Source organism: Eucalyptus grandis, chromosome 8 (genome assembly GCF_016545825.1).
Source record: "Eucalyptus grandis isolate ANBG69807.140 chromosome 8, ASM1654582v1, whole genome shotgun sequence".
Taxonomy (NCBI): Eukaryota; Viridiplantae; Streptophyta; class Magnoliopsida; order Myrtales; family Myrtaceae; genus Eucalyptus; species Eucalyptus grandis.
This window is the reverse complement of record NC_052619.1, coordinates 72,925,829-72,995,622: the sequence shown is the minus strand read 5'-3', so window position 1 is coordinate 72,995,622 and position 69,794 is coordinate 72,925,829. Positions and strand designations below refer to the sequence as shown.

General features: G+C 39.0%; 3 protein-coding genes and 1 long non-coding RNA gene across 5 annotated transcripts in view; 3 read left to right on the top strand and 1 right to left on the bottom strand.

Annotated features, from left to right (window-relative positions):
- The window catches only part of LOC120286625, a 2,936-nt gene extending 2,368 nt beyond the window's left edge, over nucleotides 1-568 (bottom strand). For both annotated transcript variants that reach the window (XR_005545274.1, XR_005545273.1), the window contains exon 1: nucleotides 1-568. This exon is cut by the window's left edge and continues 279 nt beyond it. This is a non-coding gene — a long non-coding RNA (uncharacterized LOC120286625).
- Nucleotides 569-7,398: 6,830 nt separating this feature from the next.
- Nucleotides 7,399-11,757, top strand: LOC104416006 (lipase-like PAD4). Its single transcript, XM_039300338.1, has 4 exons — nucleotides 7,399-7,719; nucleotides 8,384-8,509; nucleotides 9,725-10,441; nucleotides 10,557-11,757. Exons 1-4 carry the CDS (start codon nucleotides 7,399-7,401, stop codon nucleotides 11,460-11,462), a joined length of 2,070 nt encoding a protein of 689 aa, XP_039156272.1. The 3' UTR covers nucleotides 11,463-11,757.
- A 19,134-nt stretch (nucleotides 11,758-30,891) lies between these two features.
- Nucleotides 30,892-34,388, top strand: LOC104417934 (lipase-like PAD4). The gene is made up of 3 exons (XM_010029125.2): nucleotides 30,892-31,209; nucleotides 32,783-33,496; nucleotides 33,603-34,388. Exons 1-3 carry the CDS (start codon nucleotides 30,892-30,894, stop codon nucleotides 34,386-34,388), a joined length of 1,818 nt encoding a protein of 605 aa, XP_010027427.1.
- Nucleotides 34,389-63,191: 28,803 nt separating this feature from the next.
- On the top strand, nucleotides 63,192-66,300 carry LOC104416009 (lipase-like PAD4). Its single transcript, XM_018861218.2, has 3 exons — nucleotides 63,192-63,313; nucleotides 64,547-65,263; nucleotides 65,376-66,300. The coding sequence occupies exons 2-3, from the start codon at nucleotides 64,787-64,789 to the stop codon at nucleotides 65,865-65,867; spliced, it is 969 nt and encodes a 322-aa protein (XP_018716763.1). The 5' UTR covers nucleotides 63,192-63,313; nucleotides 64,547-64,786; the 3' UTR covers nucleotides 65,868-66,300.
- Nucleotides 66,301-69,794: the final 3,494 nt, after the last annotated feature.

The following is a 69,794-nucleotide window of genomic DNA, read 5'->3' as shown; positions in this document are numbered from 1 at the left end:
CGGCGACTGTGGGTAGTCGTCGGAATCATCATCGGCAGTCTCCGCCCAGAACCCTATTTCCGGTTCCAGTTTTTCAAGCTTCAAGAAGGCATCTTCATCGGCCATTACCTTCGCTCCGTCATCCCCGAAGCTTTGTAGATCCATTTCGTGCGCGGGCGACAACAAAACGAGCCCAAGCTCTTCTCTCTCTCTCTCCCCTGCCCCCTTCTCTATGGTCGACCTCCATTAATGGAGGTTGCCACCTGCGATTGAGGCGCCCGATCTCACGTTTGAGGTAATCTCTCCTCATACCCTGAACCAAACAGAACCAAGATTCAGTTTCGCAGATGCCCTTTGGGCTCTAACTCACAGATCCACTGTCAAAATCGAATCATTTCGGCCTCAAAACTCCTGATTCCGACCATTTTCAGTCCTCAGAACTCTCAGAACTTGAACTTACTTTTGGTAAGACTCACTAAAAAAGCAGGCGAGGAATTGCAACAACAGGTCATTACTTGGCAGTCACCCCATTTGCTTCCAAGTTATCCGTTGACTGACCCATGGCAGGCTATGGTCATAAACCCAGGTCCATGATGGACGAAGGGGAATTTTTTTCTCAAAAGACCGGGGGTTAGTTGAGTTAGGTCGTGGAAATTTCGTGGAGTTTACGTGAGACGATCAAATACTGTAATTAATGGGGCCCATGTGGGCAAATAACTCCCTCCCGTATCCAATAATTAACTGAGATGACCAAAATGCAACATTCCTACATCATGTCATTGGAGCTACGTGGTGTCAAGTTTTCGCCTCAATATCCCAACTTTGTGAAATCAATTTCGCTATGACTGGCATTCCTCGTTACAAAACTTATTTTCTATGATCCACGTATAGAAAGGAGCCGGAGAGACGCACTTAGAAAGGGTTAAGATAGCAAGCAAAAGCAATTTTAGGGCTTCAAAAGAAAAGGAATCAAAATCGTCAATCATTCCGGCTCCTCTTCCGTTGGGAAAACGTTCGTAAGGTCAAAATCAAATATATTGCGACTTTTTTATCGTATAAATTATTGCGGTCTCAATCATTTAACAAAAAAAAAAATGGAAAAAGACAGAGTACGGCAAATTACGTCTATCTATAACAAGAGAGCCACAGCTCTAACCCAACGACCACCTCTCTCTCTCTTTCGTATTAAAAAATTCACTTGTTCAAGAATCTCTCTCTCTCTCTCTCTCTCTCTCTCTCTCTCTCTGCATTAAAAAATTCACATTTTCAAGAATCTTCTCTCTCTCTCTCTCTCCACCTTTTCAAAGGGAAAATTCTAAATAAAGGACCAAAATATTATTATTTTTTAAATAAGAGTATGAAGTAATCATATCAATCTCAAAAATAGACATAGAGTGATTATAATTGTATCAAATAAGGGCTTAACTTTACTGATTCACTGGCTCGCAAAATATTTCGATTGATCAAGGATATTTTTATCAAAATACAAAAATTAAGTTAGATTAAAAATAAAAATTAAAAGAGGAAAACACAAGCGGGAGGGGGTCAATGGTGCTTAGGTGAAGGTCGGTGACCCTCTCTTATCAAAGGCGAACTGCGAAAGGGAGGTGACCCTCTCCCAAATCTGGGCAAGGGTCGCCGACCCTCATGCAAGCTTGGCGGTCCTCATCCAATGCCTTCGAACCTTACCCAAATTTGGGAGAGGGTCATTGCCCTATCCTACAAGCCCTCGCCTCTAATTGACAAGGGTCGTTGGCCTTCCCCCAAGTGTCAGCGAGCCTCTCGGCCTTCATTGCCGCCCCATCAATGAAGGGACAACGGCCACAGGTGTAAGGGAGCACCCTTCCCCTATGTTTTCATTTTTTAAATTTTTTTGTTTTTTTTATGAAAATAAAAAAATAAAAAATAAAGAAAAAGGAAAAAAATTAAACATTTCAAAAGATGAAATTGGCCTTCACAATCACTCTTCTTTGATACTAATATAGGCATTTCATGCTCTTATTTGAAAAAATAGGGTACTTTAAACCTTTATTTGAAATTTTCCTTTTTTTCAAGAACCTCTCTCTCTCTCTCTCTCTCTCTCGTTAAAAAAACTAACCTTTTCAAGAACCCCTCCTCTCAACCACTGGGGGTTTTTGCTCTCTCTCTCTCTCGTTAAAAAACTAACCTTTTCAAGAACCCCTCCTCTCAACCACTAGGGGTTTGCTCTAGTGGCCACCCTTCCAATTTGGAAGGGGAAGGTGGGTGGTTAAAAGGGGGGATTGGGGTGGGAACGATTTTATTTCAAGAGTGGATTTCAACTATCACGCCCTTTAAGGAGGCAAGGCAAAAGTCTGAGGGTAAGTGTTCGAGTAGGATTAGAGTAGGACCGGCAAAAAAAAAAAAAAAACCCTCCTCTCTCTCATGCATTAAAATATTCCCCTTTTCAAGAACTCTCCTCTCTCTCTCTCTCTCTCTCTCTCTCTCTCTCTTCGCATTTTCAAGGGAAAATTCTAAATAAAGGTCCGAAACGTTCTTATTTTTTTAAATAAGAGTTGAAGTGACCATATCAGTCCTAGAAAATGGCATGAAATGATTATTGTTGTTTCAAATAAGGGCTAGCCTTGCTGGCTTGTTGGCTGGCAAAATATTATGGCCAATTAGGAATATTTTTATTGAAACACAATTAAATTTAAATTAAATTAGATTAAAAATAAAAATAAAAAGGAAAACACATACAAGAAGGGGTCACTAGTGCCTAGGCGAAGGCTGGCGACCCTCTCCTATTAGAGGCGAGGGCTAGCAAGCCCTCACCGAAAGTGGGAAAGGGAGGCAACCCTCTCCCAAATCTAGGCAAGGGTTGTTCACCCTTGCCCCAGCCTTGGGCAAGGGTCACCAGCTCGTGCGGCCTAGTGGCCCTCATCCAGCCTTCCTTCAAACCTCACCCAGATTTGGGAGAGGGTCATTGCCCTCTCTCGACCCTCATCTCTAGTTGGCAAGGGTTGTTAGACCTCACCCGGGCGTCGGCGGGCTCGTTGGCCTTCATTGCCACCCCATTGACGAAGAGGTAGCAACCACAGGCATAAGGGAGCACCCTTCCGCCTGTGTATTCATTTTTTAAAGTTTTATTTTTATTTTTTTATGAAAAGAAAAAACAGAAAAAAAAATTTAAAAATTTAAAAATTAAACATTTCAAAAGATGAAATTGGACAGCCATTGAGTTCAGATCCTTCTTTGATACTAATATGCACACTTTATGCCACTTCATACTTTTATTTGAAAATGAATTTCCTTTTTTTCAAGGACCCCCTTTCTCTCTCCCATTAAAAAATTAACCTTTTCAAGAACCTCTCTCTCTCTCTCTCTATCTCTTTCACGCATTTAAAAAATTCACCTTTTCAAGAACCACCCTCTCTCCCCCTCTCTCTCTCTCTCTCTCTCTCATATGCTTTGACAAATTCACCAACACACCTCTTCAAGAATCTCTATCTTTCTATGCTGTTTTTTGTTTGCGAGTCCTTGTCCTATGTCAAGGAAATCCAAGCCTTGGCGGGCGTCCGACTTGGCCCCCCACTCACCCGGCTTGATATTCATTCGCTTACCATTTGACGGGCAAAAGGGGAAATCACGGACGCCGAAGCTTCGTCGTATCAGCCTCCTCTCTTCTCCTGCTCACCTCCGGAAATCTCCGACATTCCCATGTTTCAAACTCCGCTTTCATCGGGCCAGCGTAGCCTCACATCGTAGTCCAATGGCCATTTACAATGATTTTGCTTATTGAAATGGTATTCGCGTGGCAGGTGAATCCACCTAGACTATTGATCATGTGGACATGCATAATGAACGGCTTGAATTTTAGCGATTCGCATGATCTATGTAGTATGTAATAGAACTCGAATTAAACATCCAACCTGTGTTAAGTAAATGAATTTTTTCCCAAATCATCTAATGTCATAACTCTTTGACACAACGGTGGTATGGAATGAGTGGGACATCGTGGTTTATTGATATACAGTTGATAAGCAATAATTGTGCATCATATTCGCTTTATGGGTTTGGTACTGAAGAGTGCTCTACTTTTCTTTTTATTGGATGTGTAACAATTAATTTGCTTTCGACTCATATAATTTCGAATTATTATGTAATGAAGTGAAATTATCGATAAGAATACATAATGCGAAGAAACCGTATAACTATTCATGGAAAGAGAAAAAGATTTTCATACCCGAATGTGGCGCGTCATTGAAAGGGAGATCCAAATATTCGCAACATCTTACCTAGCTGTGGGAAATAGAGGGCAGAATTGCACGGGAGTACCATAGAAATTCCTCTAATTGCTTGGGCATACTTGTCTACGCATTTCTTTTTATTGATGACTAAACCAATCTATAAAATATCCTAATAACTTGATTGATTAGTTAAGGCAGGAATCATGAGATTAAACGAAAATAATATTGTTAAATATTCAAGTTCACCGGAATAAAAATACTCTTAGCTTTAGGAGGTTGAAATAGTGTTGCAAGATTCTACGGACATGCATGATAACCATTTCATTTCTTTGTTTTTTTGTTTTTTTTTTGTTTTGTTTTTTGATTTCTTGGAACAGGTTTAGAACAGAAATTTGTTTGGTAATGCAAAAAAATTTTACTCCAAAAATAGATTTGAAACATAAATTAATTTTTTTTTTTACTTTTCTTTTGATACAAAAGTAAAAGATAAAAAAATTCTTATTGCTCATCCTCACTACTAGTCAGCCGCTTGCCGCCATTTGCCTATTGTCCACTACTGCTCGCCACCCACCACTACTGTGCGCCGTCTGCCACCAACTGTTGCTTTCGACCATCACTTGCCGCCCATTGATCACCCGAGAGGGAAAATTTTTATGTTGTTATTAAATATAAATTTTGTATTCTAATTAAATGTGTATTTTTGCACTGAAATTTGTCTAGGAATATAAATAGAAAAAAATTAATTTCTAGTCATAAATTGATTTATAGAACAAAATGGTTATTATTCGCACCTTAAAAGATCTCAAAAGTTCTGGAGGGTACAAAATTAATATATGTCAAACAGATCTTTGAAAACACAAACGCAAAGCCACTTCCACAACGGGGATAATGACGAGATAAAAAAATTCAACAAAAAAAAAAAAAGAAGAAGAAGAAGCAAAACACTAGATGGAATCGAAAAATAAAGCCCTTGTCCCGTAATGCACTTTTTATTAACCTCCAGTCAATTGAGATAGCATGATAACTACTTTAGTTCTAACTAAAACTATTTTTTGTTCTCATGAATAAATTTATAATGGAAATCTGTTTAGTAATGTAATTTTATTTTTCTATTTCTAGAATGAGAAGCGAATTTTTTACTTCTCTATTTTTAGAATAGAATTTAAAAATGAAATTTTTCTCATCACTTGTCCTCACTATTAGTCGATTGCCCACCCACCACCACTAGCCGTCAATTGGTCGCCGTCCATCTGTTGAAGGTCACCGTTCATCATTTGCCACCGTCGGTTGCCATCCTCCATCCATCGTTATCGTCTGAGATGGAGTAATTTTGTGTCGTTATTAAACGAATTTTTATTCTAAACATAAAAATTGTGTCATTATCAAACGCATAATTTTGCCGAGAAACTCATCTAGAGAATAACAATAGGCCAGAAATTGATTTATGGAACAAAATAAGTTCTTGCGAAATCTCTGAAGATTTAATATTGATGCCGGTGCTGGTGCATGAAAATTCAAACCTACACACTGCCAATATCTAAAAAAAAGAGGTGGTGAGAAGGGGTTGGGATTTACTTTTTAAGTTTTTATGAACCGCGCATAAAAAAGAGACGGAGAGACGGCGCTTATACAGAGTTACAAGAGCGGCCACATAAAATGATTTTTAAAGCTGGAGTTACAGAAATGTAATTTGGCAACCGTGCCAGCTCGTCTCCCGTATCGAAAACGTCCCCCGAGTAACAGTCAAACATGTAGCAAAACGTCTCGGACAAACTATTGCGTCCTTAATCATGCTTAGAAAGAGAAAAAAAGAAAAAGGAGGGAAAGGACAGCGCCCAGGCGTCGACCCATACGAAGAGAGTCAAACATGCTAACCCAACGACCATCTCTCTCTCTCTCTCTCTCTCTCTATCTCAATTTACGAACACACTTTCTATTCACCAACGCACCTCCTTTCCAAGGAACCCTCTCTCTATTCACCAACAAATCTCCTTTTCAACCTCTCTCTCTTTCTCTATTCACGAACTCTCTCTTAGTCTCTCTCTCTCTCTCTCTCTCTCTCTCTCTCTCTATATTCACGAACACTTTCTGCTCACTAACACACCTTTTCAAGAACCCCCCTCTCTCTATCCATGAACTCTCTCTCTCTCTCTCTCTCTCTCTATTTACGAACACACTTTCTATTCACCAACGCACCTCCTTTCCAAGGAACCCTCTCTATTCACCAACAAATCTCCTTATCAACCTCTATCTCTCTCTCTCTCTCTCTGCCTCTCTCTCTCTCTATTCACGAACTCTCTCTCAGTCTCTCTCTCTCTCTTTATTCATTAACACTTTCTGTTCACTAACACACCTTTTCAAGAACCCCCCTCTCTCTATCCATGAACTCTCTCTCCATTTACGAACACTCTTTCTATTCACCAACACACCTCCTTTTCAAGAACCCCTCTCTCTCTCTCTCTCTCTCTCTCTCTCTACTAACTCTCTCTCTATTTACGAACACTCTTTCTATTCACCAACGCACCTCATTTTCAAGAACCCCCCTCTCTCTCTCTCTCTCTCTCTCTCTCTCTCTCTATTTACGAACGCTCTTTCTATTCATCAACACACCTTTTCAAGAACGCCTCTCTCTCTCTCTCTCTCTCTCTCTCTCTCTCTACGAACACCCTTTCTATTCAGCGGCACACCTTTTCAAGAAAACCCCCTCCCCCTCTCTGTCTATTCACGAACTCTCTCTCTCTCTCTCTCTCTCTCTCTCTCTCGCAAAGACAGTGCCCAGCAGATAACATCGATCTATACGAAAACGCGAGATCCGTTGTGTTCTCCGTCTCTCTCTCTCTTTCTCTCTCCCTGCTGCCCTTTGACGTGGCTTCATTAGAATTGTTATTGACCGCATGGAAACAGTATAAAAAAAGAATGATTTCTGGTCACCTGGTTGCGGAACGTAGGATTAGTGGGCTTTATATTCTCAGTGTTGCTTAAGAAGCCATAGCATTGTCGGGAACCGAACAGAGTTGCATACGATCGAGCACGACGGCTGAACCATGGACGCCGAAGCTTCATCGTAAAAATCTCCTCCCTTCTCCTGCTCACCTCAATCTCCGGCGTCTCCATGTTTCAATCTGCGCTTCCTTCTTTAACTTTTTTTGCTCTGTTTTTGCTTCTCTTTTCCTTTTCCTTTGTTGTCTTGGAAAGGTTTGAGACAAGCGAGATGCTGGGGACTTTTCTGTCTTCGACTCCTCTGCTGAAGGAGGCGTGGAGGGTGTGCAGCACCGCGAACGCCATGGGGTGCGGTGCCTTCGTGGCGGAGCAAGTCGGGGGCGTGGGGTACGTGGCATTCTCGGGCGTTCAAGAGATGCCGGTGCTCGGTTGGGATCCGAACTGCACCATTCTGGCACCGCTGGATGCAGCAGGCCACGGGCTGTTCCCGCCGCTGACACGCTGTTACGAAGGCGAAGAGCCGTTCATGGTCCACTCCGGAGTGCTTCACCGCTTCCTCCATTATCATTCGCGCAATGATCTTCAGAGCCAGGCTAGTTCATCGGCAACAACTTTACTTTATTTATCTATTTTTTTACTCTATCTGACCAAAAATAAAGTGAAAAGAAAAAGAGGAGATATCCCTCAACTGATCAGATCACTCAGTCTTGATTTTCGTCAAACTAGATTCTAAGATTAGTAATTCCTATAATTTTTCCTCTCCTTAACAGGTTCTACCATATTTATTAGATATACAAAATAATCTTTTCATATAGTCATGGACTCTATTCGAAAAGTTAATATTTTAAAATTTTCACAAGACTGATGATGCTAATGGTTAATTTATTTTTATATTTGAGCTTCTTTCTTGAAGCTATCTCGAACTTTTGCGAGTGCGACATCTCTAGTGGTATGTGCCGTATTCCCTTAGCATTTCTGAGCTCTATTTCTTCCTCTTTCTTCCCCACCATTAAAATATTAGAAAGTTATTTAGCCATGGGCTTGCTCGAAGTGGGCTGGCCAAGCTCAGGCCTGCGATTTTGGGTGCGATTAATTCAGCCTTTCCAATGGGTCCAAAAGAAATATAGGCGGTTTGGCAACCATTGGTAATGGGGTTCCAAGTTGAAAGGTATAAAATTAATCAATTACCTTTTTTGCCCTCGAAACCTTACTTAAAATCCAATTTTACCCCTCTTAATAGTAAAGCCGTAGCCTAGATCTCGTTCTCCTACGTTTCCATTGCTTTCTTTCGTTTGCACTCCACCCTTCCATCGCTCTCTCCCTCGCGACAGCTGCTCCTCACTAGACTGCGCTCTTCGCTCGCTCGTGCTCATTCTCTGCAGGTTCAATCTCTCTCTCACAGGTGGATCCGCTTTCGATAGATCTGTACATTGTGATGTTTGGGCTGAAAAGTAACCCGAGCAAGTGATGAATGGTGCTCGTGGTTTTTGGTTGCACTGTGATGTTTGATTTGATTCAATCTCTCCTCTCCTCCCTCTGTCTCTGGGTGCTTAGTTCTGAGTTCTTGGTTCGATTCTGCCGCATCTCCAGGTACTTGGTCAATAGGCTGATCGATTTTTGAGTTGAATCCGCTCTTGTCACGCGTCGTGTGCTGCTAGATCAGAATTCAAGATCCTCTAGTGTTTTATTCTGTCATGCGAAGAAGTTTTAGTGCTGATTTTCTATAATTCTTGATAAAGGCTCAAGAAAACAAGAGCCAATCGACGTGAGGGGTCCGTTTCTTGAACGTTTTGACTTTTGGGCTCTTCTGATAGTTTCTTGCTGAATATTGTGCCCCATGTGGTGATTGGCTTTAGTTGTAAATCATGCCTCCCACCCAAATACTAGCAACATGTTGGTTATCTTCCCTGCTACTGTCGTTTCTGATTTGCATTTGTACCCATTTTCTTTTCCAAATTGGTACTTAGATTTTTCTCCTTCCTTTGTGTGCAGTGTCTTTATGGTAATTAGTTGTTACTTCTTTTTTCTTTGTCTTGAAGACTTTATTGTGATTATATACGAGGCTTTTTAATATTTACCTCCTTCTGACTTTCCTTACTTGCACTCTCATTTGATTACAATTCCAAGGTATTTTGATTAAGCTTGGGCTGCAGATATATCCGCCCATTTGGTCCATGATAACCTCTGGGTCCGAATGTTGAATTACCGTGGATCCGATAGTTCCGGTTTGGAGTTATATCAAACCGAACCATTCTTCAGACAGATCTCCTGGTCATGAAGGGTACTCTTCTCATAAGAGTATCTAAATACAAGAGCCATACATATAAATACATTCTATACATGTGTTAAAACATGTTTGCACACTTGTCATCATCTGCTGAAATGATAGTGTGGTTTTAGCTTGTCAAAAGAACAGTTGCGTATGTTTAGCATTTGCTGTAGGGCCAATGATTTCCCACCCAATCTATTTGTGTAACTCTTCTAATCTGACATGATCTAGTGAAATTGATTTTTCAGGAAGTTTTTGAAGTATTGTAATGGATATTTTTTCAGGAAGCTTTTAACCAGATTTTAGGAATTCTTGAATATGCTTGCAGATTCATAGCTTGCTGGCTGAAACCAAGTCAATAGTGATCACAGGCTATTCCATAGGAGGATCAGTCGCATTCCTCACGGCTCTTTGGCTCCTCTCCTACCTCAAATCCATCTTCCCACCCCAGTCGGTCCAATGCATTGGTTTCGGCTCTCCTTTCATCGGCAGCGAGTCACTTTCCCGAGCCATCCTCCGCGAAAGATGGGGTGGCAGCTTCTGCAATGTTGTGTTGACGCACGATATAATGCCAAGGTTGTCTCTCGAGCAATCACTTGTTCTGACTCCCCTGTGGCAAACCCTCATAAGATTCTGGTACACGTCTATGATATCATCAACCTCTATGAATTTTGCTAACCTCCAATTAACTGAAGAAGGCAAGGCCTGGTTATTATCCTTCGCTGTGGCCAACATGGAGCACCTGGTACAGGCAGGGGAAGGCTCAGGAGGGAGGTTGTTTTGGCCATTTGGGAGTTACTTGTTTTGTTCATATGAGGGCACAATTTGTTTGGACAATGCTGTATCGGTCAACAAGATGATGCATTTGTTGCTGAGGACAGGCTCTCGAAATTGTATTGTTGAGGAGCACCTTAATTATGGGCAATATGTTGAAAGACTGACTCGTCAGTCTTTGAAGAGAATCTTCATGGAAGGAGATCCCCCTGAGTCAAGCTATGAAGCAAGTCTTTCGATGGCTTTGAACTCCATAGGGACCTATCAACAGGTAGGAGCACATCTTAGATCATCGATTGTGATCTGTAAGTCTATCAGTTTGGGCATTTTTTTCCTGGGTGCAATTCCTCTTGAGTTTAAAAGTTTTTTGATCCCCTCCTTTGCAGGTATCGATTGCACTGATGGCAAAAGATTGCTTGAAGATGGCGAGGCGAATAGGGCCCTCACCGGACCAGAATGCTGCTAAGTTAGCCATTAGGCTATCCAAAATCGCCCCTTATAGGTTGGAGATAGAGTGGTATAAAGCCTGTTGCGATAAGTCCGCCGAGCAAAGAGGATACTATGATCCTTTCAAGCAAAGGGGCGTCTCAAAGAGAGAGTCCCATATAAACATGAACCGGATCATGCTCGCTGCCTTTTGGGATGATGTCATATGCATGATGGACAGGAACGAGCTCCCACTCAACTTTCACAGAAGTTTAGAATGGGTAATTGAGGAGTCGCAGCTCTATAAGCTTCTTGTGGAGCCATTGGACATCGCAGAGTATTATCGGTCGGGGATGCATCGGAAGAAAGGCCACTACATAAGCAATGGAAGAGAGAGGAGGTATGAAATTTTGGATCAGTGGTGGACTGAGAGAGTTGTTACCGAGAAACTGGGCAATAGGAGGACCAGGTATGCAAGCTCGACCCAAGACACTTGCTTTTGGGCAAGGGTGGAGGATGCAAAGGAGTGGCTGGACAAAATCAGGAGGAAGAGTGACCCAAACAACCTGGCTTTTCTTCGGGAGAGACTCAATGAGTTTGAAGCATATGCAATGAAGCTGGTTGAAGGAAAAGAGGTGTCTGCTGATGTTCTGGCTAAGAATTCAAGCTTTAGTTCATGGTTAGAAGAATGGACAGCATTAAATCGAACTGGCCTTACCCAACTGATTCCAAGCTGGTTCACACAGAGATCGATTCGCTTCCTGGTACCATGCTGGTTCACATGGGGTCCGATTCGCTTCCTAGTAAAATATTTAGGAATTGGTCTTCAAAGGTTTGATTTCCGGTTCCATGTAGAACCAGTTTAAAAAAAAAAAAAACTAAGTTCTCATAACTTTCATGTCGTAGTCAATAAAAATAGGAAAGTCAGCATGGAAATCAAAATCAAAACAAAGGGATAGATGTAATAAAGACTTTCAGAAGAGAGGGGAGAAAAATGCATATGAGCATTCTTCAGCCTGCTCTTTGTGCAATTTTAGACATACTATGTTACTTGCTTCAATATTGGTAAAAGGTAGTGGAATTGAGGTTCATGGTGAGAGATATGGCTTAACAACAGAAAATGTACCTCCTGATTTTATATTGGGAGGTAATTGAGTGTTTTGTCTTCTGCAGCTGCAATATTTTTCCTTATTCAACTTGCCGCTTATTACTTCCAACACTGAAATATTTCTACTTAATAAGAAAACGTGAAGAGTCCACTTTAGCGCAAGGTTGTTGCCATCTTTATTTGTGCCAGAGCACAATAATATGATGCTTTGAATGGTGATACTGCATATGCCATCTGAAGCCACTCGTTGGATCAATTCACTGCACCAAGCTTTGCTAGATATTTGGAAGTAGAAATGCAACAGGAAAGAGAACAAGAAGCAAACAAAATAAGGAATCTACCTGAGTGCTAATGCCAGCGTTGAGGCCTATGGTTTCAAGCCTTAAAACAAAGGGGACCAATCATCTGTTAAAAAGTTCACAAAGATAAGATCATTAAATATCTTGAAAAAGCATCAACTTCTTTTCTAAAGGTAACCACCTAATAGCATAAATAGAACTTATATCAAGGAAAATTGCATTTAGTAGTGCAGAGGAATTTGTTCCTAACTTTATATAAATTCTGTTGGAAAACAGGACAGGATCTCAGTTTTGAGAAGATTTTTTCACATGCAGTACTTTCCCCTCGCTAAAGTGTACTTGTTAATCTTCTCCAGTCATTCCTGCAAGCTTCTCATGAAATAGAAGTGCAGAGAATCTCATTAACGTTCAAATTAGGCAACATATGCTTTGAAAAGATGTTTGCAGTTCGGAGGTAAATCAGCATAACTTCCTGTGTCCTTTATGTTTGCTTTTTGAGGTCGTGTTCCTATAAGACGTTATGACTACAGGTGTTTGTTTGAGACACAAAAAACATCCCTCCTTTCACATTTACATGCTCAGATGAACAATATTTTTTGCTAAGAGTAATGACACCACCTGCATATTTTTTTGGCCTTTCAAACAAGTTCTCAAGTGTGAAAAGGTACTGAAATCTGCAAACAAATATTATTAGGAGCCCCTGAGAACGAGCTGACTTGGGAAGACGAAACTAACACCAGGCTGATAAATGACAACGAGCGCAGCAAAAACACCGTATTAGGCGTGGTAAAAAGCTTAGCCTAATCAGTAACTACTAATCACCGATAGGAGAACACCTCGACATAAGAAATTCTTTTAGGTGTTTAGAAACTCGACGGGAATTATTCAAGGTCTCTTAGTCATCATTCACGGAGACTGTTTACAAAAAGCAGCTCACCCTTGTCTTTGCCTTATAACGTAAAGAGTGACGCTGTTTGCTTTTCCTGGATCACGTAGCCACAAGAGTCATTTAAGAGGTGAGGTTTGCCACTGAAACACAAGTAAACTTGTAAGATAAGGTGCTCAAAGATTTCTTGTTTACTCCGCTCCATAAGACGAAAATGCCTGAAACAGAATCTTGGAGTGCCCTCACTGATAGATGACGTCTAGATGTTAAAGTTTCACGGTCAAGTAGCATTGCAAGTTGCGCGGAAAAAAAGGCCGGATGGACGGAGTAAGCACTATTTGTTGCACATGCATGCACGAGGAATGACACAGAAGTATGTGATTGTATGCATATTTTAAGCTAACATATTCCACATTCTGCAATAGTTTCTTTGGATTAAAGAGGTCAAAGTTCAGTCCCTCTGCCACAGTCCAAGCACAAACCATCTTGAGTTTTCTCTTTTCGTTAGATCAACACCGATGTGACAAATTCAATTCAGTAGTGCATTACCCAGGAGTCGGCAACTGTGTGCAGAGCGACATAGAGCAAATGGTCACGTCATGATGGACTCTGATGTTCGTGTGGCAAGAACAGCATCAATAGAATGGAGAACTTCCTCCAACATCGTCCGTGTTTGGGTATCAAGAGGGCTCTCCGGCTTGTCTGAGTGAGCGATGTTTAAGAGATAGAGCTTCTTTGGGTTTTACACCCGCTCATATATTGAATTTAATGGATCCATGTCAGGCGAATATTTTGGTGTAACATGCAGGCCAAATTGACCTGCGGTTGTGAGCAATCATGCCGCATAAGGCAGTCAATGTAAAAGAGAATCGATCATCACTGGCCATCACCTCTACAGCTCAAAAATCTCTCTCTCGCTCTTGCTTGCTTATCATGTTGATCATCTCTTATTTCTTAGTATAGACTATTGAGTTCAATTTACTTACTGACAAATTTAGATAGGAACCTAATATTCCTAGCCTAAGAAACCATACTGTCACCATGTGTATGACAAATATTCATTGAAAAAACCAAAAAAATTTACTGCAAAAAGATACTTCACTTCGATGTTCCCTTTAAATACGACAGCTTCAAGCATGATGTCTACACTAATCTTCTCAACAGTTTCGACCAAAATCCAAATTTGTTGTTATTATTATTTTTTTTAATTTCTAGGGGACAAATCATCATCATCATCATTCACCCAAAAAAAAAAAAAAAAATCATCATCATCATTAGCTTTTAATGTGAAAAAATAAACCATATTTTTCATCTAAAATTACAACTGGCGTCACATTTTAAAGGTCTCACATTAGATTGCAAATTAACTTGGATTACACAATGTGATTTCGGCTATACTAATCACGTCCTCCGATGCAACTTGATCTTCTTAAATGGAAAATGGATCCTAGCATAATAATGTCAAGTCTTTAACGCCGAATGATTAATCTATCCTTTCTACTATAATAAGTTGTTAAAAAAAAAAAAAATCCCCCCACCCGATAGATCAGATCTTCCCTTTGCAATATAATTTCCTTGAACGATACTCTAGATTTCAAAGAATAATTTATTTGCGTTATTATTAACCCACTATCACCGCTATAAACCAACGGCGAATGAGGCACGGAAGTTCTTGAACAGGTTTGCATTTTCCATTTCTGAATATAATTTAAATAACCATTTAAAAAAAAAAATTTCTCGTTGCGGTGTTAAGAGCTTCCCGGTCTCTGCTCTGTATCCTTCTTGTCCGAAAAGTGTAAACCCATAAACCCAAAACCCCTCCACTCTCCTTCGTTTCATCTCCGTCCGAGGACGAGGCCCGAGTCCTTGCGAAATCTTCTCCTCCTAATTGCATTTTTCTGTAATATATCTGTGAAAGTCTCCACCGTGGTTTGGCTTCATGAAGTTGGTAAGTCTCTTTTTAACTGGTGTTCTAGTGCACCTCCTTCTGTCAATCGACGTTTCCGGTCTTCAAATTCAGTTTGATTTGAATTTGGAACATACCCTCTTATGCAGACGTGCTTGAGCAGAGGTAAAGGCTTTTACTTTCCCCAATGTCACATGCTGAGTGTCTGTGGGTTTAGGATCCTGATTGATTGTCCCCTGGACCTGTCTGCTGTCGCTGCTTTCGCCCCTATACCTCCCGGATTTTCTGCTGTGCAAGATGAAGAAGATTTTGGACATTCGGTCGATGAATCCGATGGCTGTGAATCTGGGAATGAAGAGAGGGAGGATACTGAGAACACCATGAATGCAAAGGCTTTGATTCGTTCCGAACCGTGGTACAAAACCGTGGCAAGCCTGCACTTGTGGAATCTCTCGTTCATCAATGTCATGTTGATCTCGAGCCCCACCAGGATGCTCAGGTTGCCATTTCTTACTCAAGCAAAGGGCTTCTCGGCAAAGGTAATCTTCATCTAGTTGATTGACATTTGAAGTAATTTTTACGTATATAGTTGAGTGTTAGTTTAACTATCGCTTGGTCTTGGATTTGTGTGTTAAAAGATTGTAACTTGCTTAAGATCCATGCTTTTACCATAGGTATATGTAACCGAGGTGTTAAAAATTTTGGATGTGTGCATTACAAAAGTATGGTTTTGATATTAGTTATAGTTTTTGGTTAGTGATGTTGTGTGCAAGTGTATGGTGTAGTTTATAGATGATGGACAAGGGATCAATTAGGATAATTGAAGGACAAAGAACATGGGATATGAGAAATAATTTCATTAGTTGGATAAAATAATTTTACAATAGTTGAAGGAAGTGTTGGTGGAGGAGCTTCATAATATGGAGTATTATCTCATGCTCCTCTCACTATGTTACATTTGTTGTTCTACTATGCTCTCCCATCTTTCCTATTTATAGAGTGCTCTACCAACATTCTAGATTTGTGTAGAATGTTGTCCACTTTGGCTTAATCTAGAGGGTTCTAGATTGTAGTTTATCCTCCCTTCTTCTAGAGAGATCTACACATGTGCTTCTACATTTTTCTCTTTCTTCCAAAAACTTCATCTAGGGAATTTTAGAAGTTTAGCAACTCTAGGAAATTTTAGAAAATGGATTACCATTTCCAACACTCCCCCTTGATCCATTTTCAGGATACTTCGAATATTGTAGTTTGTCCCATGTCTTTTATTCCGTCTTCGTTCCACGATCCCTTGTATCCTTTTGTTGGCACACTCGCACCTGCTTTCGAATGTCCATGTCTTTTCTTCAACGATGGCCCATATGTCTCGGGACATCAAAATGCTCTTAGTTATAGTTGTTAGCTTGAGCTTTGGCTCTGGCTCTCGTAGGCTCTGGCTCTGGCTCCGACTTTGATTATGGCTCTGGCTCCGGCTCTAGCTCTCTTGGCTCTTGCTCGGGCTCTAGCATTTGATTCTGGCTTTGGCTCTGACTCTGGCTCTGTTGGCTCTGGCTTAGGCTCTGGCCTTTGATTCTGGCTCTGGCTCCAGCTCTGGCTTTGTTGGCTCTCGCTCGGGCTCTGGCCTTTTTAGTTGAGAATGGTGAGGACAAACGCCCATAACCATCCGATATGCCTAGCTTTGGCTTCACGTTCCCTTACACCTAGCTCAGTTACGAACCTAGGTGCATCTAGCTTTGATACCATGTTAAAATTTTTTGGATGTGCACGTGCAGAAATATGGTTTTGGTAGTAGTTATAATTTTTGGTTAGTGATGTGTGTGCAAGTGTATGGTGTAGTTTATAGATGATGGACAAGGCACAAGATATGATAATTAAAGGATAAAGAACATGGGATATGGAAATTAGTTTCATTAGTTGAACAAAATAGTTTGATGGAGGTACAGTAGAGATCTATGACTTCTCATTGTGGAGGGTTCACCTCACACACAAGGTGGAGGGTTTTCCCTCACACTCTTAAATGATCAATTACAAGCTTACTTATAGGCATGAATTCACTACCATACACAACTGACTTTGTACAAAAAATTAATATAAAATTACAAACTTGCTTCTTTATCTCCTGCTCGTGCGGCTTCTTCGGATCTTCTAGTGGCTTTCCATTTTTCTTCATTTTTCTAATCTCAGCACCTTTTGTTGACTTTTCTTTCAAGATTTCCCATGCACAAATTTCCTATGCACGAGACTTCTCTAGTTTGTTTTCCTTCAGCCGCTATTCTTGACTTTTATCTAAGGTTTCCCACTTGAGTCTTCTCCAATTCCCACGTGAATGTTAGTAGTTTCTAGATTTTGTTGAAAATGGATCACCAATTCCAACACGAGGCAGCAATGAAACTTGGGAAACTTATGATGGAATGAGGACTTCAGGCAGTTGTATGGATCTGAAGAATTCACTAGTCCTTACTAGATGAAGTGGGAGGAGCTGGAATCACTTCCTCCTGCAATGAAGGAGATAGTATTGGGCACTGATGGGATTGAGATTGGTGGATGGATGCCATTGTATATGTAAGGAACAGCCTTCGTTCGGTGGTTCTGTTTTGTAGCTAAATCGCATATAAGATGTGGCTTGATAGTTTATCATGGCTTAGATCCTCATTGTAACTATCTGCAAATCATAAATACTAGTTTTTTCTCTCGGCCCCTCCCTTAGTCATGATAGAGCCCAAGCTTTTTAATGGGCGTTAGATTCAGATTAAATTTTAATGTTGGGAGTTTGTCCTGTAGCCAAGGATTAAAATGCCTTTTCTTGTTAGATGACTTTCTTGATAGGTCATGCATCTCTAAATTAAATGCGCAAAGGCTCACATATTGTAGTTAGAAGCTTTGGCCGTTGAAGATTATGAAGCATTGGTATCCTTGCATTTTCCTAGTTGTGATCGTGCTTGTTTCATACTACTTCTTACCTTCCTTCCTAGAAACTGCATTTTCGTTTGTTTGATAACATTTTAAGAGATAGCGATGAAGAGTGCCTCTTGGTGCAGCTAACGTAGAGGATTATGTTAAGAAGGTTCAAAGACTCAAATAAGTGGAAGTGGCATCTTATAGTGGCACAATAAGAATGCGTTTGGTAACCATTCTATTCTCATAAACAATTTCCACTTAGAAATGATTTTTTTTTTTTTACTCATGAGAACAATTTTTAAGTATTTGAAGGCGTTTGATAATTGCCAAAAATTTCTATTCTTAGAGTAAAAATGCATTTAGTAAAACCCTTAAAATTTCTAGTTCAAATCATTTTCTTTTAATCTTTTAATAATTTTTTAAAATTTTTAAAATTTTTCTCTTTTTCTTTTCTTTTTCCTTTTCATCTTCTCCTTCCTTTGGTCACTAGCCATGGCCAGGGATCGGCCAAACGAGGGCTAGCGACCTCGTGGGAGCGTTGTCGACCCCTAGTGACTTGATCCACAATGAGGCTTGTTGGCTCCAACCTCGCTATGAGCTGAGTGAGATCAAGTAATGTCGACTGGGCAGGTGGCCTAGCCGAGCTTGGCCTCACTAGATCTGGGTGAGGTCGATCTCGCCTAGCTAAGGCCAAGTCAAGCCTCGCCTAGCCATGGCAAGGCTCGAGCTGACAAGCCTTACCCTAGCTACGCTTTGACGAGGTTGCTGGCCATGGCTAAGGTTGACAATCGGCCAAAAAGGAAGAGGAAAGAGAAGAAAAGAGAAGAGAAAAGAAGAAAAATTAGATTTGATTTTGGAATTATTTTTAGAAATAAAGAAGCATTTTTTTTTAAATTTTTTGATTGTGTTCTAGAAGGAGGAAAGAGAAGAAAAGAGAAGAGAAAAGAAGAAAAATTAGATTTGATTCTGGAATTATTTTTCAGAAATAAAGAAGCATTTTTTTTAATTTTTTGATTGTCTTCCAAATTTATTTCCGGGAAAAAAAATTTATCAATAAATGTCTATTTCAAATCTATTCCCAAGAACCAAATAATAGAATCAATTACTATCTAGACCATTACAAACAAGCCTTAAGTGTAGACCATTACAAACAAGCCTTAAGTGTCAAACCAATCGGCACCACATTGGAAATAGAAGCCTGTAATTGAACAATAAGGTATCTGGATGGAACGATAAGATTTATCTCGAGCTTTGAATTTGTTCCTAGTCATACTTTGGAGTTTAATTCTAGCGCTCTTTGATCATACAATGTACTAATATATTCAGATTTTTCCTTTTTGGATATCTTGGAAACAACCAACAAGGGTATAATTACACTACTCCTGAGGGTTCTTCAACTTTGAGGCAACCCATTGTATTGAGTATATCTCCTCTTGGGTTAGGAATACTATGGCCAAATGCATGGTTGTATAGTGTAGTACCATTTGATTCTTCAAGCTCTTCATTTTTTCTAATAAGGTAGATTTTGACACTTGGCATCTATGAGATTAAGATGTGAGTTTACTGTGATGAAACCAGTGATTTGGAGGAGCTCTTACTTCATGTTGATGAGAACTCAGAGGAAATGGACAACTTGAACTTTGTATGCTCCTGTGCAATTGATGTTGTTAAAGCCGGTGAATTTGTACTCATTCCTAAAGGACAACTTGGAATAATCCTACAACTCTTGGAGTAGATATCTATTTGCCCGGAAAATCACATTATAATGTATTATCGGTTTGCATTTAAAATTTATATTGTGACATCAATCTTTTCTTATTTTAGTATATATCAGATAAAGCCAATGCTTCAAGCATGAAGTCTAAATTTCACTTGAAATGAACTTAATGATGTTGATAAAAGAGTCCGAACTATTTGTGTTCCTACGCAAGAAATCACCTAGACCAAGTTTTTTTTTTTTTGGATGATGAAAATAACCTAGACCAACTATATGCTTAGGTTGTTTCCTATAGTTGCACCTTCAAAAAAGTCAGGTAAACAATTAGTATGCTATGTTCAAACTATCTGCTAAAACCCTGAACGAGCTGTGAGCACTTTATATTTGGCAGTTTGTCCGCATTGGATGCCCTGAACATGTCTTCATCTGGTTAGGATTTGACGATGTATTAGTTAGTTCGATTGGCTGTCGCCACATTTCAACTTTTAACCAATATAACTCGATGAGAGTTGCTGATTCTGCATATTGTACATTCAGATTACTTGTCTTGCTTGTGTGATGGGTTTTACATGTAAAGATGTGGGAACTTCTTTTGCACATTCGAATAGCAATGCGATCTTGTGCTTGAGAACCACAGAGAGCAACAAACGTGATTCTCCTATTGTTTTGCTGGATAAAAATCATCGACTGTGGTCAACGTAGTAGTGTTATCTTCTAGGTGGTCCTGCAGTTTTAGTCTTGGGATTTTATTTTTTGCAATTGCTTTTGCAAATTGGAGTTCAGGTCGCTCTCCCTGCTGCAAGCAGAGTCCATGTCCAATGTACTTCCTGAATGAGATGTTCCAGAATGAAAAGGCAATTGGTATTTTCGGAAAAGTGGTTCTTCAGAGTTCTTTGTCTTATAACTTAAAAAAGTCCTTGTAATACCACTTGTTCTCTCAATAGGTTTTCTATATTTGTTATCTCGTCGGTAGCAGAAGAGTTATTGGCATATACCAACATAATACCCTAAGGGGGTGTGCAAACAAAGGCAAGAAAAGGTATAAAATTGAGGGGTGTATGATTAATATACGTAGGTAGTTTCCAACTGATCATTTACATTCCCAAGTAAAAGCTGATATTTTGTCGATGAATTGTCCTTCACAGTTGTTTTCTGGCGAGCCTAGATGCTCCCTTAGTGAGTTCTTATGTTTGAACACTTCTTATTTAGGGTTAATATCCTAAAAAACCTCAAATTGGTACATCTGTAATAAATTTACTCAAAATTCTTTTTTTTTACCATGAAAAACCATAAACTAGTACACATATGACAAATTTACTCTGACTAACCATAAAAAAACAAAAAATTGGTACATTTATGACAAATTTACCAAAAACTAATTTATTTGACCGCAAAAAACTCAAAACCGGTAAATTTGTAATAAATATACCCTCCACTAAATTGGATTAATACAAAAAAAAATCACAAAAAGTGTAAATTGTGACAAATAGAGCGTAAAATCCCAAATTTGTATATTAATTAATTGTCATGTGTCATTTAACTTAATAATTTAACAATAAAATTTAATAAAAGTTAATAGAGGGTAAATTTATCACAGGTGTACCGGTTTGAGGTTTTTCAAGATATTAACCATTTTATTTAATAAATTCGTATTTCGACCAAAAAAATAAAAAAAACAGAGAAAGGCTGCAAACTATGAAGCTTGGACACGCTATCCGAGCTTCCGTCTCTTGTCTGACATGCTCGGACACGCTCAGAATGTGGTTAAATCGTGTCAGATTTTTCGATGTATGGTCAACTTTTTTCGACACGTTCTAACTTGCATGCCCAAGAGAGGATCGTTGATGACAAGTGGAGGGAGGGGGAGAAACGAGGGAAAGAAATCAGAGGGGTGACATGGGGTGGAAGAGAAAATTAAGGGAAATGACATGCCATTCGAGGGAGAAATGAGGAAAAGAAACTGCAGGGGGAGGGGTGGGTTTGAGGTGGCATGGGGAGAGAGAAATGAGGAAGGGAAATAAATTTTGGACAATGAGGGTTTGGGAAAAAAAAAAGAGGAAAATAATTTTTGGATGGTGATATTATATTTGTTAAAAAAATAAATAAATTAGCTAAAAATAGTTTTCAAAAATAAAAATACTAAAAGTTAAATAATGATAAATTTTAATTATTATAGAAGATCATAGATTTTTTTTTTTAAAAATAAATTGATTATAATTTTTTGTTAGTTATTAATTTCTTTTATAATTTTTTGTTAAAGTTAGAAATATGTTCTCAAATATGGATGCACATTAACTATTAATATGTCTTTCAAATTTCTTATGAATATTTATTAATATTAGTAGTGCAAATTCATTGTAAGTTCTTTTTTATTATTTATTTATTTGTGAATTTGAATCAAATTAATTAAAAATAAAAATATTCATTTAATATATAACGTGTCTCAATGTGTTGAAATTCTCTATTTTTTAAAAATGACGTGTTGGCGTATCATGTCGTGTTGCGTATTCGTGTCGCGTGTCCGTACTACTTAGACTACAAGTGTATCCTGCAATTTACTCCCCTGAGCTATTGTCTGATAACCTTGTCTTTCGACCATGCATCTCGTCACCAAATCGTATCCTTGGATAGCTGTTAGAATGTGTGCGGACTTCAATGGTAGGAACCAAGCATCGTATTTTGTCGTCCTCACTGGAGTTCGCGACTTGGACCTAAGTTGGTCCTTAAATTGCTCAATGGAGGTAAAGGTGGGAGAACCGCCCAAGGGTGGGAGACCTCGTACTTGCCTCCCCATCCTCTCGGTTGGGTGGTTAGACATAGAGGGGGAACATGGGGGTCCATAGGCAGTGAAGGTGGGTAACCAATCTCAAAAACATTGCGTCTATGGAAACATAGGCTACGATTGGGCTTGCATGGGGTAACCAATCCCTATCCCTCGCCCGGTGTGATATAGAGTGGGTGAAACGCCCATTGCTTGTTTGCCTCACCTAACGGCATAGTAGCATAACTTACTGGGCAAACAAGTCCCCCAGGTTATGATATTGTGCTGTTGCACAGACATTTGCGACTTGGCTGACCTGAGCAGGTCTTTAAACTGCTCCCCCGATAATGACGAGGTACCCTTGGGGAGTCTTCCCCTAATGGGGTACTAGCTGAACTAGGTAGGGTCGCCCTACAAAGGGGACCCCCCAACCGTAAAAAAAACTAATGGGGGTAGAGGTAGTTCCCGTGCCTCAATAAATATAGCAGCTGGGTTTAAAACCCGTAAGACTAGACCTGAGCAGGTCATTAAATTGCTCCCCTAGTAATGGTGGGGTACCCTTGGGGAGTCTTCCCCTGGTGGGGTACCAATTGAATTGGGCAGGGTTGCCCTACATAGGGGCCCCTTGACCGTAAAAAACTAAGGAGGGTAGAGGTAGCTCCGTGCCTCGATAAATATAGCGGCTGGGTTTACAACTTGTAAGACTAGACTTGAGCATGTCCTTAAACTGCTCAATGGAGGTAAAGGCGGGAGAACCGCTTAGGGGTGGGAGACCCTGTACTTACCTCCCCATCCTCTCGGTCAAGTGATTAGACGTAGACTGGGAACATGGGGGTCCATAGGCAGTGAAGGTGGGTAACCAATCCCAAAAACACTGCATCTGTGGAAACACAGGCTATGACAAGGCTGGCATGGGGTGACCAATCCTTGTCCCTCGCCCGGCGTGGTATGGAGTGGGTGAAACGCCCACGGCTTGTTTGTCGAACCTGACGGCACAATATCACTGGAGTTTGCGACTTGGCCCACTTGTCCATTTGCATAGACGTTGGCATGGGGATGAAAAGTCATTACTCATCTGGGGGTGCTAATATGTTCCATCACTCATTCCTATTTTTCAGCGAATAGAACCATTCAACAAGACCTTTTTGTTCCATTTGCAGGAGGGCATGGATAGTGATATAGCTCTCTTGCCTTTTGATCATCCGATGGAGATGAAGATGAAGGTCCTTCGGTGTTCATTTCTCTCGGGAATAGTGTGAGGACTAGGCATTAGCTATTTCGCCTTTTCTTCATGAGGATGGAGTTGTATCTCACTTTCGGGAATTACGTTGCTTACACGAGTAGTGTAACGATAAAAAAAGGGAAGTTCACGGGAAAGTTCTGAAGATTTATTATAATATGAGTGCCGGTACATGCAAAGTCAAATCTAGACAAACCAAAGGCAATGTTATATTAATTCGATTATATATTTCACGGTTTTATAGTCGCATGCATTTAAAAAGCACTAAACTGGTCATTGATTTAAGTAAAAGCCTAGTAATGTCGAATTGCCGATTGTTCTGTCTGGCAGTTTATGTCGGAATGATGCAAATATTTTATTTGAATTTTTTAGGCAATTTTTGCTGGGCTTTAATTAATTATACCGCGGCGAGGCATTTTCAATTCCACATAAGGAATTTCTTTTGGCCAATCAAATGAGTGAAACTTATACCACATGCGGGTGGCACGCTACTGATTCAGGCAATAATTTTCCCCTCTGATGTTGCGACAAAATCTCAAACCTCTATTAGCCCGTCTATTCCATATAACATAAAAACAATGAAAATGACACAAATGATCCTTAAATTTTGATTCGTTATGTTTATCTCTAAACTCTTAATTCGTTTAATGTCACCCTTGAAATTTTAAACATTTTATATTATCTAAGGATTATATTAAATATTTATCAATAGTTCAAGGACTACACTAAATAAATTAAAAGTTTAAAGATGATATTATAATGTTGGCCAAAATTTAAGGGACATGTTGAAGAAATTAAAAGTTCGTAAATAAGGATTATTTGTGATACTATTCCTATAGAAATGAAGGATGAGTTCACAACCAACTCGTCTTTAGAAAAGTTTCCCATCCCCAAACGTTTCAAATGACTTATTATAGCAGAGGGGTCAGTTGGCTTGAGCATTACAGTGGGCCTTCCTCCATTTCGTATGTGATCAAGGACAATAGCGAAGGGCCTCGGGCGAAGAATAACGCCACAATGCACGGGGGCATGTTTGCTTTATCACTTTGTTTACACTGTATGTCCTTTCCCGTTGAAATTAAATCGCAATCCACATGTTGTGAAAAGTCGTCATAAAATTTGTCGGTACACGTACGTGCCAATATTTAACTATTGTGAAATCGACAAGTCTCGAATTTAGGGGCAGCAAAATTTGAATTAAGGGTAAAGTTAAAAGAATAAAACACTTCACGGCTGACGTGGTGGTGACTTACGGCCAAAGTCGGAGACTAACGATGGAAAACGCCAAGTACGCCCTGACTCGTGAAGCACACCCTCGTGCTGGCGATGACGCTCGTTGGAGACTAGACGTGCTCGGATGGGGACCAATATGCAATATGGTAACTTCAGGGAACTCTAACGCTAGTCTGTAAAGATACATGCCCAGCATAATTATTTCCGTCATTGATTTGGGAGAACGATATAAATGATCTCTAAACTTTGGTCTAATATATAATATAACTCATAAACTTTTAATTTATTCAATATAATTTTTAAATTATAATTCAATATGTAATATAGTCTTTGAATTATTAACTTATTCAATATGGTCTCTAGATTTTTAGTATATATATATATAATCCCAAAATTATATGAAAACGTTCAATATTTTCATTCCATTAATTGAAGTTCAATTGCAATATTGAATAATTTTATATTGTTTATGGACTAAATCGAACAAGTACACATTGAGCAAATTAAAAGTTCAATGATTATATTATACATAGGGTTATAGTTTAGGGACCACTAAGCAAATTAAAAGCTTAGGACTATATTGCATATTGAGCCAAAATTTATAGAACTTTTACGTTAGTTTTCCCCGCCCATCATGACGGGTGATTCTCTCAAAAGTAATAACCAGTCTGGAAAATTGTCCAAAGAGTTATAAACTTATTATACTTTTGCCAATTTATACCTAAACCTTTCACTTTTTACTAAATGAATCTATTTAGCCGATTTTGGTTGAAATTCGCTAACATGGACATCGAGCATCCTATGTGGTACGATTGACACTGAGATGGCAAAATTTATCATTTTAAAAATATATATTTTATATTTGAATTTTATTTTAAAATTTTTTCTCTTTTTTTTCCCCTCTATCTCTCTTCTTCCTCTCTGCAAGTTGCCTAGCCTCTGACTATCGGCCAAAGGCTCGACCGGTGAGAGTCAGCCTTGCCATCCTCAGGCGAGGTCGCCCTCACTAGGAACTAGCAAGGGGCAACCTCGTCACCCTCACACGAGGTCAAAGGGATGACCTCGCGGGCCTTGGGCAAGACTTGTCCTCGCCAAATCTAGCTTGCCTTCCCAGATCCAATGAGCGCAAGCCTCACCCTCACCCAAGGCTTGCGAGGTTGTCTTTCTATCCACGTTAGTGAATTCCAATTAAAATTGGCTTGATAGACTCAATTAGCAAAAAGTGAAATTGTTTAGAACTCATTTGATATAATTAAAAGGTTTAGAACTGAATTGATAAAAGTGCAATAAGTTTGGTATTAATGCAAATGGTCCCTACAAAGAATTGGCCACTTCCTTTGTCGGATAAGGGGCGCTAGTCTTTGGCTTTATCAAGACATGGGTGCAAATGTGCTTTCAAAATTGCACCGAAATACATGGGAATGCAAGCCTAGGCACTGCTCATCTTACCGCTTGACATTCCGAAGCCCTTCGAGGGCAAATGAATCCACGGACAATCTGAAAGCAACGATACTTCCCCATGCATTTCACGAGGTCCCTTCATAGATTTAGTTAACTTACGCGGGAGACCGTACTGGGGAGTCGGCAGCACCCCATCCGAATTCCACGTCTCAATTGCCTGGAACTTGCGCGGCATGTGGGCGATGAGATTTGACAATTCTAATCTTTTGAAAGGGATGACGAGGTTTCTATGGATCAAATTAGCATGCAAGGCCTGGTCAAATTAATAGGAATTTTATTTTAAAAGTTTCCAGGACCAAAAGTTTTAACATCGTCAAAATCACTCCATCAAAGATTAAATTTATATAATGATTGGAAGAATGTATTTGAGGAATTTGATTGATCTCAATGAAATATACGAAGCACTGCATGCTAAGTGGAAAATTGTCTAAAAAGTCATAAGTTGATTATACTTTGACTAATTCATTTCTAAACATTTAGATTTTGTCAATTGAATTATAAATCTTTTGACAATTTATCAATTGAGTCCATATGACCAATTAAGTTATAAATTGCCGACGTGAACATTAGTTGTCTTATGTGATGTTGCCAACACTATCACGAACACATAGTTGTCTATGTGGACGAGGGTAAAGCCCTTGCCAAATCTAGGCAATGGCTGCCCGCAGTCGGTAGGGCTACAATGGCCCTTGCCCAAGGACTAAATGGCACCATTAGCAGTGGCCCTCACCCAAGTGGGAAGGCCTTTGTGGCCAAAGAGGGCTGCTAGCACCAAAAATAAAACAAAACAAAATAAAATAAAATAAAAATATTTTTAATTAAAAAATAGTTTTTAATTAAAAAAAAAATTATCCCATTCAACATCAATGATATCACTTGGCATCCAGGTCAATGATTTCCAAACAAAATTGATCGAAATGAGTCAATTAACAAATTGTCAAAAGTTTTGTAACTCAATTGGTAAAATTGGAAAGTTTAAAATTGAATTTGTCAAAGTATAATAGGTTTATAACTTTTTTTAATAATATCTCTCATGCTTACATGATGTTACAAAGTGGAAATTGACATTTAGATAAATGAGTCATATTTTATTCCGACAATCATTTAACACATCGATTACTACATTAATTTGTGAAATCAATTTTACTATGATTGGTATTGCTCGTTACAGACTTTCCTTTTTTTCGTATGGTCCCTCTTCAAAGAGAGAGGAAGAGATGGAGTTGCAAGAAGGGCCAGAGAAAGGTAGCAAGCAAAAGGAACTCTCCTAAGCATAGTGATTCAAAAGAAAACGGATTTTCAAAGGCGGAGTCGCAGAGAAGTGATTTGGCAACCATGCCAGCTCGTCTCCCGTGTCGAAAACGTCCCCCGGAGTCACAGTCAAATGAACAGCAAAACGTTTTTCTCGGACAAATTATTTCGTCCTTAATCATATTTTAAGAAAAAGATGGAAAAAGACAGCGCATGGCATATAACGGCAATCCATACGAAGAAATCCCCCAAGCTGACTCCACGACCTCCGTCACGTTCTCCATCTCTCTCTCTCTCTCTCTCCTGTCTTTCCGCGAGTTTCTCTTCCTCTATAATCAACGTCCAATCTTCAGGAAAAGATCCAACTCGCCGGCCAGGCCTACCGTCCTGGTAGCCTGGTAGGTGTCCGACTTGACTCCCTTCACAAGGTCGACATCATAATTGCGTTACGGGGTTGAAGTTCATTTCGCTTCCCGCTCTCCATCATCTCTCTCCCGTCTGTTGTCTGCGAGTTCCCTCGTGTCTGGAAATCAACGACCCATCTTCAGGATGATCCAACTCGCCGGCCTGGCCTCACGTCTTGGCGGGTCTCCGACTCAGACCCCGACTCCCGCGACTTGACCCACTTCTCAAGGCCGTCATCATTCAAACGATAACAAATTCAGGGTTGGTATTCATTTCATTTCCCACTCCACGGGCAAAACAGGGAACCATGGACTCCGAAGCTTCATCGTAACAGCCTCCTCCTCCATTCTCCTGCTCACCTTGATTTCCGGCGTTTCCACGTTTCAAATTACGTTTTCATCGTGTCAACGTAGCCTCACTTGGCATGTTTCAAACAATGTAGTCCAATGGCTATTTACGGTGATCTTGCTTATTGAAATGGTATCGCGTAGCATGTGGATCTACCTAGACTATTGATCACGTGGACGTGCATAATAAACAGCTTTAATATTAGCAATTTGCGTAGTCTATAGATAATGTAATATAACTTGAATTAATCTTCCATCTTGTATTAAGTGAATGGACTTCTTCCAAAATCATCTAAAGTCACAACTCTTTAAGGCAACGATAGCATCAAATGGGCCGGACATCATGGTTTATAAATATATGGTTGATAAGCAATAGTTACGCATCATATTTGCTTTATGGGTTTGGTACTAAAGAGTGCTATACTTTTTTTTTTTTGAATGTGTAATAATTAATTTACTTTCGACCCCTATAATTTTGAAATATTTGAATTATTACATAATGAAGCAAAATTATCGATAAGAATACATAATGTGAAGAAACTGTATAATTTTTTTTATGGAAAGAGAACAAGATTTTCATACTTGAACGTAATGCGTGTCATTGAGAGGGAGATCCAAATATTTGCAACATCTTACCTAGCTATGGAAAATAGAGGGCATAATTGTACGGGACTACCATAGAATTTCCTCAAATTCCCGGGCATACTTGTCTAGGCATTTGATTTTATTGACAACTAAATCAATATTAGGTGAATTTTAGAGTCTATAAAATATCCTAGTAACTTTATTGGTTAGTTAAGATGGGAATCATGAGATTAAGCGAAAAAAAAAACTATTAACTATTTGACTTCACTAAAATGAAAAGTACTATTTTAGTTTTAGGAGATTTAAACAGTTTTACAAGATTTTAAGGGTGCACATAATAACCATTCCATTTCTCTGTTTTCAATTTTTCAATTTTGGGAAACATATTTGGAACAAAAACTCGTTTGATAGTGCAACTTTATTTTTTTATTTCTAAAACAAATTTTTGGTCTAGAAATAAATTTGGATAAGAGATTAGAAGTAAAAATTATTTACTTTTATATTTTTGGCACAAAAAAAAAAAAAAAACTCTTCTCTAACCCTCACTGCTAGTTGGCCACCCACCCACCATCCACTGCTGCTTGCCATCTGCCCGCCATCCACTGTTACTCACCGTTTGCTGCAGTCACTCGCCATAGCCACTTGATGTTCACCATGCACCACTAACTGCTCAAGAGAGAGAAATTTTGTATCGTTAGCAAATGAATTTTTATTTCGAGAGCATAAAATTTGTATTGTTATCAAACGCGTATTTTTATTTAAAACTCATTCAAGAACAAAAATAGAAAAATTAATTGTAGTTAGAAATTGATTTATGGAACAAAATAGATGTCATTTGCATTCTAAAAGGTCTCATAAGTCAAGTTTTAGAGTGTACAAAATTAATAGACATTTCAAAATTCGTACACCATGACAAGAACATAATTAAAAATAAAAATTTAAAAGTCGTTCTAGCTAGACATATCTTTGAAAATGGGAAGGCAAAGCCACTCCCACAACGGAGACAATGACGAGACCAAAACATTCGACAGAAAGAAGAAGAAGAAGCAAAACACGGGTCAAATACACAAAGAAACCTCGTCCTATAACTTACTTTTATTAGCCTCCGGTCAATTACGGCACCTATGATAATCATTTCATTTCTAGCCAAAATTATTTTTCTATTTCCAAAAAATAGGTTTGAAATAGGAATCTATTTGGTAATGTAATTTATTTTCTATTTTTAAGCAAATTTTTAGTTCATAAATAGATTTAGAATATAAAAAATTTTCACTTATTTATTTCTAGAGTAGAAATGTAAAATCAAAATTTTTCTCATCGTTCGCTTTCGCTACTAACTAACCGCCCACCCGTTGTCACCAGCCATCCACCGCTGGCACTTGAGAGGGAGAAAGAATTTCTATTCTGAGAGTAGAATTTTTATATTGCTATTAACTACCTATTTTTGTTGAAAAACTTATCCAGAAAATCTGATTAGAAATTGATTTTTGGAACAAAATGGTTCTCATCCATGCCTTTAACAAAGAGATGAGTTGCTGCAAAATTTCCGAAGATTTAATAGTAATACCAGTGCTGGTGGATAAAAATTCAAACCTATATTCTTGAAGTGCCCTCACTAAAAAAGTGATGGAGAGAAACGGTCGGGAGATGGCGCGAAGATGGTGTAAGAGCGGCCACTGGAAGGTACAAGCAACTCTCTTGATCTTGACCATGTGACTTGGCCACCATGCCAGCTCGTACACTGTTTCGGAAGTATCCTCCAAGTCATCGTCAATTACGAAAGCAACTGGTTCTTCGGAAATATCCTCCAAGTCATCGTCAATTATGAAAGCAACTGGTTCTCTCTCTCTCTCTCTCTCTCTCTCTCTCCCCTGGTGCTTTGACGTGGCTTCATTATAGACGTGGCTTCATTATAATTGTTATGCAACACTGAGAAGAGAAACGGGTACAAAACTGCTTTCTCTTAAGAAGCCATAGGATTGTCGGGAACCGAACAGAGTTGCATACGACTGAGCACGACGGCTGAATCATGGACGCCGAAGCTTCATCGTAACAATCTCCTCCCTTCTCCTGCTCTCCTCAATCTCCGGCGTTTCCATGTTTCAAACTGCTCTTCCTTCCTTAACCTTTTTGCTCTGTTTTTGCTTCTCTTTTCCTTTTCCTTTGTTGTCTTGGAAAGGTTCGAGACAAGCGAGATGATGGGGACTTTCCTGGCTTCGACGCCGCTGCTGAAGGAGGCGTGGAGGCTGTGCAGCGCGGCGAATGCGATGGAGAGCGGTGCCTTCGTGGTGGAGCAAGTCGGGGGCGTGGGGTACGTGGCATTCTCGGGCGTCCAAGAGATGCCGGTGCTTGGTTGGGATCCGAGTTGCACCGTGCTGGCGCCGCTGGATGCAGCAGGCCACGGGCTGTTCGCGGCGTTGACACGCCGCTACGAAGGTGAAGAGCCCGTCATGGTTCACTCCGGAGTGCTTCACCGCTTCCTTCATTATCATTCGCGCAATGATCTTCAGAGCCAGGCTAGTTCATCGGCAACAACTTTACTTTATTTATTCATTTATTTCTTTTTTACTTTTTTACCTTATCTAACCAAACATAAAGTAAAAGAGATAGATATCTCACGACTGATCAGATCACTCAGGAAAATCAAATGATAATTTTCGTCAAACTATATTATGAGATTAGTAATTCCTATAATTTTTCCTCGCCTTTCTAGGTTCTACATATTTTTCCAAATTCATTAGAAATTCAAAATTATCTTTTCATATTGTCATTGACTCTTTTCAAAAAAGTAATCATATAAAATTTTTGTGAGACTGATGATGCTGATGGTTAATTTTTTATTTTTATTTTTATTTCTGAACTTCTATCTTGAAGCTATCTCAAACTTTCGCGATGGCAACATCTCTAGTGGCAGTACCTTATTTCCTTTTCATTCTAGAGCTCTTTTTTTCCCACGATTACATTATGGAAAAATTCCAAATAAGGGCTTGAAGTGCTATCATTTAAGAAAATAAGAGTCTAAAGTGAAAATTATTTCAAATAATGGTATAAAGTTACCATATCGGTCTAAAAAAAGAGCCTAAAACGATTATGGTTATTTTAAATAAGGGCCTAACCTCATCAGCCAACAAATAATTCCAACTAATCAAGAATATTTTTGTCCAAAAATAAATTTAATTTAAATCAAATTAGATTAGAATTAAAAAAAAAAAAAGATAACGAAAAAAAATAGGCGTCGCCGCCCCATCATTGGTGGGGCGGTAGCCACGGGCGAGAGGGAGCTCGCCCGCTTGTATTTTTCCTTCTTATTTTTTTTTCATTTTGTTTTTAATGGAAAAAATAGAAAAAGGGAAAATACAAAAAGATGGGATTGCCCTTTACTAGCTGGCAAGTTCACACTCTTATTTGAAACAAAGTCTAATTCATGTTCTGATTTAGAAGAAAAGAGAAAGTACATCGAGCATTTATTTGAAATAATATCCACTTTAGATCATTATTTGAGAAAATAATTGCACTTTGTATCTTTATTTCGAATTTTCCCGTAAAGTATTAAACTTTATTAAGCCATGGCCTATCTGAAGTGGGCTGGCCAAGCTCGGGCCCACGATTTTGTCCTTTGGGCCTATCCACGTTGATCAAGTATGGACAACAGCTCTAATGGCCCATTTGGTCCTTGATAACCTCTAGGTCCGAATTTTGAATTATTGTGGATCCGAGGATTGGTTTGGAGTTATATCAAACCGAGCCATTCATGAGACAGAATTCTTGGTCGTGAATGGTGCTCTTCTCATGAGATTATCTAAATACAAGGGCCATACATATAAATACATTCTATGCACGTGTTAAAACTTATTTGCACACTTATCATTAGTTTGTTGAACATGTTAGTGTTGCTTTGACTTGCTTAATAAACAGTTTTGTATGTTGAGCAATTGCAATACAACCAATGATTTCCTATTTGATCTATTCATTTAACTCTTCTAATCTGACATGATCTGGTGCGAGTTGATTTTTTAGTGAAGTGTTGTAATTGAGATTTTTCCAAAAAGTATTTAACCAGATTTTAGGAATTCTTAAATATGTATGCAGATTGGTAGCCTGTTGGATAATACCAAGTCAATAGTGATCACAGGCCACTCCATAGGAGGATCAATCGCATTTCTAATAGCTCTTTCGCTTCTCTCCTTCCTCAAATCCATCTTCCCACTCTCAGTCCTGTGCATTGGTTTCGGCTCTCCTTTCCTTGGCAACGAGTCACTTTCCCGAGCCATTCTTCGCGAAAGATGGGCCAGCAGCTTCTACAATGTCGTGGCAATGCACGACATATTGCCGAGGTTATCTCTCGACCAATCACTTGTTCAGACTCCACGTTGGAAGGCCCTCATAAGATTTTGGTACACATCTATGATGTCACCAAACTCTATGAATCTCGCTGACTTCCAATTAACTAAAGAAGACAAGGCCTGGCTATTTTCCTTCGCTACAGCCAACATGGAGCGCTTAGCGCAGGTAGGGGAAGGCTCAGGAGGGAGGTCGCCTTGGCCCTTAGGGAATTACTTGTTTTGTTTGGCGGAGGGCATGATTTGTTTGGACAACGCTGTATTGGTCAAGAAGATGATGCATTTGATGCTAAGGACAAGCTCTCCAAGTTGTGTTATTGAGGAGCACCTTAAGTATGGGTGGTATGTAGAGAAGCTTTCTCTTCAGTCTTTAGGGAGAAGGTTCATAGAAGGAGATCTCTTTGAATCAAGCTATAAAGCAAGTCTTTCGATGGCTTTGAACTCCTCGGGGACATCTCAACAGGTAGGGATGGTACCTTAGATTGACAAGGGACTGTGATCTATGTACACTTTTTATTCCCAAGTGCAATTCCTCTGAGTTTAAAGATTCTTTCACCTTTACTTTGTAGGTATTGATTGCACCGATGACAAAAGATTGTTTGAAGATGGCAAGGCAAAAGGAGTGCCACCCAAACCTAAACGCCGCCTATTTAGCCACTAAGCTATCCAAAATTGCTCCTTACAGGGCGGAGATACAGTGGTATAAAGCTTGTTGCGATAACTCCGACAAGCAAAGAGGATACTATGATTCTTTCAAGCAAAGGGGGGCCTCAAAGAGAGAATCACATATAAACAAGAACCGAATCATGCTTAAGGTCTTTTGGGATGGTGTTGTAAGCATGATGGACAGGAACGAGCTCCCACTCAACTTTCACAAAAGTTCAGAATGGGTAATTGAGGAGTCGCAGCTCTATAAGCTCCTCGTGGAGCCATTGGACATCGCGGAGTATTATCGATCGGGGATGCATCTAAAGAAAGGCCACTACATAAGTAATGGAAGAGAGAGGAGATATGAAATTTTCAATCAGTGGTGGACCGAGAGAGTTGTTATTGAGAAATTGGGCAATAGGAGGACTAGGTACGCAAGCTTGACTCAAGACACTGTCTTTTGGGCAAAGGTGGAGGAAGCAAAAGAGTGGCTAGACAAAATCAAAAGTGAAAGCGACCCAAATAACCTGACTTTTTTTCGGGATAGACTCAATGAGTTCGAAGCATATGCAGTGAAGTTGTTTGACCGAAAAGAGGCGTCTACTGATGTTCTGGCTAAGAATTCAAGCTTTAGTTTGTGGTTAAAAGAATGGAGAGCATTGAATTCACAGATTTATCCCCTAATCGAATTGGCCTTACCTGACTGATTCCAAGCCGATTCCCATGGAGACCTATTCACTTCTTGGTAAAAATTCTGGGAACGGTCTTCAATGTTGGTAAAAGGTAGTGGAATAAAGTTTCGTGATGAGATGAGATGTGGCTGAACAACAAAAAAAGTACGTCCTGATTTTATGTATTAGGGAGGTAATCGAATGTTCCGTCCTCTGTAGCCGCAATACTTTTCCTCATTCGACTTGCTCCTTTATTTGTGCCGGAGCATAATAATATGATGCTTTGAACGGTTTGTGATCCTGCATATGCCTTCTGAAACCACTCATAGGATTAATTCCCTGCACCAAGATTTGCTAGATGCTTGGAAGTAGAAATGCAACAGGAAACAGAACAAGAAGCAACCAGAATGAGAAATCCACAAGCCTGAGTGCTGATGCCAGCATTTAGGCCTATGGCTTCGAGCCAAGCGCGACATCATGAAGCAAATGGACATCTGGCTGGGGCAGGCAAGGTGCGCAGCCCATAAATAAAGGGAACCAATCGTCTGTTAACAGTTCACAGAGATAAGATCATTAAATATCTTGGACAAGCATCAACTTCTTTCGAAAGAAACCCTCCAAATAGCATAAATAGAACTTATATCGAGGGAAATGAAGCATTTAGTAGTTTGGAGGACGTTCCTAACTTCCTATAAATTCTTTTGGAAAACAGAACAGCATCTAAGTTTCGAGAAAATGGTTTTACATGCAGCAATTTCCCCTCTCTAAAGTGTTGTTGTTAATCTTCTTCAGTCAGTTCTGCTAGCTTTTCTTGAAATAGAAGTGCAAAGAATCTCATTAAGGTTCAAATTTGGCAACATTTCAGCTATGAAAAGAGCTTTGCAGTTCGGAGTTTCCCCAGCATAACTTCCTGTATCCTTTCTGTTTGCTTTTCAAAATTGTTTTTCTTATAAGATGATATGACTAGAGTCTATTTCAGACCCAAAAAGATTCCTCTTTCACGTTCATATGCTCTGATAAACATTTTTTTTTTTAAGAGTAATGACACCACCTGCATATGTTTTGATCTTTCAAACAACCTTTGAAGCGTGAAAAGGTACTAAATGCGCAAAAGGAAACTTGGGAAGATGAATCCGACCAAAAAAAAAAAAAAAATCTTGGGAAGATGAAACTAATTGAGCATCGCTAGGCAGATAATTCAAAACGAGTAGAGCGAAAGCGCCATACTAGGTGTGGTAAAAAGCACTGCCTAATCAGTAACTACTAATCATTGATAGGAGAACACCTAGACATGAGAAATTCTTGTAGGTAGGTAGAAACACAAGTGGAAATTGTGATGATATAAAGCCTCTTAGTCATCATCCATGTCCTGACCTAACTTCGGGTGCACTAAGGGTTTAGCTATAGCTCTCTTAAATCCATACTAATTTGCGGCTTAGATTCAATTTCTTAACATATAAATGATTTTTTAATTAGAAATCTTGGTGGGTCGATTAAAACCAAGTAAAATAATGAGAGATTTAATTTAGTGTGTTCAAAGACTTGATTACACTAAAATTTTCTAATGCCATTTCGGTATATTTTCTTTTTTATTCCAAAAAAATGTTTTGCAAGCAGCTTGTAAGGTAAGGTGACAATGCAAGTGCACAAATTATCAATTTAATACTTAAGAAAGCAATAAATAAATTGCAGGACTTACCATGTAGAAACGAAAGCATCTGTAATATTAACTCAAAATGCACATTAACAACCCTAGATACGATTTCTAATTAACATGAAGTCACTCAATTTTTTAGGATTTTATATTATTTAATGATATCTAATATATGTGCAATGCAATTTAACCTAATGGCCTAATTCTAATAACGGAAATTTTTAATCAAATGGACCTAGCAATAATCACTAAATGACATGTGTTTTATGAACCTAATTCTATATGACATGCACATGATATTTTTGTATCTTTTATTAAAATTCGTACTTAAAAGTTGCTAAAAATAAAAATCTACCTAAAGTGAGATATTATCTACTTTTAAGTTAGGAAATAAACTAATTAAATTCTATCTTAATTTAGAAAATCCTAATTAGAGATAGGCATATATTAGGCAATAAAATACCCAAATCAAATTTAGATAAGATAATTACATAATTTCGCAAGTAAAATTGCCAAATTTGAACTCAATGGAATCGGCTCGAAGGATGACAACAAAATTTGATTCTTTTTACAAATTTGATATTGGAAATCCACAAATCAAGAAATTCATTTCAGATAATTGAACCTTCTCAAACTATTTCTTCTTAAGAACCAAAAATATTTGTGCCAAAGTAACATATGCCAAGAAGAACAATAGGACTTGGACACGTAATGAATCTTAAAGTACTATTCCACATCTCCTTGACCAAATCCACCCACATTAGGATTACTTGTTAATGGCTAATCAAGTTTGATAGATTCACCTTCGGAAACAATAAGTTCTGGCTTGAGATCATAGCCAGCTCCACTGACGAAGTTCTGGCTTGAGATTATAGCCAGCTCCACTGACGGTGAACGGCGGCGGCGCTCGTGGACTGGAGAGATGCTGCGACTATGCTGCAGTTTAAAAATTAATTGCTCCAATTTGGTAAACCTGCAAAGGGGAAGATAAGTGCGAGAACGAGCGTTTCTCCAGTGTTGTTAGAAGATCTCGAACGCGGGGAAGAGCTGCAGGAAGCCACCAAGAACACTTTTATTTTGACCAAGCCCCTCGACTGATTCCACGATCATCACTTGGAGTCTACTGGACGTTCTGAAAATCTTTCTTTCTTAGCTTTATTTCTCAGTCCACCACGATCAGAGTCAGTTTCTTAATGATGCTCGACGTCGCACATGAGCCAGATGTCGATGGAAATCGTTGATGAAGGTTGCACTTGTTGTGACGCCACGGATATTGAAAAACCAGAGGAAAGAGTTGTTAATAGGCGACCCTCAAGTGATGAAAAATCGGCAACGGTGCAAGGAGGCAACAGCTCGTCGTCGGGGCTCTGTTGTTCAAGCACGTCAGGGCATTGCGGCTCGAAGGGGCAATGAGCATTAACATCACGGGGCTTGTGTTAACATCACGGTAGGGCTTGATTACCCATTAGAAATGAACAATGGTTGTCACGAAAAGGTATGATACGCGAAAAAAATTATGCGTGGAATAACAGCTACTTTAAAGAGAAAATATGGATCCCAAAATGTACGATCACACAATATAAATAACACATCGTGACAGGGCTTGGTGTCGGCTTGGCACGTCGGGAACAACAGGTTCGCCAAGGGGCTCGATGTCTTGATGGGCGGTTCAGGCGCTCGCTGGAGACTGGAGTACGTGGTCGCAGCTGATTTCGCCGGTGGCTTTGCCAAGAGACGTGTCTCTTTCTACCGGCGGTGTCCAAGTAGTCCACGCGACCATCCATGATCATGAGGAATTGTAAAAATAATAAAGTGGAGTCTGTGATTTGCTCGAAGAAAAAGGAGCCAGAGGCATGAATGTGGTGATGGAAGGAGAGAAATATTGTTAAAAAAATCTGAATTGGGGCAGTCGCTTCTCTCTCTCTCTCTCTCACGCTTTCCTTTTTTCTTTCGTGAATGAACGGGCTCTCCCTTAGAATTGTGGCGCCCCTCTTTAGACAAAAGAAAGGACCGCCTTTTATACACCAAGCGACGGGGTTTCCTCCAAGGAAAGAAGCAATATCTCTTTTCCTCTCTTTCCAAACCCATATCCAGGGCAAGAGATACAATTTCCTTCTTTCTTACTATTTTTTCATTGACCGAATTCCTCCCACTATCCTCACAATTGACCGTGTCCCGTCTTCCTCACATTCACTTCCCGAAATAACCATGAAAGTACATATTCTGCAAAAATTGTTGCCAACTTAAATTTTCCACGCCCGCACGCTTGTGTCTTCTTTATTTTCACTCTTATTTTCAATATTTCATCCGAAATCTTCCCTTTTGTGCAAAATATATTCCTTAGTGTATATATTGCATATATATATATATATGAAATATTTACGGAATATTGAAAAGATAATACGAATCTTTTTGAAAATATCAAATCACCATTCATCATAAGTCAATTTTCGGTTATCAAGAACAACGGGCTTGGGCCAATTCCCTTTCTCCATGGCCTTAGTCCAACTTGTCAACTTAAAATTTAAAACATCAATTCAAATCTATCCATCACTAGTCTAATGCAATAATAAAAAGTAAATGCTCCTAAAATCATATGTTATGCATTTTAATTCTAATGTTTTTGTTTAAGGGTTAAACATTAATCCATAATTTTCTATATAATAAATGAATGATCGGGACGCTGTGTCAACATACAAAGGCTATTTACAAAAAGCAGCTTTCATTTTACTTCGCCTAAGAACATAGAGAGTGATACCATTTGCTTCTTGGAACGCGTCGTTGTAGTCATTTAAGAGGTGAACTTTGCCACCAGAAACACAAGTTAAGTAGTGAGATAAGACAAGATGCTAAAAGGAATCTTGAAGTGCCCTTGCTTGCCATCATCTCTACAACTCAAAATCTCTCTCTCTTTGCCACCAGAAACACAAGTTAAGTAGTGAGATAAGACAAGATGCTAAAAGGAATCTTGAAGTGCCCTTGCTTGCCATCATCTCTACAACTCAAAATCTCTCTCTCTCTCTCTCTCTCTCATTTATCATGTTGATCATCTCTTATGCATTGTATAGACTATTGAGTTCAAATTATTTACTCACAAATTTAGATATGAAACTAATAGTCCTAGCCTTTCTGAGTAAGAAATCCATACCGTCACCATGTATACGACAAATATTCATTGAGGAAACTTAAAAAATTTACTGCAAAAAGATACTTCCCTTCTACGTTTCCTCTTAATGAGACAGCTTCAAGCATGATATCTACACAAATCTTCTCAGCAGTTTGACCGTAAACCAAATTATCATCATTATCACTTTCTAGAGGACAGAAATATAATCACCATCATCCTTTGCTCTTATGATACTACGGTTGGGAGTTTATCCAGAATGACAGTTGGCCTTAATTTTAAAGATCTCATATAATATTGTGAATTAACTTGGGTTATAACAAGTTGTCAAAAAAAATTCCCAGCCAAAAGATCAAATCTTCTTTCCTCACTATAAAGTATTAAAACAAAAAAAAATCTTCCTTGACGATACTATAGATTTCAAAGAATAATTTATTTGCTTATTATTAACCCCCTATCACCGCTAAAGCCAACAACCAACGGCGAACGAGGGTACCGAAGTTCTTGTCCAGGTTTGGATTTTCCATTTCTGAATACAATTTAAATAATAAATAAAAAAAATCGTTGTGTTGGAGAGAGCTTCTCGGCCTTTGCTCTGTTTCCTTCTCCTCTGAGGAGTGAAAAACCCAAAAGCCCTTCACTCTCCTTCGTTACATCTCCGCCCGAGGTCAAGAGCGCCGAGTGCGTGTGAAATCTTCTCGTTCTAATTGTCATTTTTTTCTGTAATTTATTTCGTAAAATTCTCCACCTTGATTTGGCTTCATGAAGTTGGTAAGTCTCTCTTTAACAGGTGTTCTTAATGCACGTCCTTCTGTCAATTAACGTATCCGGTGCTCACATTCAGTTTAATTTGAATTTGGAACATACCCCATTATGCAGACATGCTTAAGCAGAGGTAAAAGCTTTCACTTTCCCCAATGTCCGGGTTTAGGATCTTGACTGATTGTCCCCCAGACCTCTCTGCTCTCGCTGCTTTCGCCCCCACACCTCCCAGATTTTCTGCTGTGCAAGAAGAAGAGGATTTTGGACCTTCAGCTGATGGATCCGATGGCTGTGAGTCTGGGAATGAAGAAAGGGAGAATACTGAGAAATCCATGAATGCAAACTGCGGACTCGGACACAATTCTTCTCAGCAATTCTACCAAGAACCAAATCATCTACCAAATAATCATTTGCCCCAAAACATAAGAGGCTTCGGACAACGTACCGTCAAGGCATTCCACATTCAGAACCAAGCAAGCAACTGAAGAAGCACCTACTTTGCGTTTTTCGGCTTGTATGAGCTTATCCGCGACAAACTGAGGACTCCCAAATTCCCGTAGGCTCGCAAGACGAACTGGACTCACCAGCAGTCCCACATTGTTGCTCTCCTTGGTTGACTCCTCAAACAGCACCGTCGCCCCTGCTTTGTCCACCTTCAATTCCCAAAAAAAAAAAAAAAAAAAACCCAATAGTATTCAAACAATACTCGGACCGTCACAGCATTCTTGCACGTCGGGCATCCTCAGTACATAGTACATTTTTATATAAAAAGTGTACCTTCGCCCAAGAAGAGGGTTAGAGGAGGGCGAAGCCGTCCTCGGAATCTGTGTACCTCTCCAGCTCCACTTCTTGTCGCAACGTCGCCATTGACGCGCTCGGGCCACACCCATTTAGCAGGACTGCGAAAATCGCCTGGCTTGCCTTTCTCTTGCTCGGACGAACTGTTGGCATCAAGAACCGGTCGCCCTCGTGGGGAAAGGCCGAAACTCCTGCGCGAAGGCCGTGACTCTGAGTCGGAACGCAAGGGGCGGTGATCGAGAATGAGGAATTGGACGTGAGAGGGCGGTGTCCGGAGAGGGCCAACCAAGTTCGGAGAGCCTTGGTCGGCGGAGCGGAGGAGAGATGGCGCGGACAGTGACATCATCGCTGAGTCAGTCGGGGGATGATGGAAACAGAAGCACGCATCCACTCGCGTGCTCTGTAAAGTGGAAAATCTCTCACCGACCTTTTTTTTTTCCTTTCGCAAGTTTTCTGGCTGGTTTTTTTTTTTTTAAATTCATTTGTTTGCTTTCTTGAGACAGAAATTGTAATTAAAAGCATTCTTTTAGATCGATCTTAAGAATTCCAACTCTCCCATTCTTTATGATGGGTTTTGCCTAAAGATATCCCCCTTATAACAGAATTATCTTATCTTCTGTTGAGTATTACCAAATGTAAGATATGATAAATTTTATTTTCTTTTTAATTTTGTCTTTACTGTTAAATGCAGCTTAAAGGTGCAAATATTCCCACTAAAAATATAAAGTACTCTCTAGATGAATATTAGGACATATGTCGTTAGTGAAAGAAAATTTTACACAAGCTGTTTCAACCACTCTCTATTCGAGAGATGGTAGAAAAGCGAATGGTTATAATGTTCAAATTGAGGGTTAATAACACCTCTTATGTAATTGATATTTTATGCATTAGGCTATACTAGAATTAACTCTTCTCCAAAGCGACTGAGGAATGAAAAAGAAAAAGTTATATGAAAAAATTAACCCGACATATTTAATTCACACGAAATCGTTATTTATTCATTATAGTCTATACAAACAGCTTAATGAGCTACTTTAGAACACTCGGGGTTTGTGGGGAGAGATTCAGTACATCATTTTCTTCCCCTCATCCGATCGTGGGCACTTCAGCGGTATTGCCCTTGTCGTCAACCCAAATGAATACGCGGTTACAGCAAATATCGAGAGTGAGAGGTTCCCTTCGATAGTACCACGCCAGTCACTTGCTGATTCTCATTCTCGATTATTTCCTTCGCTTTAGCCCCATTTATGCCTGCCAACTCCGGCCAACTGGATTTATTTATCGTCTTTGAAAATCCCAAAGCACAATAATGTCTATGTACACCATTGATGGGATGCCTCGCCGTCGATGCTTGAATCCCAAACCATTTGAAATTTGCTCATATCATGAAGAAAGGGAACCGCAAAATTAAGTTAGGCTCACGGGCAACATAGCATCCTGGGTAAGTGCATCCACCATCGTTGCATTGCAGGTAAGGCCCTTTCGGCATGTTTAAAAAATAGATGTAAGATATGTATTACATGGCGGCCACTCCCTATATGTAATACCCATTCGGACGATGGTTAATAACTATGTTACCATCGTTGAGAAGTTTAGATGAAATTATCTCAATATCTAAATGAAGAAGAGAGTTTTAATTACTCTATTGGACACAAATTGCGCAACCTCAAGATCTCCATAACTAAAACAAAAACATGCATAATTGAGTAAAAATATTAACGCATCTATTTTAGGATCCATCGTTCTTTATAGCGGAAGCAGAAAAGAGATTATTCACGCATCAAGTCATTCTCCTCTATTACCCTCCATATCACTAGCTCAATGAGGTGGCCCCCTCACGTTTAGCGTTAGGTAACAATATTTATAGAGTTTCTAACTAGGCCCCCTCATTACGGGCCAGGCTCAATTTGGCCCACACTAACCAGCCCCATATTAGACTAATTAAGAAACCTTCTATCTCACTTTAGACCAATCTTATTTTACGGTAACCATAAAAACAGTAAATTACAATATCAATTAATGTAATCCACATTAGGAAAACTCTTACATTCTCCCACTTGGACTATATTAATTGAAATCGTACTGTATGTGTGCACATTGGTCCAGAGATAATTCTTAATAGTCAATAATATCTCATAAAGTTTTAAACATCGAATCATGGCGATAGCTGCATGTATACACATAGAGCCTTTCATGGTTATGAATGTTCTCAACTTTATTGATATAAATTCAATATGGTAGTGTGGCAAATGGATAAAATCTCTCATAGAGAGGTCTCATTTGTCAGTCACCATCTCTTACCTTAAGCGACATAAAAACTTGTGCCATTAGAGAATGTCTTATGGTTTCAATGAACCCACATATGTCTTGTCCTTAAGGTTAACATTTTTTTATGTATAATAAGACATATGCACAAGGCTAATAACCGGATTCTCCTAGCCTTCACTCAAAGTTTTTACAGTACCTTGAGACTTTATCAATATGTATTTAACATAATAACAACACTTTCAAAAATATTTTATTGAATGCAAAAATTGATACATATCAAACCGTTACTAAATGTAACGAACATAGATGTGAACTTTATTAGAGTAAAGCTAAAATAGCTCCCACTAAACAACACAATCTCATGATGGTCCTAGGCCCATGCTAATGACATGTCGCTCAAATACACATGGGCGTATGCCTTTAATTAGTGGATCTATAATCACATCATCTGTGGAAATATGCTATATTATAATGTCACATTTTTTTACCGTTTCTTTATGGTCAAAAATTTTGATCGCCGTATATTTAGACCCCTTGAGACATTTGTTATTAAATAATATTACAAATTTATTGTCTCAATACAACTGTATGGGTTTATTCATCAAATTAAAACGATCAACTCCATCATGAGATTCTGGAGCGTAATAGCCAAAGTAACAACCTAAAAGAATGTTAGTAACACTGCTTACATAGTAGAAGATAACATAGAACTTTATTTATTGCACTTCCTGCTAATATAAATGTGTATTCCATTATTGATTTCATGTCATCATAATAGCTAGCAAAGTTTACATCTGAATACCCTACTAGCTGCAAGAATTGAATATATTTGTAAATTAACATATAATCTCTTGTCTTATTTAAGTACCTTAAAACCTTCTTGGCAGTAACCTAGTGATCGTATCCTGGATTTGACTGATATCTTCCTAGAAGTCTTGTCATAAAGACAATATTTAATCTAGTGTAAATTCAAGCATATATTATACTTTTAAGTGCACTACAACAAGGTATACCATTTAACTAGATTTTCTCAATATCTAAATAAGGATAATGTGATAGATTCGGTCTATCACCTTTAACAACATGAGCAATTCTTGGCTTGCAATGATATATATTGCATATTTTCAAAATACGATCAGCAAATGTCATTTGAGAAAATATAATATAATATGACGAAAACAATCCTTATGGACCTCAATACAAAAGATAAAAGATGTCTCAAGGTCACTACTTGTAAACAAAATATCATGTATATAGAGTATGAGAAAAATAAATTTCCTCTCATTGACCTTACAGTATATTGAATTACTTTGTTCTCAATTGAACAAAATAATAATACAATGAAACTTTATGAAACTTTAATAATATTATCTAGAAATTTGCGTAAAATCATGAATAAGACTTTTCAGTCTACACACAAGTTTACTTGAATCTGCTGCAAAATCCTCCAGTTGCACTTATATAGATTTTGTATCTTTTTTACGTAACTCCATATAAAAATAAAATAAACTATTAATACCACGTTCACTTTGAAAGAATCTTTAAAAAAAAAATACTATAAATTATATCAAATAATAGTACCTTAAACTTCAACAAGTTTAGTTTATGGTATAGGAGATTCCATACTTGTCTATACCACATATCTGTATAGACAAAGACAAAGACACATTGATTTTCCATCATACTATTATCTTTAATAGTCTGAGAGCAGTTATCCTCTACAATTATGTCAAACTGTAGAAACTTTACAATATGTGATTTTCATAATATTTGTACATTCTTTAGGGTCATAAAATTGATATCTCTTTTAACAATTTGGTTAAGATAAAAAATAATTTCGAGTGGATCTAAATTCCAATGCACTTAATATTGGATTAGATCACTTCACTTTTGCATAACACCTCTAAATTTCATATGATTCAAATAGTTTATGTCCAGTCTATAACTCAAAAGAAGTTTATGAAATAGTTTTTATATATGAAAATATTGTTTTCAAAATATCAGCCTAGAGAAGACTGGATAAATTAGTCTTACTAATTATACTCATCACCATGTTCAATATGATGCATTTATACTTTTCAGCCAAATCTTTTTATTATGATTTTCAGGTATAGTAATTAAGTTACCACCCAGAATTTATCAAGTATTTGACAAATGACCCTTTAAGCTATTTCGCATTGTCATACTTGCCAAAATACTCACGGCCAATATTAAACCTGGCAACCTTTTAAGACTAATTGTAATTGTTTTATTGTTTTATCTCGGGCATTTTCCTTAAATAAAAAACTTTCGGAAACAATATTTTAACCATATGCGAGATGTATATGTCATTAGGACTTAAACACAATCTTTGCAGATGTGTCCTAATTTCTGTATTATACAAGACATAATTACAAGCCACCAAGGCTTCCATCATTTTATAGCAGTACAATTCACAAGCAAAGCACTTTTCAAGTGTTCCAACACTTCATGGACAGTAAGCAAATTATATTGTTCTTTTCTCAAGCAACAAATCATATGTCAACAACTTCAAATTTGAAGCAGTAAAAACTTCAATAATAGTTGAGTTATTAATTATAGAAAATGTGACTAAAAAACAAGTAATGTATATAATTAGTATTATGTGAGCACTGTGTAACTTAACGTACAAGTACATATCTAGAGAGTTACACACAAAATTATATAATCACATTTGAGTAGAATACATGACATGCAGTTGTACACTCCTCATATGATAGCAGTTATGAGAATATATTTTAATATTTGACCTTTGGGCATATGAACCACTAGGATCAGTGACTCCTCCACCACACCATCATGCATCCCTCCATGAACTAATACACAATCACCTCCTTTGGGAGTATGACTATGCATTACACCAAGAGACATTCCAATCAATATACAATATTGAAAATTTTCAAACCCAATCAAGTGTGCTACTTTGGCAGTCACAATTAAATTGAATCCTTGAAACTCTCTCATACTAGGGATATAATCTTTACATCTCACATACACCATATACATATGGTTTTAACTTTAGTGATAGGGGCAGCATATCACTGAAATCACATATCATGCTAATTACATTGTCTTATTCATTAATAAAAATTAATCATATATATATAATCTGAAATATAGATTGCTGATTTAGAGGATCTATCAAAAGTTAACATTAATAGCAATACATGGTACACGAGATCAAAAAACGTGACAGCTAATCCACTATTGCTCATGAATTTCATAAGGCAAATATGACTTCAAGGCCAATAACTGATTTATTACCCATTTTTTTTAAGTAACAAAATTATCATTGTAATTAACCAGTGGCCTATTAATTGAGTCAAACCAGAGAACCAAATATCTAAACTTTAACAGTAGATACTGTTGCTTTGCATAAATATTGAGTCAAACTTCTTAACCATAAAAAATATTCAACTTAATGGATATTAACCAATGATCAAATGAGTTTAGGTACAATATGTAATAACTTAACTGACATGTATTATCTACATTCAGCGGATGTGTTAATTAGTACAATCAGTTTGGTCACAGGTTCTTAAGATGTACATCATTGAAAGGTTACTAGCATGTAAAGGAGTATGCATGAGCAACAAAAGTTTCATAACATTTTACTATTTCTCATCACTTCAATACATAGTTCAATTACTATCCCATAATGGTAGTATTTCATTAAGTTAGCTTCAGTTCTCAATAAATTTTAATTTTTATTAATGAATCACACCATTATAATATTTATATGATAACATATCTATAACCCAACACTTGTATTTTCAAAATCACAAAAAATACAAGAAAAATACGCAAAAATACACAAAACATTACACATATTTAGGGTTTTGTATCTATTTTCACATCCACAAAATCATCAAACATATAAAATAAATATACCACAAGATAGAGCATGGAAATACGAGTCTAATGCCACCAATCATGAGCCGATCGAAGGCTCCACGTTCCCGCACATGCCGCTTGAGTGCCCGGCGTGTGGAGCCCATGTGCGTATGTCATTGACCAGTTTCCAACCAGCAGCGGTCCGATCGGCCTCAGCTCCATCGCCTAGTCCAACTGGATCGGTCCATCGTTGACCGGGTCGGGTCGGGTCAATGGGTCGGGTCAAGGTCAACGGTCGTCGGGTTGGATCGGGTCAACGTGTCGGTCGATCCGGTTGGTCGCTGACATCACGATGACGTCAGCCTCTGCGCGTTTGACGCATGCGCGAGCCATGCCCCGCGTGTGGGGGCACGTGAGCGTGTGTGGGGCGCGTGCTCGACGCCCTGGCGGCGCGTTGCCGCGCGTGGGGGCGCGTGCAGCCCCCTTTGACGACACGCCGCCCACAGATTTGCTCATCTTGACGAGTTCATTCCAAATTTGTGATTTAATTTTATTTTTATTGAACAAAAAATCTTGAAAATCACAAATTAGGACAAAAATCATATGCGTTTGAGTTCTAGGGTTATGGTTGCTCTGATATCACATGTTGGACGCAAATTGCACAATCCCAAGATCTCCATAACTAGAACAAGAACATGTATAATTGAGTAGAAAGATTAACGCAACTATTTTAGGATCCATCATTCTTTATAACGGAAGCAGAAAAAATGGATTATCTACACATCAAGGGGATTACCCACGCATCAAGTCATTTTCCTCTATTATCCTCTATATCACTAGCTCAATGAGGCAGCCCTCTCACGTTTATCGTTAGGTAAACGCTCCTTAGGTGATGATATATATGAGAAATTAGGGTTAGATAAGAGATTTGAGCACTATTTATAGAGTTTCCAACCAGGTTCCTTCGTTACGGGTCAGGCTCAACTCGACCCACATTAGCCAGCCCTATATTAGACTAATTAAAAAACATTCCATCTCACCTTAGACCATTCATGTTTTACAGTAACCGTAAAAACAATAAATTGCAATATCAATTAATGTAGTCTACATTAGAAAAACTCTTACAGACTCTCCTTATTCTTGTCGAACTATTGTGATTCTATTCTCAAAAAGAAAAACAAAGAATAGATAGATTAGGGAAGAGATACTTCTATCTCATAGATGACTAAATCCACTCATTACGTCAATGGTTTCCATAGTAGCACAGCTCCCTTTGACTTGGTTATTTTCCTTTTTATGGTTTCTAATGAAAATATACTTATTTTTTTAGAAAATAAACACTAGTATCTTCTTTATCATTGCTTTTATAGCAACTTATATATCTTTCGTCCCCCCTATTTTGAAGCTCACTTTCTCGGTATTTGTCTCATTTTTTTTTTTTTTTACTTTATTGGTCTGAAAAGAAATACCCAATCTCTTTATCTATTATATCAAAGAACTTCTGTTGTTTTCTTTAGAATTGGAGAAACACTTTTTATGCGGAACACATGGACACGGCTCCTTGGAATGAAGGAGAGGAGATGGAAGCACGAGGAAGAGGCCAATTCTACTGGCTAGCCAGCAACAGCATGAGCTCACTGGGCTTGGCATTACGCATGCATAAGCAGAGATGGATTCAAGACTAGGCCAATCCTACTCTACAGTAGATTCCCAGCCACAAATACGAATTCGAATACGGGGCCACATTTGCTGTAAAGCCGTGATTTCCTCAGAGTTCTACAAATGTTTCTTCCTTGCAATAAAGTTACCCATCTGCAGATATTTTGATAGTTCCTTTAGGGCATAAAAAGAGTTTGATAACTCTTTATCAAAAAGTAAGTTTCTCCCATCTTAAGTTGGTAACTTTGCCATATCCTTAGTAACTTTTTGACGTCAATGTAATTTGAAACTATTAGAAGTCAGTAATATTAGTTGTGGTTTAATTTTCATTTTAAAGAGAAACTTTCAATATATTGTAGGGATGTAACTTTTTATTTATTTATTTGTGAGGCTTTTAAAAAAAATTAAAAATATGTTATCTCCATCAGTGACTACTAATTTTATCAGGGATAATTGTTTAAAAAGTCTCAAGTCATCATAGAACAAAAAATTTAGTTGTAAACCTTTCAAACTGACCAAAGAAATCTTGAAATGGGGCACCCTTGAAATGCACAGAAATGCCCAAAGATAGAACTAGACCAATGAAGCCACAAAAGGAAAGAGACCTGGGAGGACCTATAAAAACTTACTGAACACTCTCAAACCATAATGCCCCACATCATGCAAAAAAACCGATTAAATAACCGGCTTCTAGCTAGTTAGTCACAACAATCAAGTGCAGTGGAGGTAAGTACACTATCAGTGCCAAAAATGGTATACGGCGCTCACTTTGGTGCCAAAAGTTTATTTTGGATCACTTAAGTACCAACAAAATTGAAAAATGATCATTTCAGTGCCAACGCAGATTAAATTGGCCTGAAAGCCGACGTTGCACTGTTTTGTTAATTTTTGAAGTTGATAAGGCTCGTTGGAGAGTATAGTTAGCATCCAAATGAACAAAACGACGCCGTTTGGCCTCTTTCCCCCAACTTGAAACCCTAATCTCCAAATTGAGAGAGAGAGAGAGAGAGAGAGAGAGAGAGAGAGAGAGAGAGAGTTGTCTTCTTCTTCCCCGAAGAACAACACCAGCAGCGGCATTAGCAATGGCACCAGCAGCAGCACCAGCGGTGCACCAGTAGTGGCACTAGCAACGGCACTAGAAACAGTGGTGGCGGTGGTGCACCAATAGTGGCACCTTTGACCCCTCTTATTCCTCCTCCTCCTCATTCGCCCTTGCCTCCTATTCTTCCTACCACTTCTTTCTTGAGCAACAATTTCAGTCTCTCCTCACTCACCTGGTCGAGCAACTACAATGTTGGCCGAGTGATGGCCAGCGAACAACGGTGGCCGAGCGGCGAATGATAAAGAAACCCTAATTTTGATCCCCATATGAGTTATATAGCGCCGTTTCTGTGAGAATGTCCATGTATGATAGTAAAACGGCGTCGTTTCTTGAGGAGGATAAAAGACGATGTTGTTTTAAAGCCACTAATATTTTTTTTTTTATAAATATAAAAGCCATGTAATTAATTTGGCTAGAATCTCTCGCCGGTGACACCAAAGTAATTGTTTTTTCTCCGATTTGGCACTTAAGTGATTCGACGGAAACTTTTAGCACTAAATGAGCACCATACACAACTTTTGGCACTGATAGTGTACTTATCCCAGCGTAGTGTTAGCAAGCAATGTGGCGTGGCTCACAGCAAATTTGCTCAATTGCACATCCAACAAGCCAATGACTCTAAAATGATCAAAGATCTACAATATGAATCGCAAGCCACAATACCGCACATTTCGTCATGTTGCAAACATAAACTGCAACAGAACCATAGCAAAATACGAAGTAGAGTTTGCGAAGCTTACAAAGAAGCGCAACGGACCGACCAGCCACCAGCGGAGATGAAACATGGGTGTAGTGACACATAAACACTAGCGGAGATATGTATCATTTTTTTACATATCAACTTAGTTGGCATCTCTTTGTTCCTTCTTCTTCCTTTTACCGTTGCCATTGACAGTCGGAGTAAGCGACACTGTTCATCATCTTCTTTGCACATGACTTGCTGGGCCACGGTTCACCGGTGCTCACCCACCTCCACCTAGACCTCCGACGCCGCACCACGACCTCCAACAACCCCTTCGCGACTGTGGGCAGTCGTCGGAATCATCTCTAGCAGTCTCAATCGAGACCCCTATTTCCGATTCCAATTTTTCAAGCTTCAAGAAGGCATCTTCATCAACCATTACCTTCACTCCGTCATCCCTGAAGCTTTGTAGATCCATTTCGTGCCCGGGCGACAACAAAACGAGCCCAAGCTCTTCTCTCTCTCTCTCTCTCTCTCTCTCTCTCTCTCTCTCTCTCTCTCTCTCTCTCTCTCTCCTATGGTCAACCTCCATTAATGGAGGTTGCCGCCTGCGATTGAGGTGTGCGATCTCATGTTTGAGGTAATCTCTCTTCATACGCTGAACCAAACAAAACCAAGATTCAGTTTCGCACATGCCCTTTGGGCTCTAAGGCCCTGTTTGTTTGTGTTCTTTTTTTTTTTTTTTTTTTTGGTTCATGAACACAATTTTTGTTTTTTTGTTCCGAGGAACAAAAAAGAACAAAACGTGTTTATTTATGTTTTTGTTCCAAATTTATTTTTTTGTTCTCGAGAATAAATTTGGAACAGAAACAAGAAATAAGAAAAATTTGTTTCTTGTTTTTGGAATACTTTTGAAAAACAATTTTTCTCTCTCCTATTTTTTCCTTCTCTTTATTTTCTTCTTCTTTTTTCTTTGGCCGATCACCGGCTTCGACCATAGCCAGTGATCGGCGGCGACTGGCCATTGAGGGCTTACGGCTTCATCGGAGCGTCACCGGCCCTCATTGGCTGGTCGCCAGCCATGACCAAGGCTGGCGATCGGCCAAAATGAAGAAAAAAGAAAAAAAGAAAAAAAGAAAAAAGGAAAAATAAATAAAAATATTAAAAAATTAAAAGAAACAAAAGAAATTATACAAGTTTACCAAACGTGTTTCTGTTTTTTTTTTTCTATTCCAGGAATAGAAATTTTGTACGATTACCAAACACCTTCTTCTGTTTAAAAATTGTTCTCCAAAACAGAAATAGTTTTTTCTATTTCTGTTCTGGGGAATAATTTTTGAACAAAAACGTTACCAAACGTGTCCTAACTCATAGATCCACTGTCAAAATCGAATAACTTTGGCCTCAAAACTCTGATTCCAACCATTTTCAGTCCCTAAAACTCTCAGAACTTGAACTTTGGTAAAGAGTACCTTCGGTAAGACTCGCTAAAAAAAGGCAGGCGAGGAAATGCACCAAGACCCATCATCACTGTTTCAACCCACAAAAGGTCATTACTTGGCAATCATCCCATTTGCTTCCAAGTTATCCGTTGACTGACCCCATGGCAGGCCACGGTCATGAACCCAGGTCCATGATGGACAAGGGGAAATTTATTTTTCTCAAAAGACCGGGGGTGGGTTAGGTCGTAAAAATTTTGTGGAATTTCCATGTGATGATTAAATACTGTAATTAATGGGCCCATGTGGGCTAATAAGAATGCGTTTAGTAATTATTTATATCTAGGAATAATTTTTAATCAAAAATGATTTTTTTGATTTTGTTCTCCATACAAGTTTTTGAGCATTTGGAAGAATTTGATAATTGTCTAAAATTTATATTGTATGATAGAAGTATGTTTGGTAAAATGTCAAATTCTTTTATAAATTAAAAATTATTTTAATTTTTAATAAATTTATTATAGCTTTCTCTTTTTTCTTTTCTTTTTTCTTGTTCTTTTTTCATTCCTCTTCTTTTTCCTCAACGCCGATCACCTGCTAGCCACCACGTCAATGCTCGGCGAACAACTAGTTGAGGTTCAACGAGCTCGTTGGAGCCTCCCCAGGGCAAGTCGAGACTTGGTGAGCTCGTCGGAGCCTCTAAGTCTTGCAATGACGCTTGTCAAGGCTCAACCTCGCCTTGGCCTAGTGAGGCTTGCTAAGGCTTGGCCTTGCCAAATTTGGGTGAGGTTTGGCCTCGCCTAGCTAGTGTGAGGCCAGCCTCACCAGATCTAGGCGAGGTCAAGCCTCACTGGTGGCTAGGCGAGCTCACTTGGCCACCAGCGAGACTCAACCTCGCCCTATTGCCAACCAACAATGAGGAAGAACAAGAAGAGTGAAGGAAAGAAAAGGAAAAGAAGAAAATTTGGTTTGATTATGAAATTTGTTCTCAAGAGCAAAAAAATAACTTTTTTTCTTTTACTTCTTGATTTATTTTAAATTTATTTTTAAAAACAAAAAAATTATTTTTGGAAACAAGAAATTTGTTAAATGGATTTTTTTTTGTTCCCAGAAATAAAATAATAGAATCAATTGCTTCCGAAAATGTTACCAAATATGACCTAAGACTCTCCCATATCTGACAATTTAACTGAGATGAGACTTTTAGGGATTCCAAAAATGCAACATTCCTATATCATGTCATTGGAGCAACGTGGTGCCAAGTTTTCGCCTTAAACCTTGGGCATCATCTGGAAGTGACAAGCCGGGTGGCCTAAGCACGGCAAGAAATGAACAATGTAGCAAGGCGCGAGTTGACATTTAAATAAACAAATCAGTTTAACACATCGGTCAATATGCTAACTTTGTAAAATTAATTTCGCTATGACTAGCATTTCTCGTTACAAAACTTATTTTCTACGATCCACGTATAAAAAAGAGACGGAGAGACGCGCTTAGATAGGGTTAAGGTAACAAGCAAAAGCAACTTTAGGGCTTCAAAAGAAAAGGACTCAAAATTGTCAGCCATTCCGGCTCCTCTTCCGTCGGGAAAACGTCCCTCAAGTGAAAATCAAATATATTGCAACTTTTTTTATCATATAAATTATTGCGGTTTTAATCATGAAAAAAGAAGAAGAAGGAAAAAGACACAGCACGGCAGATTACATCGATCCACACGAAGGGAGCCACCACGCTAACCCGCGCTAACCCACCCACACCCCCCCTCTCTCTCTCTCTTCGAGAACGCTCTCTCTCCACCTTTTCAAGGAAAATTTATAAATGAATGCCCAAACTACTCTTATTTTTCAAATAAGAGCTTAAGATAAATCTTAACCTCGCCTAGATTTGGGAAAGGGTCATCGCCCTTTTCCGCTTTTGGTGAGGGCCCTCACCTTTGGTTAACGAGGGTTGCCAGCCCTTCCCTAGGCACTAGCGATCATGTCAACCTTCGCTGCCGCTCCACCGATAGTGGGGCAGCAGCCACAAGCATAAAGGAGCACCTTCTCACTTGTCTTTTCATTTTTAAAAGTTTTTTTGATTTTTTATGAAAAGAAAAAACAGAAAAAAAAAAGAAAAAGGGAAAAAATTGAACATTTTAAAAGATAAAATTGCCCTTCATAGTCATTGAGTTCAGACCCTTTTTTGATACTTGCATAGACATTTCAAACTCTTATCTGAAATAATATTTACTTTATACTCTTATTTAAGAAAATGATGATACTTTAAGTATTTACTGAGAATTTTCCATTTTTTCAATAACCTCTCTCTCTCATTGAAAAATTAACCTTTTCAATAACCCCTCTAGTTCAAATCCCCACCTTCTCACGAGAGGATGGGATGGTGACTCGTAAGTTTCAAGAGTGGGTTTCGATTCCCACGCCCTGCAAGAGGCAGGACAAAAGTCCGAGTGAGTGAGTGTGGTATAAATAGAGTAGGACTGACAAAAAAATAAAAATAAATAAATAACCCCTCCCCCATTCTCTCTCTCATGCATAAAAAAATTCACCCTTTCAAGGACCCCCTCTCTCTCTCTCTCGCATTAAAAATTCACCTTTTCAAGAACAAACCTCTCTCTCGATCTCTCTCTCTCTCTCTCTCTCCCCCCCCCCTCTTCCTTTCTCCTCTCACTTTCTCTCGTGCATTGACAAATTCACCTCCTTTTCAAGAATCTCTCGTCTCTCTGTGCTGTCGTTTGTTTGCGAGTCCTCGTCCCATGTAAAGAAAATCCAAGTCTTGGCGGGCCCCCGAATCGGCACCCCACTCACGCGACTTGATATTCATTTCGCTTACCATTTGACGGGCAAAATTGGAAATCACGGACGCCGAAGCTTCGTCGTATCAACCTGCTCTCTTCTCCTGCTCACCTCTGGAAATCTCCGACATTCGCATGTTTCAAACTATGTTTTCATCGGATCAGCGCAGCCTCACGTCTTATTCCAATGGCTATTTACAATGATTTTGCTTATTGAAATGGTATTCGCATGTCAAACCACCTAGACCATTGATCATGTCAACATGCATAAAGAACGGCTTGAATATTAGCAATTCACGTGTCTATAGAGCATGCTATAGAACTCGAATTAATCATCCAACTTGTGTTAAGCAAATGAATTTCTTCCCAAATCATCTGAAGTCATAACTCTTCCAGACAACAATGGTATGGAATGAGTGGGACATCGCAGTTATTGATATATAGTTGATAAGCAATAATTGCGCATCATATTTGCTTTATGGGTTTGGTACTAAAGAGTGCTCTACTTTTTTTTTTTTATTGGATGTGTAATAACTAATTTGCTTTTGACTCATATAATTTTGAATTATTACATAATGAAGTGAAATTATCAATTTGAATACATAATGCAAAGAAACTGTGTAACTATTTATGGAAAGAGAAAATGATTTTCACACGTAAATGTAACGTGTGTTATTAAAAGGGAGATCCAAATATTCGCAACATTTTACGTAGTTGTGGAAAATAAAGGGCGGAATTGTACGGGACTACCATAGAATTTTCTCTAATTGCTTGGGCATACTTGTCTAGGCATTTCTTGTTATTGACAACTAAACCAATATTAGGTGAATTTTAGAGTCTATAAAATGTCCTAGTAACTTTCTTGATTAGTTAAGAAAGGAATCATGAGATTAAGCCAAAAAAAAAAAAAAAAAAATCGTTAATTAATCAACTTCACCTAAAATAAAAAATACTCTTAGTTTTAGGAGGTTGAAATAGTTTCACAAGATTCTATGGACACACATAATAACCATTCCATTTTTTTTTGTTTTTCTATTTTTCTGCTCGTGCAAATAGGTTTCAAACAGAAATTCATTTGATAATGCAAAAAAAATTTACTCTAAAAATAGATTTAGAGATGACAGGGGCACGGAGGTCGCTGGGTCACGGTTGTAGAGGCGCGATGTCAAGTCGTTGTGGGCGAAGGTCACCGCCGTGGGGTTTCGACAGCTGTTGCGAGCGAGCGACGGCAGGAGGGAAGCAGCAACAGCAACGTCAGGCTCTGGTGGTGCTACTGTGGGACGATGGCAGACTAAGGTGCAGACATTGGCTAGGCCGCGCTCAGCGTTAGGCAGGGTAGTAGCAACGTCGGGTGAGCAGAAGCGGCACGACAAGCGTTGTGGGTGAGACCAGCGAAGTGACAGTGGTGAAAACGTGGTGGCGAAGGTGCGGTGGCGGCTGGTGGAGGCAGTGGTGGCGCGGTGATCGATGCCGACACAGTTGGTGTGGGTAGGGGCTGCCTCGTGATGAATAGTGCCGCTTTTTTTCCTTTTTTTTTTCTCTCTCCTCACCTATCCACTCGCACCTCTCCCTCTCTCTGCCCTTTTCACAGTGCTGCTATACCTTTCTGCCTCCTTTCCTTCTCTCTTTCACTCTTTCTTCTTTCTTCTTTTTTTACTTTTCACCCCTGCTACCTTTTTCTCTCATGCTTGCTTTTTTTTTTTCTTTTTGCGTGAATTTTTCTCTCGATTTTTTTGAATTCCTCGCTCCCATTTCACAAAAACTGTGACTCTTTTATAATGATTTCAGACAGCCGCTTTCCATGGTAATTTTCGAGTGTCCGTCTTTTGTTGCATTAATTCATGGCTGCAATGGGAGCGTGATTTCGCGATCAGCTCAATTTTGCTTTGAATCCTTTCATTTTATCAAAATTCTTGCTCTTTATTTACCTAGATCCCTAAATATTAATCTTCTACCGGGAACAACATTCGCATTTACCGAGATTTGAAATTTCTAACTTCCATGTATAATCAATCGATTGATTCCCCCCCCTTTTTTTCCTTTTATTTGTTCTGATGCGATTTTTATTTTTTTATTTCCTTAAGGTTGCCAAAATTAGGTATTAATAGCTGCCACTTTTTGAATGTGAGCTCGTAGAAGTTACCTTCAAAGATAAGTTGAGACATAAATTTTGATCACGCATATGCATTGAATGACCTTTTTTTTTAAAATAGGGAAAATGAATCCTATTGATGCATGGAAATGCTAATGTAAATGATAAAAGAACCTATTTGGAATAACTTAGGAGCGTAGAGTAATTCAAGATAGTTGGTATTATATGTATAGGACTCGTATCTTTCTATGGTCGCCCAGAATAGTAACAGACTTAAGAGAAGGCCGCCTTTCCTCGGACTTGTACATTTCTATAGTCACCCAATATGGTAGTATTTGGTTGTCTAGGACCCGAACATTTCTTCGGTCGCATTGACAAAAAAATTGCTTCTTTTAGGATCCGTACCTTTCTACGGTTGCCTGCTAGAGAAACAAACATTATCTAGGACCCGTACCATCCTACGATTGCTTGAATGGGAGATCACTTTTTCAAGACCCGTACATTTTTACGATTGCTTGAATGGAAAATAGCTTTTCCAAGACCCATACCTTTCTATGGTCGCCTAAACAGGAAAACACTTTCTAGGACCCCTACCTTTCTACAGTCACCCGAATGTGAAACAACTTTTCAGGACCTATACCTTTCTACGGTCGCTTGAATGAGAAACATAAATTGTCTAGGACTTATACCATTCTACGGTCGCCTAAACAAGAAATCACTTTCCAAGACCCGTACCTTTCTACGGTCACCCGAATGGGGAATAGATATTGTCTAGAACCTGTACCATTTTACGGTCGCTTAAACGGGAAACCGTTTTCTAGGACTTGTACTATTCTATGGTTGCCTCAACGGGAAACAACTTTTTAGAACTTGTACCTTTCTACAGTTGCCTGAATGAGAAACATATACTATCTAGGACTCGTACCATTCTTCGGTTGCCTAAACAGGAAACAACTTTCTAGGACCCGTACCTTTTTACAATCGCCTGAATGAGAAATAGATTTTCCACAACCTGTACCTTTCTACGGTCGCCTTAATCAGATTGAATCTGGAGAAAAAAAATTAGGGGATAGCTCGACTAAGTCGAGTGTCGGTGCACTTGAGAGAGAATACCTGCATAATGACAAATATTTAGAGTATGGGTAGAGATATACTTACCTGGTAATATCTCTGATTATCGGGGATATGTCTCCTTTAAAGCCTAATCACAAGAGAGGTAACATGCATTTGTGGTTACAAATAACAAATGCATTAATTCAAGTGAGGTTCATGCATTATAATTTCTATTAATCTTGCATTACCCAATTTTCATTTCAAAATAATACTATAAACTAAACACATAAGTGTCATGGATGTGTCAAATGAGGGATCTTTCGGTTTGAAAGGACCTTTCACTCATGCTCATTAAAAGGCTATTTCAACCTGATATTTGATGCAAGAATTTGACAATCACTTTGTCTTGCTATTATCATGCCAAACAAGAGTTCGAATAGTCTCGCAAGTGGTATGACCTTACAAATCTAAGAGGTCTTTAACAAGACCGTGATGTGGGCTTGGTCGACGGCTTAACGAAGGGGACTCTTTGAGTTGAGACTTATTGAAGAATGATATTCCGCAACCATCTCTAGGTTTATAAGTCAAAAAGCATATGAAATGAGGTAGAAATTGTTTTACTCACACCTCTCCGAGCGATGCTTTTGAACATATGAACTTTTACATTAATTCAAGTGCCATAATCTAAAGAGATTTTGCAAGGGATGTAACGTAGGTTTGGTTCATGAAAGGATTATCAGGCTAAAAAAGTGATTAGGGGGGACTAGAGTTGATGATCATCTTGATATTTCTACCAATTTTCTTTTTCACTATCAAGGATTTTCTTCATATCAAAACTCCATTGAGTTCTGCAAGTATCGCTTCACTGGGGATACGACTTGCTACAATCAATTTTTGATTTTTTTTCTATGGACATTGGCATTGCTTTTATTAAACACACTGCTTTTTCATGCCCCATTACTTTTTGCACTTATTTTCTTTGGACTTACACAACCTCCATCTTTTATCAACATTCTAGACCATGCTACTTGAATGATTGTCTTTCGCCTTGCCCCGGTGTGGGGTATAATCACCAACTGGGTTTAGTAGGAAATGAATTCGAAGGCTCAAGTGGGCTATGCAATGGACAAAAGTGTGTAGGGTAAAGAAAGAACTGCTCTTCGTCATCCTAAAGCACTTAAATTACCGCATAAGTTGCATTGCAAAAGCAATACTCGAAGATTGATGCAAGTGTGAGCAACAAAATTCCTACCATTCATTTCAAATTTGTCCCAATATGGGGTGATCCTTGATAGAGATAATTTAAAAAAAAAAAAATCTCCATAAATGTGTGGGGCTCAAAGGGGGTTAAGTAATGGATCACTTGTAGTGTTTGTGATAGAGAAAAGAATGCCTCCCATCACCTCGATTGACGTGCCCTTTGCCAGATAACCATTTTCCTTGTGGGCATGTAATTTTTCCATTCAACTCACTGGAGATTAGTGTATGAAACAATGTATAAAATAAGGCTTGCCTTTCATCATTTCAAAGTATCCCATTTGACACATCCAATTTGTCTCACAAAATTCATCAGTGAAAACATGCAAGATTTGAACAATTTAATTTGCAACTCATTGAGGCAATTCATTCATCATAAAAAATGTTTGCAAACACAGCAAATTCTATCATGGGTAATACTTCTTGACATCATCAGAGTTAACAGGATTGGAAAACTCACAACCATCCATCTTTGCCATGATCAAGGCACCTTTAAGGAGTACCTTTCACCACATATGGGCCGCTATAATTTGGAGCAAATTTGCCTCCAGGATTCGGAAAAATCGGCAACATCTTCCTTAAGATCATTTACCTCAAAATGTATTGGTCGTACCTTTCGATTGAAGGACCTGGCCACTCTCTGTTGATAAATTTGGCCATAACAAAGAGCCTTTGGTCTTTTCTCATCAATTAGGTTCAGCTGTTCAAATCTTTGTTGCGAACATTCCACCTTAGACAACTCCATTTGGGATAAAACTTTCAGGGAAGGAATTTCCACTTCCATGGGCAGAATTGCTTCCATGCCGTACACCAAAGTGAAAGGGGTTGCCCCCATAGAAGTGCGGATCTATCATGCCAATAATTCTGAGTAGTCTTAGCCAAGATCTTCTTAATGTTCTTATTGGCCGCTTCAATAACCTAGTTCACTTGAGGGTGGTAAGGGGACAAATTTAGATGCTTGATCTTGAATTTGCTAAACAACTCATCAACAAGCTTGTTGTTCAAATTTGTTTTGTTATTAGTGATGAATGCTTTAGGGACACCATAGCGAGTAATTATGTCACGCCAAGTATGATTTTCATGAAGAGCCTTAAATTCTAGCTTTGGTCACAGCAGCGAATGAGTTTATAAAATTAAGTTCAAGGCAGATGGCTCCATTGAATGATACAAGGCTCATTTAGTAGCGAAGGGGTTCATGCAACGGGAATGTTTTGATTATCATGAAACATTCTCTCCCGTAGCTAAAGAAGTCACTGTTCACTCTTTGTTGTCTATTGCTGCCTTTTGCAATTGGCCGCTCCATCAAATGGATGTACATAATGTTTTTTTACATGGAGATTTGGATGAAGAAATCTATATGTAGTTTCCATAGGGATTACGCAGCTAGGGGGAGTCTCGTGTAAGTCATCTCTGTAAATCCCTGTATGGACTTAAACATACTTCTAAGCAATGGTATGCCAAGTTCATAGCTGCACTAACCGACGCAGGATTTCAGCATTTTAGACATGATTATGCCTTGTTCACATGTACTTTGTCCATTTTTCTCTTAATACATGTTGATGACATTCTTATCATGGGAAATAATGAGCTCGCTATTGCAAAATTCAAAAACTACTTGAATGCCACTTTTCGCATAAAAGACTTGGGGCCTCCTAAGTATTTCCTTGGCATTGAAATAGCTCGATCTAATAAGAGACTATGTCTCAGCCAATGAAAGTTCATTCTATAAATAGTCTCCAAAGCAGGATTGTTGGGATGTAAACTAGCTGTTATATTGATTGAGCAGAATGCGAAGTTGACGACACATGAGTATGATGCGAGCTCGTCTTCACCTATGGAGGATCCATTACTCAAAGATCCATTAGGATATCAACAGCTTATTGAGAAATTGATTTATCTCACAATGACAAGACCAGATATATGTTATGCAGTGCAAATACTCAGTCAATTCATGCACAAGCCAAAGCAGTCTCATATGGATGCAGCGTTGAATGTCGTGAAATACTTGAAGGGATGCCCAACATTTGGCATTTTTCTATCTCGAGATTGTGACATGAGAATGATAGCATATTGTGACATGGACTATGCTACTTGTCCGATGACAAGAATGACTATTACTGGTTTTTGTATCAAATTGGGAAAATCACTCATCTCATTGAAAACAAAGAAGTAGTCAACTGTATCATTGTCGTCAACAAAATCAGAGTATCGAGCTATGGCAAAAAATGTTTGCGAAATAATCTGGATATGAGGACTACTTTTAGATTTTGGAGTACAAGTCAATGGATCCAGCGAATTATTATGTGATAATGATGCCGCACTCAAGTTAGCAACTAATCCTGCTTTTCATGAGAGAACTAAGCATATAGAGTTCAATTGTCACTTCACTTGGGACAAGATTCGGGAAGAAATCATAACAACGAGAGGAATTGGAACTATTGAGCAACCTGCAAACATCTTTACCAAGCCACTGTGTCAAAGACAACATGCATACCTATTGAGCAAGCTAGGTGTTCTTGACATATACATGCCACCAGCTTAAGGGGGAGTGTTGGAAATATGGAAATACTAATTTTGAATATCAATAATTGATTCAGTTAATCGGTAATTAGCTTGGTAAAATAGGACATAGAATCATGATGTAAATCAGTGTATTTTTCCTTATTTTTTTTTCCTAGCTTATTTCCTCCCTCTAGTATTATAAGTGGAGGATTATACATGTACAAGAGATAGGCAGAAACACGTAATTACACTTTTCCTCTCTATTCTACTTTACTTTCCGTCACTCTCTCTATTTACGACCACTCTTTCTATTCACCAACACCTCCTTTCATTAACCCCCCCTTTCTCTCTCTCTCTCTCTCTCTCTCTCTCTCTCTCTCTCTTTCTCACAAAGACGTCGATCTATACGAAAACGCGAGATCCGTTGCGGTCTCCGTCTCTCTTTCTCTCTCTCCCTGCTGCCCTTTGACGTGGCTTCACTAGAATTGTTATTGACCACATGGAAACAGCATAAAAAATGAATAGGTTCGGGTCACCTGGTGGCGGAACGTAGGCTTAGTAGGCCTTTTTTTTTTTTTTTTTTTTTATATATAATGCAAAACAAACGGGTGCAAAACTGCTTTCGCTTACGAAGCCATAGCATTGTCGGGAACCGAGCAGAGTTGCATACGATTGAGCACGACGGCTGAACCATGGACGCCGAAGCTTCATCGTAAAAATCTCCTCCCTTCTCCTGCATACCTCAATCTCCGGCGTCTCCATGTTTCAAACTGCGCTTCCTCCTTTAACTTTTTTGCTTCTCTTTTCCTTTTCCTTTGTTGTCTTGGAAAGGTTTGAGACAAGCGAGACGCTGGGGACTTTTCTGTCTTCGACTCCGCTGCTGAAGGAGGCGTGGAGGCTGTGCAGCGCGGCGAATGCGATGGGGTGCGGTGCCTTCGTGGCGGAGCAAGTCGGGGGCGTGGGGTACGTGGCATTCTCGGGCGTCCAAGAGATGCCGGTGCTCGGTTGGGATCCGAACTGCACCATTCTGGCACCGCTGGATGCAGCAGGCTACGGGCTGTTCGCGCCGCTGACACGCTGTTACGAAGGCGAAGAGCCGGTCATGGTCCACTCCGGAGTGCTTCACCGCTTCCTTCATTATCATTCGCGCAATGATCTTCAGAGCCAGGCTAGTTCATTGGCAACAACTTTACTTTATTTATTTATTTTTTACTTTGTCCGACTAAAAATAAAGTGAAAAAGAAAAAAAAAAAGAGAGGAGATATCCCTCAACTGATCTCACTCAGTCTTGATTTTCGTGAAATTAGATTCTAAGATTAGTAATTCCTATAATTTTTCCTCTCCTTAACAAGTTCTATCATATTTATTAGAAATACAAAGTTATCTTTTCATATAATCATGGATCTGTCCGAAAAGTTAATGTTTTAAAACTTTTGCGAGACTGATGATACTAATGGTTAGTTTATTTTTATATTTGAGCTTCTTTGGGCAACATCTCTAGTGGCATGCGCTGTATTCCCTTAGCATTTCGGATCTCTCTTTCTTCCCCCACCATTAAAATATTAGAAAGTTATCTAGCCATGGGCTGCTCGCAGCGGGTTGGCCAAGCTCAGGCCTGCGATTTTGGGTGCGATTAATTCAGCCTTTTCAATGGGTCTGAGAGAAATGTTGGGCATTTGACGACCATCCTTAATGAGGTTTCAAGTTGAAAGGTTTAAAATTAATCAATTACCTATTTTGCCCTCAAAACCATACTCAAAAATCCAATTTTACCCTTTTAATATTAAAACCCGAGCCTGGATCTCATTCTCTTACGTTTCTATTGCTTTCTTTCGTTTGCTCTCCACCCTTCCATCGCCCTCTCCCTCGCGACAGCTGCTCCTCGCTCGACTGCGCTCTTCGCTCGCTCGTGCTCATTCTCTGCAGGTTCAATCTCTCCTCTCTCTCCCCCCTCTCTTTCTCACCGGTGGATCCGCTTTCGATAGATCTGTACATTGTGATGTTTGGACTGAAAAGTAACCCGAGCGAATGATGAATGGTGCTCGTGGTTTTTGGTTGCACTGTGATGTTTGATTTGAGTCAATCTCTCCTCTCCCCCTCTGTCTCTGGGTGCTTAGTTCTGAGTTCTTGATTCGATTCTGCCGCATCTCCAGGTACTTGGTCAATAGGCTGATCGATTTTTGCGTTGAATCCGCTGCTGTCACGCGTTGTGCGCTGCTAGATCAGAATTCAAGAACCTCTAGTGTTTTATTCTGTCATGGGAAGAAGTTTTCGTGCTGATTTTCTATAGTTCTTGATAAAGGCTCAAGAAAACAAGAGCCAATCGAAGTGTGGGGTCTGTTTCTTGAACGTTTTGACTTTTGGGTTCTTCTGATAGTTTCTTGCTGAATATTGTGCCCCATGTGGTGGTTCGATTTAGTTGTAAATCATGCCTCCCACCCAATTACTAGCAACATGTTGGTTATCTTCCCTCCTACTGTCGTTTCTGATTTGCATTAGTACCCATTTTCTTTTCCAAATTGGTACTTAAATTTTTGTCCTTCCTTTGTGTGCAGTGTCTTATGGTAATTAGTTGTTACTTCTTTTTTCTTTGTCTTGAAGACTTTATTGTGATTATATACGAGGCTTTTTAATATTTACCTCCTTCCGACTTTCCTTACTTGCACTCTCATTTGATTACAATTCCAAGGTATTTTGATTAAGCTTGGGCTGCAGATCTATCCGCCCATTTGGTCCATGATAACCTCTGGGTCTGAATGTTGAATTACCGTGGATCCGATAGTTCCGGTTTGGAGTTATATCAAACCGAACCGTTCTTGAGACAGATCTCCTGATCATGAAGGGTACTCTTCTCATAAGAGTATCTAAATACAAGAGCCATACATATAAATACATTCTATACATGTGTTAAAACATGTTTGCACACTTGTCATCATCTGCTGAAATGATAGTGTGGTTTTAGCTTGTCAAATGAACAGTTGCGTATGTTTAGCATTTGCAGTAGGGCCCATGATTTCCCACCCGATCTATTTGTGTAACTCTTCTAATCTGACATGATCTAGTGAAATTGATTTTTCAGGAAGTTTTTGAAGTATTGTAATGGATATTTTTTCAGGAAGCTTTTAACCAGATTTTAGGAATTCTTGAATATGTTTGCAGATTCATAGCTTGCTGGCTGAAACGAAGTCAATAGTGATCACAGGCCACTCCATAGGAGGATCAGTCGCATTCCTCACAGCTCTTTGGCTCCTCTCCTACCTCAAATCCATCTTCCCACCCCCGTCAGTCCTATGCATCGGTTTCGGCTTTCCTTTCATCAGCAGCGAGTCACTTTCCCGAGCCATCCTCCGCGAAAGATGGGGTGGCAGCTTCTGCAATGTTGTGTCGACGCACAATATAATGCCAAGGTTGTCTCTCGAGCGATCACTTGTTCTGACTCCCCTGTGGCTAGCCCTCATAAGATTCTGGTACACGTCTATGATATCACCAACCTCTATGAATTTCGCTAACCTCCAATTAACTGAAGAAGGCAAGGCCTGGTTATTATCCTTCGCTGCGGCCAACATGGAGCGCCTGGTACAGGCAGGGGAAGGCTCGGGAGGGAGGTTGTTTTGGCCGTTTGGGAGTTACTTGTTTTGTTCATATGAGGGCACGATTTGTTTGGACAATGCTGTATCGGTCAACAAGATGATACATTTGTTGCTGAGGACAGGCTCTCGAAATTGTATTGTTGAGGAGCACCTTAAGTATGGGCAATATGTTGAAAGACTGACTCGTCAGTCTTTGAAGAGAAGCTTCATGGAAGGAGATCCCCCTGAGTCAAGCTATGAAGCAAGTCCTTCGATGGCTTTGAACTCCATAGGGACCTATCGACAGGTAGGAGCACATCTTAGATCATCGATTGTGATCTAAGTCTATCAATTTGGGCATTTTATTCCTGGGTGCAATTCCTCTGAGTTTAAAAGTTCTTCGATCCCCTCCTTTGCAGGTATCGATTGCACTGATGGCAAAAGATTGCTTGAAGATGGCAAGGCGAATGAGGCCCTCACTGGACCAGAATGCTGCTAAGTTAGCCATTAGGCTATCCAAAATCGCTCCTTATAGGGTGGAGATAGAGTGGTATAAAGCCTGTTGCGATAAGTCTGCCGAGCAAAGAGGATACTATGATCCCTTCAAGCAGAGGGGCGTCTCAAAGAGAGAGTCCTATATAAACATGAACCAGATCATGTTTGCGGCCTTTTGGGATGATGTCATATGCATGATGGACAGGAACGAGCTCCCACTTAACTTTCACAGAAGTTTAGAATGGGTAATTGAGGAGTCGCAGCTCTATAAGCTCCTTGTGGATCCATTGGACATCATGGAGTATTATCTGTCGGGGATGCATCGGAAGAAAGGCCACTACATAAGCAATGGAAGAGAGAGGAGGTATGAAATTTTGGATCAGTGGTGGACCGAGAGAGTTGTTACTGGGCAATAGGAGGACCAGGTATGCAAGCTTGACCCAAGACACTTGCTTTTGGGCAAGGGTGGAGGACGCAAAGGAGTGGCTGGACAAAATCAGGAGGAAGAGTGACCCAAACAACCTGGCTTTTCTTCAAGACAGACTCAATGAGTTTGAAGCATATGCAATGAAGCTGGTTGAAGGAAAAGAGGTGTCTGCTGATGTTCTAGCTAAGAATTCAAGCTTTAGTTCATGGTTAGAAGAATGTACAGCATTAAATCGAACTGGCCTTACCCAACTGATTCCAAGCTGGTTCACACAGATCGATTCGCTTCCTGGTACCATGCTGGTTCACATGGGGTCCGATTTGCTTCCTGGTAAAATATTTAGGAATCGGTCTTCAAAGGTTTGATTTTTGGTTCCATGTAGAACCGGTTTAAAAAAAAAAAAAAAAACTAAGTTCTCATAACTTTCATGTCATATTAAAAAAAAAAAAATAGGAAATTCAGCATGGAAATCAAAATCAAAACAAAGGGATAGATGTAATAAAGACTTTCAGAAGAGAGGGGAAAAAATGCATATGAGCATTCTTCAGCCTGCTCTTTGTGCAATTTTAGACATACTATATTACTTGCTTCAATATTGGTAAAAGGCAGTGGAATTGAGGTTCATGGTGAGAGATATGGCTTAACAACAGAAAGTGTACCTCCTGATTTTATATTGGGAGGTAATTGAGTATTTTGTCTTCTGCAGCTGCAATATTTTTCCTTATTCAACTTGCCGCTTATTACTTCCAACAATGAAATATTTCTACTTAATAAGAAGACGTGAAGAGTCCACTTTGGCGCAAGGTTGTTGCCATCTTTATTTGTGCCAGAGCACAATAATATGATGCTTTGAATGGTGATCCTGCATGTGCCTTCTGAAGCCCCTCGTTGGATCAATTCACTGCACCAAGCTTTGCTAGATATTTGGAAGTAGAAATGCAACAGGAAAGAGAACAAGAAGCAAACAAAATAAGGAATCTACCTGAGTGCTAATGCCAGCGTTGAGGCCTATGGTTTCAAGCCTTAAAACAAAGGGGACCAATCATCTGTTAAAAAGTTCACAAAGATAAGATCATTAAATATCTTGAAAAAGCATCAACTTGTTTTCTAAAGAAACCCACCTAATAGCATAAATAGAACTTATATCAAGGAAAATGAAGCATTTAGTAGTGCAGAGGAATTTGTTCCTAACTTTATATAAATTCCGTTGGAAAACAGGACAGGATCTAAGTTTCGAGAAGATTTTTTCACATGCAGTACTTTCCCCTCGCTAAAGTGTACTTGTTAATCTTCTCCAGTCATTTCTGCAAGCTTCTCTTGAAATAGAAGTGCAGAGAATCTCATTAAGGTTCAAATTTGGCAACATATGCTTTGAAAAGATCTTTGCAGTTCGGCGGTAAATCAGCATAACTTCCTGTGTCCTTTATGTTTGCTTTTTGAGGTCATGTTCCTATAAGACGTTATGACTACAGGAGTTTGTTTGAGACACAAAAAACATCCCTCCTTTCACATTTACATGCTCAGATGAACACTATTTTTTTGCTAAGAGTAATGACACCACCTGCATATTTTTTTGGCCTTTCAAACAAGTTCTCAAGTGTGAAAAGGTACTAAAATGTGCAAACAAATATTATTAGGAGCCCCTGAGAACGTGCTGACTGGGGAAGACGAAACTAACACCAGGCTGATAATTGACAACGAGCGCAGCAAAAACACCGTATTAGGCGTGTTAAAAGCATAGCCTAATCAGTAACTACTAATCACCGATAGGAGAACACCTCGACATAAGAAATTCTTGTAGGCGTTAGAAACTCGAGGGGACTGATATAAGGTCTCTTAGTCATCATTCACGGAGACTGTTTACAAAAAGCAGCTCACCCTTTTCTTTGCCTTATAACGTAAAGAGTGACGCTGTTTGCTTCCTGGATCACGTAGCCACCAGAGTCATTTAAGAGCACTGAAACACAAGTAAACTTGTCAGAGTGCTCAAAGATTTCTCGTTTACTCCTCTCCATAAGACGAAAATGCCCGAAAAAGAATCTTGGAGTGCCCTCACTGACAGATGAGGTTTGGACGTTGAAGTTTCACGGTCAAGTAGCACTGCAAGTTGCGTGGAAAAAAATGCCGGATGGACGTAGTAGGCACTATTTGTTGCACATACATGCACGAGGAATGACACAGAAGTATGTGATGGTATGCATATTTTGAGCTAACATATTCCACATTCTGCAATAGTTTCTTCGGATTAAAGAGGTCAAAGTTCAGTCCCTCTGCCACAGTCCAAGCACAAACCATCTTGAGTTTTCTCTTTTCGTTAGATCAACACCGATGTGACAAATTCAATTCAGTAGTGCATTACCCAGGAGTCGGCAACTGTGTGAAGAGCGACAGAGCAAATGGTCACGTCATGACGGACTCTGATGTTCGTGTGGCAAGAACAGCATCAATAGAATGGAGAACTTCTTCCAACATCGTCCATGTTTGGGTGTCAAGAGGGCTCTCCGGCTTGTCTGAGTGAGCGATGTTTAAGAGATAGAGCTTCTTTGGGTTTTAGACCCGCTCATATATTGAATTTAATGGATCATGTCAGGCGAATATTTTGGTGTAACATGTGTTGGAAAAAGGATTAGAATACATAAAATAATAATTATTATTGGAAATACATTACAAAAGATTAGAAAATAAAAATAAATGTCTGAGGCATGCAAACAATGTCCTTAAGGATAATTTCACTCCTCGGAGTACGAAGCTTGGTGCGTAAGGCTTCAGTGGCTATTCTCCCAAGATACAATAGATTTTCCTCTATACTCCGCACTGAATATTAGAATGAAACAAAATAACTTTTGTGTATAACCCAGCAAAAAGAAAAGGAAAGATGTGATAACATATTGTATCTACTAAGATTGTGGTTTGAAGTTTAGTTTAGATTCAAACAAGAAATAGAGATAGTCATTAGGAGATCGTCATAAATTAATTAGTAATTAAAAAGATGACCGTTATAAAATAATGAAGAATTTATGAAGTAATAAATCAAAAGTTATAAAGCCGTTAGATGACCATTATACAACCATTAGAAAGCTATTATATGATCGTTAAAAAGCCGTTAAAAAAATGATGACTTTCATGATGATAATAATTTCTAATAAATATTTCAAAACTGCTGAAATATTTAACAATCCCCCACATATTTCCGAAAGTTTTGACAAGAAAAATAAAATAATACTGAGTTAATGGAGAGTAATGCATCAGAACTGGTGCTTGTTAGGCTATGAACCAATCCTAGAAAGAATGAAATATAATTCACGAAATCATTGGTGAAGTTTGAAACTTTCATGAACCAAGAATTTCTTTTTGTGAAATATAATTTTCACCAATCACATTACACTCCCACAAACTTTGTTGTTTAATGCGGTTTTGCGCTAATAGGTCATGCGTGTGCTTGGTTTATTCATAAGTACTTTAGAGATTTTCGCCAAAAATTCTCATATGAGCAGCTCCACTCCACATTTATATAAGTGATTCCATCAAGTGTATATTGTAGATTAATACACCACCAATAATGGCTATAGAATTTCATTAAGAGCTTACCTCAATCTCTTTTTCCTTATAATTTTGCACTATTTTCACCTTAGGAGGGATAATAATTTTTTTACAGTGCACTATATCAACAAATGACTTGTTATTATCCATATGAATCTAATTCATGGGATCGCCAATCACATAGGTTGGGTTACTATGATTGTTGATTTTCCTCAGTTGGCTTGTCCCATTTCCCTCGATGTATAGTCAGAGGATTGGCCAAAATCCATTTCTAACTTCATATAATTAATGGACATAATTCCATCATTAAGTAACTACTTTACCACGTCATCCTTCAATCAGACGTGTCAATTTTTACCATTGAAAATTTTATCTT

Coding starts and splice junctions, on each gene's coding strand:
- LOC104416006 (XM_039300338.1), top strand. CDS start 7,399: ATGCTGGGGACTTTTCTGTCTTCGACTCCTCTGCTGAAGGAGGCGTGG. Junction 7,720..8,383: donor GCAATGATCTTCAGAGCCAG/GCTAGTTCATCG, acceptor GCCGTAGCCTAG/ATCTCGTTCTCCTACGTTTC. Junction 10,442..10,556: donor CCATAGGGACCTATCAACAG/GTAGGAGCACAT, acceptor CCTCCTTTGCAG/GTATCGATTGCACTGATGGC.
- LOC104417934 (XM_010029125.2), top strand. CDS start 30,892: ATGGGGACTTTCCTGGCTTCGACGCCGCTGCTGAAGGAGGCGTGGAGG. Junction 31,210..32,782: donor GCAATGATCTTCAGAGCCAG/GCTAGTTCATCG, acceptor ATATGTATGCAG/ATTGGTAGCCTGTTGGATAA. Junction 33,497..33,602: donor CCTCGGGGACATCTCAACAG/GTAGGGATGGTA, acceptor TTTACTTTGTAG/GTATTGATTGCACCGATGAC.
- LOC104416009 (XM_018861218.2), top strand. CDS start 64,787: ATGCCAAGGTTGTCTCTCGAGCGATCACTTGTTCTGACTCCCCTGTGG. Junction 65,264..65,375: donor CCATAGGGACCTATCGACAG/GTAGGAGCACAT, acceptor CCTCCTTTGCAG/GTATCGATTGCACTGATGGC.